The 72,089-nt window shown below is 41.5% G+C and overlaps 2 protein-coding genes across 2 annotated transcripts; both read right to left on the bottom strand.

Annotated features, from left to right (window-relative positions):
• Window positions 1-7,569: 7,569 nt before the first annotated feature.
• Window positions 7,570-16,096, bottom strand: LOC143942079 (embryonic protein UVS.2-like). The gene is made up of 12 exons (XM_077463382.1): window positions 16,016-16,096; window positions 15,503-15,530; window positions 14,422-14,487; window positions 13,698-13,832; window positions 13,494-13,611; window positions 12,676-12,851; window positions 12,514-12,595; window positions 12,288-12,415; window positions 11,680-11,795; window positions 10,141-10,366; window positions 8,758-8,876; window positions 7,570-7,788 (listed from the first exon to the last, which is right to left on the bottom strand). Exons 1-12 carry the CDS (start codon window positions 16,094-16,096, stop codon window positions 7,570-7,572), a joined length of 1,494 nt encoding a protein of 497 aa, XP_077319508.1.
• A 25,883-nt stretch (window positions 16,097-41,979) lies between these two features.
• On the bottom strand, window positions 41,980-51,272 carry LOC143942078 (embryonic protein UVS.2-like). The gene is made up of 12 exons (XM_077463381.1): window positions 51,142-51,272; window positions 50,622-50,649; window positions 49,063-49,128; window positions 48,079-48,213; window positions 47,875-47,992; window positions 47,055-47,230; window positions 46,893-46,974; window positions 46,667-46,794; window positions 45,869-45,984; window positions 44,753-44,978; window positions 43,201-43,319; window positions 41,980-42,198 (listed from the first exon to the last, which is right to left on the bottom strand). The coding sequence occupies exons 1-12, from the start codon at window positions 51,220-51,222 to the stop codon at window positions 41,980-41,982; spliced, it is 1,494 nt and encodes a 497-aa protein (XP_077319507.1). The 5' UTR covers window positions 51,223-51,272.
• Between the last annotated feature and the right edge of the window lie 20,817 nt (window positions 51,273-72,089).

The raw sequence follows: 72,089 nt of genomic DNA, 5'->3' as shown, positions 1-72,089 counted from the left end.
ATTAATCGTACCTTCGGGCTCAAGCTGGTCCTGAACGGTACTATATGTCTGTTGGGAAGATAGAGGATAACATTGTGTCAGTAAATAGTAAAACCACAGCAATTAGAGGCCTATTCAAAGCACGAAAGATAATAGCCCAAAACTGGCAATCGGTGAGACCTCCGACTTTATAAGAATGAACTATGAGGGCTCAAGGCTTTGAGCCCGAAAGCATGGGCATGCGGTCGCCCCCTCCCTTTATTAATAAGAGGATAGAAGCAATATTGTAAATATTTAGGGCTATATACAGCTTAATGTATTTGGGTTAATGTCCCTTTATGAGAATGGCAAATTGGTCTGGGGGCGGGGTTAAGGGTCGCAAGGCTATTGGTGATATCCCAAATGGTCACGTGACCTATGGGGAATGTTCTAGAAAGGGGGCTTATTATATATATGACCCTCTCACAGGTGCACTCACACCTGTTCCCAGCCAGGCAATGAAGGTTCAACAAGCTTACCACCCCCCCTTCCCTTGTCGCTAAGCACGTTTATGTGGTCTGTCACCCTACGTGATGCAGGGGGGACTTTGGTTAAAAGATTTATGTATGCTCGAGTCGTTTAAGACTGAGCTGTTTTGAAGTTGATCGTTTGAAATATAAGAATTTTATGATGCAATAAAATTATCAGAATATTATTATTATTTTTTTTTAATATACCAATAAAGTGCAGCGGACAATTCTTTGCCAATAAGTGTGTTGAGTCCTTATTTAAATAGGCTATATAAGTTTTGGTATTCGGGGAGGGTAGGTGCGACCTGCATTCCCATGGAATAAAGTGATGGATGCTACAGTATGGAGGGAAAAGGTGACATTTATTAGACAGAGGAACCGGGATAAATTCTTAAAAATCTGGAAGCCCTGGTTAGGTAAAATGGGATGTCCTCCTTAAAGGGGATACTGGGGGGAGACCATACCCAAAGACTAGGTGGATACGATCAGGGAATTATAGAGGGGAACGGAGAGGGGGACTGGAAGTGGTAAATGAGAGAGAAATAAGAATATATAATGCACTGGTAGTAAATAGATATGGTGTATCGTTGTGATGCTCGGCACTTTATTACAAGGGAGATTCTGGGGGAGGTGGTTGGAGGGATGGATCATAAAAAGGTTAGTGGGGTTAAAAAAAGGCTATAGAAGTACAGAGGAGAGGGAGTTGAGGCACTGGTAGTAGCTGAGTGAACCTGTTAACATTTGTTCTTGGTCCCCACTTTTAGTTTTCTTTTTCTTTTATTTCTGTTGTTTTTCTAGTTTTTTTTTTCTGTTTTCCCTTCTTTAACAAAATAAGTATGTAGGATGCAGAATAATGTAATGATGGTTATTTAAGCAAATTTATAAACGACAATGTAATGTAATGAGATTATAACACTATATATATGGCTTGAGGTGCTTCTCAAATGGTTGTATGGACTTTTGTAAAAATCATAAAAAAATTAAGGAGTTAAAAAAGAATATGTCAAGTAAAGATTTATATCAATCAGTGTTGGATAGGATTCTGTTGCACATCTGTATATCCATAACCACAATATTGCCCCCCTTGTCGGAGGGCTTGATGTTAATATTGGGGTTCTGGGTCAACAGATTCTATGAGATCTGATGATTCATTTTCCTCTAAAAGTGGAATTAGGTGGTCAAGTGCCTGGAGATCCTTCTTGGTTTGGCCAGGTTCCCCAGAGGTGCCCTTATTGACATTGAGGCTTTTAAGTAATAATTTTCGTATAAAGAGGTGAACGTCCTTGATGGTCCCAAACCTGTCCAGACAGGAGTCTGGGCAAAAGTTGAGGCCATGAGCAAGGATGCTCAGATCTTCAGAGGTCAAATTCTGGGATGATAGGTATACAACATTTAACAAGGTTTCCGTGAATTGGGTTTCTGTGTCTTTGAGGTGTGTTTGTGTCTTTCCTTGTTTCCGTGTTTGCATCCTGCCTCGCATTTGATCCAAAAAAAGTCCCCATGATTTGTTGTTTTTTTGAGTGATGTAAATGGTGTAGCGTTAAACGTATTTGGGCGTGGCCCCCCATTGTGAGTAGAGGGAGCATAGGAAACCATAATGTCACCATGTGCACCATTATGGGAACTAGGCCCATAACTGTAACCTGATTGTGAGGGAGAAGAATCTGTGTGAAAGGAATTATCGTGTGATCCATCACCATGACGGTGGGATTTTTGACGCCTGTGTCCTTTAGGCTGCGTGGAAGGAAACTGTGAATAGGAGGAGAACGACATGGATGAACATATTGATGGTTCAAGAACATTCAAATATTTATTCACATTGTTGGTATTAGTTAAGTAACAATTCCTGCTCATTCCATGATGCCATTTTTAGGTCTTGCCTTCTTGGAAGGCTTTTTTGTCACATTGAAATGTTTTATCTTTTTTAATCAAAATATCTTCATTACATTTTTCCAGATGTATTTTATGTTTTTTCTCTAACTCTGAAAATATGGCGTGGGTCTTCAGAGAAGTCATCTGGCTCTGTATTTTCTAAATTTTTGTGTCTAAATCAGTTATACGTTTACGTTATTCCTGAATAATAACATCAGGATCTCAGAGCATTGCTTGAGATTGCTTTCCCACTTAGTTTTAAAAGTAGGATCAATATTGTCACATGAAGGAAAGATTTGGACACAAAGTCCAAAAGGATTAATACCATCTTTGAAGTAGTCTTCGAAAGATCTAACATACCAAAAAACAAAGATTTTTTTCTCTAAGTTGTGGGATAAATTGGAAAAAGCTAAAGAAATCCCAGAATCTACTGATTCCTTAGACTGGAAATCCTGATGTAATTGGGACATAAGTGTCCCATTCGTTTTCTTGATAGGTCGCTATCGCGGAAGAGGTAAAGAAAAAAAGGAAATTAGGTAGGTTTGACTGATGAGTGCCAACAGCTGAGGCCATATAATACACTTTAACCACTTGGGATCCGCGCTATTGCCAAATGACGGCATTAGCGCGGATCTACTTTTCCGGGACTACATCTATTGACGTCGTCCCGGGTACGAGCGGCCTGCGCGTGCCCTGAGGGGCGCGCGCTGCGCGCTCTGTGATCGGCGAGTCCGTGAGACTCGCCTGATCACCGATCCGTGCAAGGGGTCGATCCCGACCCCTTATCACGTGATCAGCTGTCAGCCAATGACAGCTGATCATGTGATAGAACGGAGCCGGTAATCGGCTATTATTCCTCCTCGCGCTGACAGTGCGAGGAGAGAAAAAAAAAGCCGATCACCGGCGGCCGTGATCGGGACATCAGTCCCGATCACGGCCAGCAATACAGCTGACCACCTGCCCCCTGCCAGTGCCCACCTGCCCACCGCAGTGCCATCCTGAATAAAAGTAAGTGCCCCCCAGCAGTGCCACCCAGCAGTGCCCATAGTGCCCACAGTGCCACCCACAGTGCCACCCACAGTGCCACCAACAGTGCCACCCACAGTGCCCACAATGTGCCCACAATGTGCCTCAAAGGTGCTGCACCCCAGTGCCGCCCATCAGTGCCCAGCAGTGCCGCCCATCAGTGCCCAGCAGTGTCGCCCATCAGTGCCCAGCAGTGCCACCTATCAGAGCCACCTATCAGTGCCACCTATCAGTGCCCATCAGTCCCATCTATCAGTGGTACCTATCAGTGCCCATCCGTGCCACCCATCCGTGCCACTTATCCGTGCCACCCATCCATGCCATCTTATCTGTGCCCATCTTTGCCCATCAGTGCCGCCTTATCTGTGCCCATCGGTGCCGCCTTATCTGTGCCTATTAGTGCCGCCTTAACTATGCCTATCAGTGCCCACCAGTGCAGCCTATCAGTGCCCACCAATGCAGCCTATCAGTGCCCACCAATGCAGCCCATCAGTGCCCACCAATGCAGCCATCAGTGCCGCCTAATCAGCGCACTTCAATGAAGGAGAAAAATGACCCGTTTGCAAAATTTTATAACAAACTATTAAAACATGATTTTTTTTTTTTTTTTTGCATATTTTTTTGTTTGTTTAGCAAAAAATAAAACTCCGAGCTGTAACTAAATACCACCAAAAGAAAGCTCTATTTGTGGGAAAAAAATGATAAAAATTTCATTTGGGTACAGTGTTGTATGCCCGCGCAATTGTCATTCAAAGTGCATCAGCGCTGAAAGCTGAAAATTGGTCTGGGCAGGAGGGGGGTTTAAGTGCCCAGTAAGCAAGTGGTTAAAGCCACCTGTCAGGAAAGGCTTATGAGAGGAAGAAATGTTTCCTGCAGGCTCCTGTTCCCCCGGACTTATCTTGGGGAAGCTGCGTTAGCGTGTGCTAATGTACGTTAGCACATGCGCACGAAGATGAGCCCGAATGTAAACGGTTATGCACATGTGTGCTTTAGCGTGGCGTGGCACATCCTGTGACAGATGAGGGCGCCAAATGGTCTAATTAAATCCTGCTCTCCACCTGTATCGACCCCGGCTTGAACTTTGACCACTCTCCAGTCTCTGCATCTATACCTTATCTGACCACACTGTGTATGACCCAGTTTGTCAGACCCTGCTCCAGTCTTCTGCTTCCAGCCTGTTTAGCTCCGGTACCGCTGACCTGCATCCACAGTATACCTGCACTCGCTGTCCTGTATTTACAGTTCGCCTGCATCCGCTGCCCTGCATCCACAGCATACCTGCATCCGCTGTCATCTGGCACACCACTCAACTGGAAGTCCAGCGGCTAGCACGACTACCGGCTCTCGTGTGACTCTGGACTCCTTCACCACCTGTCTGCTCTACCACGGGTCCCGAGTCAGAGGAGTAAGAGAAGCCTTCCTCTGCAAACCAGGCTCTTTCTACCAAGTATATGACAGCACCAGACCTGGAGAAAAGTGCATATAATTGAACTATATTAATTGAGATATAATTATATTTGCAATTTTAGAAAGGATTGAGTACTTAAAGCAGCCCTGAAGAAGGAATATAATTCCGAAACATGTTGGAATACGTCGCAGCAACTCATGTGGACTGACCACAGTTTATCTCTGGCAGTACCCAGGGTGCAGTCTAGTATTTTTTAGTACTTGTTTTCCATATGGATTCTTTGTATTTTCTTTCTGTACATGTATGTATACTATCTCTTGGCATACCCAGCCCTTGCTCTTATCTTATTTTAAACTGGTATGAATGAAAGCGGCATTGTTTCCTTTTAACCTATCTACATTCCTACTTGATTTCTGCCTATAAAGTCCAAGGGGGTTATATCCTGCTGTACTTTTGTGCATTGTACATATATCAGGATCTGTAGGAGGAGTTCTGTCGCCCTTTCTGCTGCAGACCGCTGAGACAAGATAAAAGTGAAGGTGAAGGGTGTGAGGCAGGTGCAGAAGACACACAAAATGACCTGGTGGACCTTGTTGGACACATGTGATTTAGGGAGTCATCAATACGTGTGGGATATTATCTGTGATTTTCCTGGCTGTTGAGCCGATTAGTGAAATATTGTAATATTTCAATGAATTTTTCCTTTTTTTAACATATACGCTGTGTTTTATACTATCAGACATCACAAGTGAGCTGATTTCAAGGCACCATGCAAGAAACCATGTAGGGGCCCCCCTAGCCACTGACTGGGGCCCTCCCTATTAATCCTGGGGCCCTTTTCTCCAATCGTAGGACCCTTTATTATGGTCCCACAGCGAGCCACCTTTCTGCTGTCTTGGGGTCTGCCCACGGTGGCGGAATGCCAGAGCTCAGTCAAAAGTATAACCTTTGCGATACTTCTAGTTCCGCCATTTATTTTTGTTTTGTTTTTTACCATTTTACTTTATTTATTTTAATTATTTGGTGAAATAGCTCACTTTTAAGACAGAGAAATGGACTGAGGACAGATTTATCAACCCCTTTCTCTGCCACCTCAGCTGCACAGAATGAACAGGAATAGCTCATATAGTAAACACAGTTTACTATGGCTCAGCTATGAATGAATACAAAAAAAACAAAAAACGAGTGAGTGATCGGTATCTATCACTAACTATATTCATTAAGTCAAAACTCCACCCTGACAGGCCCCTGTCGCAGCCAGAGGGAAGGTGACTGGCAGAGATTACAGGGCAGCTAGACATCAATAGGGAGGTGGCGGGAGCAGCATGTGGAGCAACCAATGTCCTCTATTTCTCAGTTGCATCTGCTGAATGTATGTGGGAGGGAGAGGAGGAGAAGTGGGAATCCATTAGCTACATGGAGGATTGGCTTCTCTCTATTTCACTGCCCCCGTCGCTCTCCTATCCAGGCATATAGGGAGGCCGTGAGGACCCCTTGAGCTTCCAATGGAATCGGGTTGCAATGGCTACCCCTGCAACCCCTGTAGATATGCCCCTGGGCAGTGAATTTCACAGGGGAAGGGGCTGAAACGAATAAATGGACTTCTTTTTACTGCAATGCTCACTTTAAGCACATTGAGGAATCAGGAACTACGTCACTCGAAAATAATAATAGAGATGGATTAATGCTTTAATATATTTTATTTTTAAAAAGGAAAGGAAAACATCAGATCAGACTGTCATATATAGTACAAAAGAAATGGCCACTCACTCCCTCAAAATAATAAGTAGGGAAAGGGAAAGATAAAGAGATAAGAATCTCTATAGAATAAATGTAAACCACATAGAAATCAGAGGACGCCAAAATTAGCCCCCCTATTCCTAACCAAGCCAATCAAAATTCCAAGCAAATGGGAAACGAATTATGAAATGTTATTTTGTATTTTTAAATGTAATTGCAAACACTAGCATGATCCCATGTACATTTAATCATTTTATATATAGGCACAAATGTGTGAACTTTTCTATATGTGCTCCATTAAATTCTCATTGTGTCCTGTAGGGATGTCGGCTTCCTTCCAGAACTGGTAGATTTTCTCTTTGTAGCATCTGTTGCTCGTCTATTGAACTGTAATCAAAGAGAGGTCAATGTCAGCAAATGTTAAAATCATATTTAAATAATACATAGACCTTATTCGTTCATACTTTCTCACTGATCTATAGCACAAAAAATAACAGAAATACATTTACATGGATTTGTATATCCAATATCAACGGTGAATACTCAAAAATAATCTGCCCATACATCAAACGATGATTATTTGAACATTGCTGGTTGCTCGATTGTTGGTCTTTATTTTGATACGCTGTATTTTATTAACAGATTTTTATTTCACTAGAGGTCATGTGAATATCATGACTGCTTAAAGGGGAACTATAGAGGCTTTTGGTCAATTGTATTTTAGTTTTTGTATTGTTTTATTTTTTTTAAATTGTATGCTGTTTCTGATTTTCAGTGTGTTGAGTGCTTGCTGGGTTGTCTAATAGCAAAGTCTAGAACCAGTTCTGTACTTCATAGTTGTAATTGAAGATGATTCAGCTTTGTGTCTAATCTGAGGTCCTGCTATTAAGTCTGTATTTACACCACAGCAGTGTTACATTTCTTTATACAATATGTTTTTTCACTAAGCTGGCTGCTTTTTAGAAAAAAAAAATGTGACCTCTGTTATCTTATAACGCCCATTGCTGATATTAGATATAAGCAGATAGAACTGAGCTACTCACAGAAGGTGTAAGAGGCTTGGAAGCCCTTTGCCTGGTTAGACTTGTCACTGTGGAATATGAGAACCATAGAATTGCCTTTGGAGTAATACACAGGGATGGTGCGATCCCCACAGAATGGACCCCTTTGTGTACCATCCATGAAGAGTTTTAGATAGTCGTACATACAGAAACTGGAAGACTCTAGATGGAAGTCACTTATGGTCAGGGCAATCTGAAAAAGAAATACAATTATGACGAACATGACAGTGTTGTGTTCATGCAACAAACAAATCATTTTTATTGAATAAAAGTGCGTATTTTGCTTTTTTTTTTTTTTTACAATTCATTAATGTTACAGTCTACCTGAGATAATATTTGACCAAAAAGCCATATTAAACCCAAGACCAAGCATTTATTATATTGCAGTTTACCAATTCTTACATGTGATGGCTGCTTTTGTTTTATTTTTTAGGCTTTCTTTTATGTTAATTTAGGGATCCAGGCAACAAGTCTGTTTTTAAAAAGCACAAGCTATCCAGCAGAATGTATCAGTTTACATGGATAAGCCAAATCATTCAACACTGGCAGGGGTGCTTAAAATGACCAGCTTTATTTATTCATGTAAAACATTTATCCCAAAAGGAAAAAAAAACGCAGTAACTGATTATAAAATGTGAGCTGGAATTTGGATTCAACTTGTTAGTGTATTTAAATCTTCTAATACATGTGTTCATTCACCTGTCTACAATAGACTCAAGAAACTGATCAGCCCCCTCCCTTCCTCTCCCCTGTGCTCCTTTTACTCTCTAAAAGAGGTGGTAGAAATGACCCCAGTGCTGCAAAGTCAAGTAAAGCTTTATAAACAGCTTACAAATGTCACACCACCAGTTTTCAGCCAGCTTCATAAATTACCACCAACAATTCCTGTCATCACAGGAAATGATCCAGAACGTCTTGGTGGTAGATAGTCTTAGAGCAATCTACTTTATATTTGCCAAAAGCCATTTATTGTAATGCCCTAAACAGTACATTCCATTTCCATTCATTCAGGTAGGCCCTGGTGAATGTTGGTAAATTCAAAGGAGTTGTATATATTCAGGTTGTATTGTGTCTGTCCAACATTACATTTTTTTTTGTGTGCCAATTTTAGAGAATGTGGAAGTCCAGGTTTAGGGAGAATTTTGAAGACATCTTGTTTTACCTTATATCCAACGGGAGCTGTGATGGTGAAGTTACAATTCATGTTTGGACTGTAGTTCCCTGGGTATCCCGGAGATGTAAAGTTGCCTTGAGAGTTAAAGAAGGATCCTCCACACTGAACTGTGATAATATAGATATAATCAATATAGTAGATATAAGAGATTTATAACAGTATATGACATCATGTTTATGTATATATCTATATATATATATATATATATATATATATATATATACTGTATATACATAGTTCATCCTCCTTTTTAGAGTCCCAGGTTGATCTTAGGACCCCAATCTCCAACTTTCAATGCAGAGCTCAGATGTAGAGATGGCCTACACAGGCACCAAATCTGCTTCAGGGCAGGAAGGGGAGAGAGTCACATGTTCTGCCTTACCCAGAAGAGTTTCACAGAGCACTAGTGAGAAAACAGGAGTGTCCTATGAAAATAAATAACTGGAGATGGGTGGGCTACCATACAAACCTATGATTGTGTCCTTAATGGGGTAAGTGCAGATGCTGCAAAATCTATCCATCTTGTTCCCCCCACTGTACTGCTTGAGTTAAATTCTTCTTTAGTCTAGAAGATGATAACTACATTGAAATACTTACCTTATTTATCCCCCCACAGGCTTCCTCCATGCTGTACTACTGGTCCCTTAAGCTGCTTCTTTTTGCTATTCCCCTAGCTGTAATTCTCAGATATCATCAAATACAACACAGGATCAGCGGTCATGCATTGTACATGAACATGTTGAGAGCTCGCCCACATACTGGGACATTGGAGAGCATAGATGGCCACTAGTAAGTTTTTGAACTTCCCCAACCTGCCCTAAGCAAAGCAAGCATTTAACCAATGTAGTGCTGGGGAAAAGGTAGTCTGGTCACTGCACTCCACCCTGGAGAATTTTGAATGACATTGTCAACCGCAAAGAAGTCCATAGGAATTTAAAAAACTCTTAGTTTTGCAGTAGGGCAGATATCAGGGATATACCGCAAGAAAGATGAATCTATACAGTATCTGATCCAAAATAAGCCATAGAGGTAAGTATTATCACTCTAAAGCCCCATACACATGATCAGAATTTCTGCTCAAGACAAAAATCTGCAGAAAATCTGATAGTGTGTATGGGGCTTTAAAGTTGACAAACATACACACTGAACAATCTTTCAACAACTTTATAGTGTGAAGGCCTGACTGACTGGTAATTCTAATTGTATATACTAAGAAACTTCATGGATTACCTCAAAGGTTGCAAACAGAATTTAGAGGACATCAAACTGTTGTGCCAATAGTCCCTCCTTGGGATGGATCCCCTCTGTATCTATGAGTCTTCAGTGTCTTTCTCTGAACACTTACCTTACTATTAAAATAAATCAGAATACCTGAGCTATATGTAGCTTGGAAGCCAACTCCAGCAACAGCCCCGTCACTGACGAACTGGACCAGCATCTGGCTGGTGGAAGCGATGAGTAGAGGGATGGTTTGACTTCCACACATTTTATCCAACAACACAGGAGAGGTCTTAGTGGGGCCGTCATAGATCCTCATGTAGTCTGAGTCACAGTTAGGAGTGGATTGGATATTAAAGCTACTGAACTTTAATGTTGCCTAAAAAGTGACACAAGGCAAATTTATTATCTACAGTAAACCCCAAACATCACATATTTGTAACTGCAAACTGGATTAATATGTAATTGCAATATGATGCAATCGATTACTATATTAATGTTTGAACAGTCCTTCAGAAAAAAATCCCACAAGAATATATAGAATTTTAATTTCTGTTAAACAATCTTGCAGCTTAAGCCCTTGTACACACGATCGGAGATTCCGACGGAATGTGTCTGATCGGAGCGTTTTGTCAGATATTCCAACTATGTGTGGTCTGCATCGGACTGTTTCCGTCGGCATATCCGTCGGACCAAATTTTCCAACTTGCCGGAAAAATTTTTTCCAACAAAATGCGCCGATCGGACATACTCCAATCATGTGTAGAGAATTCCGATCGGACAAAGTGCCACGCATGCTCAGATCAAATTCCTACACCAAAGCTATTGGCTACTAGCCCGAACGTAGTCCCGTCGTAACGAAATAACGTCATCACGTTCTGAACGATCGGACATTCTGACAACTTCGTCCGACTGTGTGTATACAACAGTTTCGGACAAAATCCGACAGACAAAATCCGACGGATTTGGTTGTCGGAATCTCCGACCGTGTGTACAAGGGCATAGACCTTTCTAGCTAAGATGTCTCTTGAAACATGTGCGTATTTTCCATTGATTTTCTAGTTGACAGAACTCTTCTGCTCCCTCTGATTATTTGTTGCTTGTGGTTTCTTCAGAGAAACAAATAAAGCTTAAACAAGACACATTTTGGGGAAGAAACTTTTAGCAGAAGTCTTTTGTTTAACGCTATATTGAATTAAGTCAAAGAAAGCTGTGACTGGGGATATTGCAATACTGTTACTATTGGTAACATACTTGTAAGAACAAGAGCCCCAAATGAATCCAAGACCCATTTTGTTCCTGCTAAACCCCCATTCCTACAGTGACCTCACCATCCGATGTGGGGTAAAAGAAATCTGGAACATCAGAATTGCCAAAATAGGCTCCCAGCAATGAAGTGGTAATGATAGTCTGAAGACTATAAAGTAGGCCATAATGAAGGTATTATTCCAACATATGGAGCAATTGGTGGTTGAAGCAGAGTATGAGGTTCAGAGGCATGTACATCCTAAAAGACCTAGGTTAGGGAGTATTTGGACCTATTGCTTGGCACTATACTAGTCAAGTCTCTATTTTTTATTAATGTAAAATGTAGGTAGTGTACAAAACAATCTTCAGATGGCAGTTTATTTCCACACCCAGGTTGCTAGACATTTAGGGTCACATTTTGCATGTCTACATCTGTCTCCTTACCAGTCCTGATGGAACCCTGATCAACCAAACGCAGTCACTATTATTAGGATAAGCAGAGGGATAGTTGTCAGAAGTGAAAATTCCTGTGTTATTATTAAGCAAAGTCGCATAGACACCTGAGAAGTCAAAAATAGACATATAAATTGTATTTAGTCACTGGTGGAATAAACTGATAATAATATTAATAATTAATTAGTGGGCAACAGGCAAGGAGGTATTAACCTTCTATTAGCTTAAAACTGCTGGAATTTTGAACTTAAAATGAAATGAACCTTGAGTTTAACCCCTTTATGTTGAAGATAAAAGATCCTTAATGCCTCAATGCAGTGTTACAACTTTTACATATGTTAGTGAAACGGAACGTATCTTTACAACTACTTTGTGCATCCAGGTGAATTATATTTCATGGTAAAAACAAAATTTCCTGATATTTTACTTTTTTTTTTTTAAAGAAAACTGGCCAGAGACAAATGTGCACATTTTTTTTTTTTTTTTTGTCAAACCATTTTTTTTTTTAAACGGAAAAATTCACTTAAAATGCAATCATAAAAAAAAAGTATAATTTCTAATTTTTTAAACCCATAAAACTGTAATGTACAGAAACTTACTGCATTGATAAAGTCGGTTAATTTTAGTGACATCCAAGACGCTCAGTCCAATTGTCTGCCCAATGGTCACATTGGGGTAAGGCTTGGGGACAATTGTGGGTTTCTTTGAAGTGTTGCTGAATGCATAGCTGGAAAATGTTGAATGGAGATAAGATTGACATATTATCTATAAAATATTTTATAATTTATCAGTAATTTACCAACTAACATAAAAGTCATGACTTACGCATCATAGTGCATCACTGAACCATAATCATATGGACTGCCCAAGTTATTAGTGTTCGCTTTAGCAAAATTACCCAAGTATCCTGGAACAAGACAAAAGCAGTGGTAATGTCTCTTTTTTGAAAACATGGCTAAATTCGCTTTGTGTAAATGTCTTCAGTACCTTTAGAGATATACTGGAAATTGATGTCAACATAATTGTCACGATCACTTCTTACATGCTCATGGTAGAAGCCCAGGGCATGTTCTAGTTCATGTTGTATAATCCCTCTGTAGATGCAGCCTCCACCCAATGAAACTGTCTGGCTTCCACCAGTTCTTCCAATATACGAGTAACAGCTAGAAATTGTAAATATACAGTTCAAAAAAAGTTATGCTTTAATACCATTTGGGAGCCTAAGACAATAGTTTTAATAGAAACAATGATTGAATCTGTTAAACAAAACAATCAATATCTGTTTGTGCTAAGCTTTTTTACTTTTTAACTTATATCAACGGTTGTTTCCCTATGTTTGTGCCCAGTTCTAATAAGATGTATGGAGTTTGGGAGCTAAGTCACGTTGTACCGGCTCCAAGCATTAGATCACTGCTCACTTTTGGACAGACATATTTGGTTTTATTTTCATTGTAAAATGTTAAGTGGAATCCATTGAGTCTGTTGACACTAAGCCCCACTCCCTCTCAGTCACTTCTATTTTTCTACTATATACTGTACTCAAAGTTAGCAGAACTGGAATAAATATCTTATGTCCATGTGCATATTTCTGATAGATTCACAAAAACCACAAAGCGCCTTGTTGTTGACTTGTGACTTTCACATGTATTTGCAAATGTACAGAGGAGTTCTATTTATTTTTATTTTTTTAAAGAAATTGAAAAGGGAAGCCATCATGCACAAAATAGGTACTGTAAAGTCTCAGGTGTTTATGTTTTAGATGCTCCCTACTGTGAATATCTATGATACATAATAGACAACCTTACCCATCACCAGGAGTGATGTTGATGTAATCATGTTCTGTTGTAAGAGGCACAAACCTCACACAAGTCAATGTCTCAAACTCGGCCATGGCGAGCACAATACTGTTCAGGTCACTGGGACCTGGAAACAGAGATAGAAGGTTGGGTTTCTACAAATAACAAATAGCAATGAATGCTTCAATGCAAGAGAAAAAAGAGGGAACTCACTGTATCTGGAATCTATGATGTAGGGAACAGGAACAGTACCATTATCACTTTTAGGCCAAAGGCAAGAAGGACAGTTGGTGGCGCTGCGGTCATTCTGTACCAGTATATCTCCTCCATACATAGTTGTTTTGCTATCTGAAAATACAGAAAATGGTCATAGATAATACACTAAAATGCATTTGATTTAAGCTGCCCATAAACTGTGAACTGGCTGAAGTTTACTATGTGGGTGGCTATGTCAGTCCTCTCTCACCTGATATCCTTGGATTGAAAAATGGATGGATCCAAACAGAAAATGTTAGAACTGACAGCGGCTGCATCTAATCATATGGAGTGATGGGGTATACAACAGAATACAATAGGCGCAGTGGGAATCTGGAGAAACCTGTTAGATATTTTCATGCAGTCCAAAGGCCCAGCTTTACTCAGTTCCGTGACACAGCACAGCCCTGTTTGGGAAGGGAGGAGACCTGATTTTGCTCTGCTGCAGTGAAGTTGGCCTCTTGAATCTTCCCATGCAGGTCACAACAGAGAACGAGCCCCCAAGTAGAGCCTTCCCACTATGGAGGGCAGAACTTAGAAATCAGGCTAGTCCATCAATGCATGATTTAAAGGATCCTGAAACTCATAACTTTATTGAGTATAATTGGTTATTGTCTTTTAACTTGCCTTGATTTAGCACCATCATAATGCAGTAAAGAATCCTGTGGTTTATAATAATTACCTTTATTAGCCTTCAAAATCTTGCTGAAGATCCCTTGTGGCACTTCGGAGTCTTCACTCTTTGGGGCTGTGTATACAAAATACACATTCTAGTGTAATAATCGCAACCAAAAAAATTAAAGTGACTTAAGCTTCGGTAAATATTGAATCCATTTTATAAATTGAAATATCAATTAATGAAAAAATAGGGTAGCTCTACAAAGTTATCCCTGATCTGGGAAACTTCTGGTTGGGAAATTCTTTAAGTCTTTGCCTGATTCACCATGATTATCATAAATACTGTCACCTAAGCAAAGGGAGATGACTTTGATGACTCTATTGCCAGGGTCTAAAAAAACATGCAGACAATTATGTGTGCATTTCACATATTTTAGCAATGTCGTTAAATGTAAAAATTCTCCCTTGTGTAAACAGCTGGAAGCTCGAAACTGCTACTTGGACGTGATAGCCTCAGAAGACTCAGAGCTCTCAGAGCTTTCACTCAAATTACACTTTATAGTATTCCTCTTCACTCCTCCACCAGCAGATGAATCAAAGTTTATGTGGGGAGATGAGGGGAGGGACAGAGATGCTGGGCCAGCACAGACAGTAGTTGGACACTCCCAGAAGAGGAGAGTGCTAAGAAACACAATGCGGGAGAGGGCTGTGCTAGCGAAGTGACTCTCAGAGTAGTTAAAATCTCTTTGTAAGTTCAAAGCCACATTGCAGGTGAACAATAAATCATTTATGGAAAGGAAAATACTGCAAGCAAGCATTTAAAATAATTTATTTTTCTAGGGGTTTTATCTAAATTTAAATTGGTGGATGGAGGGATGTTTACCATAAGAGCTATACAAATGTGGAGGAGTCTTTCCTAGAGGCTGGTTCTAGATGGAGAAGGAAAATCATTTTATAGATTATCTGGCCAGGATGATTAGGGCCAATGGAGCAGTGCAAACAATTTTTAATTTAGGATTTAGGATTAGGGATATTATAAAGAAATGCCAATGAATGGGAGGAAAAAGCAGAACAAACAAAACAGCTGACAGAGAACAGAAAGAAAGCAAAAATGATTTGTTATATAAGAATGTTAAAAAGCTTACCATCTTTGTTCACTCCAAGTAGATGATACTGGGAAGTAAATGTTTTGTATTAATATCTTATTTCAGATGTAATACAATAATAACAGATAACAAGTCTTGACCCCAACTCATCCCCATCCAGGAGAGTCCCTCTCAGCCCTACTGGAAAGCTCTCAGGTAAAATCCTTTCTTGGACAGATGTTACCACAACAGTCATCATTGGAAGATTTTACCATATTCCCTGTTCTGTTACCAATTATAACATTTTGGATTTTCCCTCACCTTCTGTCCTACAGGCAATGGCCTGTACAAAAGTCAAATCTCCCTACAGGGGTCCCAGGCAGTAATAAGGAAGTATTAAAATCTAACAGGATTCCTAACCCCCCACCACTTTATCCAAAACTAAGGGGATAACTATTTTAGATTTACACTTCACTACTAGCTAAGATTGTCAGTAACTTATTGGATGTTATACTTTCCTTAATATAGTTGTCACCTGTCCCCTGTACTGTTCATGTCAGCTCATCATCTCACCTGTATTTGTGCAGATAGAGGTAGACTGGTCACCAGCCCCGTAATACAGACCAGAAGCAGGAGGAAGGCTTTTTCATTCATCTTGTTTCCGAATTCTCCTTCACTGTAATGTGAAATATCTTCTCGCTGAAGCTTGGTGTGACACTCATCTTCTGGATCACCTTTTATACAGGTACCAGAGAAGATCTGACCAATCATGAGACAGGAAACCAAATTTCAAGAATGACCGAAGTTGACGTGTATGGGAATTAGAAATGTATAATTATTTCATGTGTGACGCTATGGTCCTTATCATCTTATTATTGTCTTGGTGTTCTGCTGCATAACTTGTAATTGATTGTCGAGGTCTCGTGACAATTGTCTTTAATGAAATAAAAAGTTCTTGTGTAAGTAATATCATTATAAACTGTTTTTTGTTCAGCTAAAATCTAAATAAATTGGGACTGGCAATGTAATTTTACATTTATTTTTGTATTCAAGGTTATGCCCATTCTATGAGAAAATTCATCACTATAGTCCCATGAGCAATGATGTTTTGCAAATGCAAAAACCCATAGTAAACTTACAGATCATTTTTCTTTTAATGTGAATTTGATCCTATCAAATTAAAAACTGATTGGTTAAAACTTAAAGATATTAAAGTCAAATTTTTATTAAAAAATAAACATATTATACTTACCTGCTCTGTGTAGTGGTTTTGCACAGAGGAGCCCAAATCATCCTCTTCTTGGGTCTCCAGCTGGCGCTCCTGGCCCCTCCCTCTTGCCGAATGCCCCCATAGCAAGTAGCATTCAGACATAGAGCTGTGGTTTTGCCCCTCCTCCTCCCTCTCCTCATTGGCTAACTGACTTTGATTGACAGCAGCAAGAGCCAATGCGCCCCACTGCTGTCTCCGTCAATGAGGAGGGGAGTCTTGGACAGTCAAGACTCTCGTGCAACATTGCTGGATCGAGATGGGACTCAGGTTAGAAATAGGGGGTCTAAGGGTGGCTGCGGCACACAGAAGGTTTTTTTTTATCTTAATGCATAGAGATAAAAAAAACATTCTGACTTTAGAACCACTTTAGTTTGGGTAAACCTGGTCTTCACACTAGTGCAGCCAGGCCTAAGCGCTAACCACTTTAGGAGCAGTGATGATTTGGTCCAATTGATTGTCAGCTTTGAATATTGGCCAAAGTCTAGAAGAGTGGACATAACTGCAGAGACAGAGTTATAGCAAAAATAACATGTCGTCTACATACAACATGATTTTGTCCTGAATTTTGCTGTAATGAAGCCACGTAATCAGGGGGTTGGCACGTATGAGGACTGCTAATGGCGAGCGCAAAGAGCAGTGGAGATAGGGAACAGCCCTGCCTAGTGCCTGTGCCCAGAGAGAATGAAGGTTAGACAACCATGCAATTCTTTGTGTTCTTTATGAAATTAACTTATTTAATAGACATATTTTGATTTGAAATAAACCAGTTCATCGCGTTCCTATATGTATTCTCATATGTATTCCCTTTTTATACAAGATATATATATATATATATATATATATATATATATATATATATATATATATATATATATACTAAAAATAAGTAAAAATAAGTAAGGTGCTAGGTATCAGTGAAAACCTGCAAAATAAACCAAGTGTCTACCGAAAAACTATAAACTCACATAAATATCCAAAATAAAAATGATATGCAAATTAAAAAATATTATGTATTATCCCAACTGAATGCCTCTAAATGTCCATAAATGTCCAAAACCAATTGAACAGCTAAGGTGCCAGCTGTGATCTCTATCACACTCTGAAAAGTGCTCTTCAAATGGCGCTCTTCAGTGATTCCATTCCTTCCCCCATACACACTGAAACTCACCAGACGTTTTGAGCCAGGAGATATATGGGTCCAAAGGCACTTGTGTATTATATCCAGAGTCTGTGTCCCCACCATTCCTAAAGCCCCCTCATGTATGAACACCAACTCAGGGATAAAACGCTATGGGCAAAATCATTGCGCAACCAGTTTTTAATAACACAAATGTGTCATACACAAAGATAATGAATGAACACTCAGATATTCTGTTGCCCAGACTGGCACCAAGTGAATTCTAGCAGTGTATCTGTCTCTAGTAAGCCGGCCGCCGCTTGTCCCACATGGAGAATCTGCTTGGGGTCCACCGGCTGGAAATGTCATCCCCGAGGCGGAGTTACGTGGCCACTGACATCACTTCTGGTGATGAAGTGTCCCAGGAGGGGTTTCACAGGATCATTCAGAAGAGCAGCAGGGATATCATTAATGCACAAGGGTAATCTTTTGGCACAATGATTTTACTCTATAACATGTTTTATACATAGACAGATACAACATTTTTATTTAGTTTTCATATAAAGAAAAAAAACTTAAAAAAATGTTTTTTAACATTACAATTATTTATATACATATGAAAATTGAGTTTGTGATACTTTTTTTTATCTGCACTAACATACCACTTTTCAGGACAAGCTTTCGGGGTATGTCCCCTTCTTCAAGGTCAAAGCAATAACCAAGAGTGCAGATAAAAAAAGTATCACGGACAGTACTCTTTCACAATTGCACTAATACAGCTATAATCAAGTCTATTTAAATACATTTGTTATGCTTATATGTTTTTAAGCCCTAATGTACTATCAATTAATTCATTTATTATCATTACATTGAGATAACATTATATAACATTGTTGTGTGTACATAGATAAGGTTGATCCATCACAATTCCATCAATTGGTTATTTGGTTTCATCTATTTAGGTATTTCCTAACTCAATTTTAGTATGTTATTCCTTTTTCCTAAGCCGCATAGATCACACAATGATCGGCAGCATCTAATAGGATGATTACGGGTTAATACCAACACTGCTGGACAGGTATTTTCATCTTGGAGGTTGCTGTTAGGAAGGAAAGAAGTTGCTCTCTAAAATGTGCCTCCCATGATTCTTTGCAATTGATCACAAGCAGTAAGAGCCTTACACTGCGATTCTTTGTAGAGGCATCCTTTCCAGCCAGCACTATCAGTGTCTCCCCTGCAGCGGTTGTTGTCAGTTTCCAGGTGAAGTCAGCTTTTTGAATCCACTGGTTATGGGACTTTCTCTATTCAGTTATATACCCAGTCTCCTTCTTGACTTGTAAGTGCAATATTTACTGGTTTGATTTACAGATTAAAGTACACTAAATTACCAAAAGTATTGGGATGCCTGCCTTTACATGCACAGGAACTTTAATGTCATCCCAGTCATAGTCCATAGAGTTCAATATTGAGTTGGCCCACCCATTGCAGCTATACTAGCTTAAACTCTTCTGGGAAGGCTGTGCACAAGGTTTAGGAGTGTGTCTATGGGAATGTTTGACCATTCTTCCAGAAGTCCATTTGTGAGGTCAGGCACATATGTGGTCAAGAAGGCCTGGCTCACAATCTCCACTCTAATTCATTTAAAAGGTGTTCTATCAGGTTGAGGTCAGGAATCAGTGAAGGCCAGTCAAGTTCCTCCAACCCAGACTCACCCATTCGTATCTTTATGGACCTTGCTTTGTGCACTGGTGCACTTTCATGTTGGAACATGAAGGGGCCATCCCCAAACTGTTCCCACAAAGTTGGGAGCATGAAATTTTCCTAAATGTCTTGGTATGCTGACACCTTAAGAGTTCCCTTCACTGTAACTAAGGGGGCAAGTCCAATCACTGAAAATAAACCCCACACCATTACCATTATATTACCTCCTCCACCAAATGATTTGGACCAGTGCACAAGGTCCATAAAGATATGGATGAGCGAGCTCGGGGTGGAGTAACTTGACTGGCCTGCACAGTCCTGACCTCAACCCGATTGAACACCTTTGGGATGAATTAGAGCAGAGACTGCGAGCCAGACCTTCTCCCCAACATCACTACCTGACCTCACAAATGCACTTCTGGAAGAATAGTCAAACATTCCCATAGACACACTCCTAGACCTTGTGGACAGCCTTCCCAGAAGAGTTGAAGCTGCCATAGCTGCAAAGGGTGGGCCAACTCAATATTGAACCCTACAGACTAAGACTGGGATGCCATAAAAGTTCATATGCTTGTTAAGGCAGGTGTTCCAATACTTTTGGAAATATAGTGTATTACTACATTATGAGGCTGTTTGGCACCCCTCTATCCCTTTGTTTTTTTACTGAAAATTATGCCACTTGTTTATTTCATGAGCAGCACTTGAGGCCCCCTATATCCATTTGAATAACTCTCATAAAAAATGGTATTTCTTTATAGAATATTTTAATATCAGCATGACAGTACTATGGACTGAAGAAAACTGGATTTTTGTATTTATCTGTAAAATCAATTTTTGTGAGTTTATCATGGGACACAGAGCAGCCATATTATTCTTTACTCATAGGGGTTAGGCACCACCTATAGGTGATTGGACACTGGCAAAAAAGACTAGCCATACACCTCAAAATTGAGGGGAAGGACCTCTGTCTCGTGTGATATATAATAATATATGGATTTTACCGGATTGTACAAAAATCCAGTTTTCCTATCCTACATCACAGGATGTGTGCCATCTATGTGACGGTGACAACTCAGAATCTACCTGGTCCATCCTTACAGTGCTGGATGGAGAGGAAAGAAAGCAACAAGGATTTCAAATCCCTGGAACAGTGAATCGGCTTGCAGGAGCACTGACAGCTCAGGATTGAGGTAAGTACATCTGGGACAGGGGGCTGGGGATTGCATCTGTTGTTAGGTCACCTTTTCATGTTTTCTGGAAAGGCGAATTATCCCTTTTAAGAATAACATATAATTGTATTTTTTATCTCCCATGCCTAAAATGTCTTTGTTTTTTGCCTTGAAGCTTGGAGATGTAATCCAAGCCTTCTTGAAAAAACATGCCATTATATGTCAGCTGTAAAAAATCAATTGTACTGCATATAAAATACAACTGGATGTTTACTTAGCAGTGTGACATAATACAATGAGAAAGTCACAAAGTCATTACAATTTTTTTTTTTTAAAGTAGATTAGCTCGGTTATGCACAAGCTTACAATAATAATGGGCATGTGACCACATGTAACATGATTACATACCTGTAATAGCTGTGAGCTAAAGTAAACTTTGAATTGTCCATTCATGCCAAAGAAACAGATTGATTTAATTGGCCCATCCACTCTCACAACCCTTCTTCAGGAAAAACACAGAGGTAGATATCTATAATGTAAATCATAACTGAAATACAATTACCTACTTCAATGCATTTCCATATATACAGTGGGTATAAAAAATAATCACCCCCTTTAAAAGAATTACATTTTGTTGCTTTGCAGCCTGAAATTAAGACAAACACAGTTTTTTGTTTTATCCAGATGCATTTACTCAGTGCAACTTATAACATCCATGTGCAAGATATAACACCAACATGTCAGAAAAAAATAAATTCAAAAACAGAATCACTGAATTGGAAAAAGATCACCACATTTTGCTTTAATTACAGCCTTTAGTCTGTTGGGATATGTCTCTACTAACTTTGCCCACTCTTCTTTGCAGAACTGCTCAAGTTCAGTTAAATTTGATGGTGACATTTTGTGGACTATAGTTTTCAAGTCATTCCACAAACTTTCAATGTCTGGGCAAAGTCAAGTCTGGGCTCTGACTAGGCCATGCAAGGACAGTCACCTCTTTCTCCTTCAACCACTGTGTGGTAATTTTTGCTGTGTGCTTTGAGTCATTTTCAGGTTGGAAGGTAAACTTTCTTCCCATTGACAACTTTCTTATTTAATTCAGATTTTATTGAAAATTTTAAGAATTTTTAAGAAATTTAATGCCATGTAATCACGATCAGACTATCCGGTGGACAAACCGAACGAGCTGCCCACACACGGGACATTTCCGGCAGACTAGATCCACCGTACTTTTGAAATGAATGGACTTGCCCACACACACGGAGCCGGGACTAGCAAAGGAAGTCAATGTCGCCGCCGAAGCCACGAATACGATCAGACACCAGAGTAGATCTATCCACCATTTTGATCAATTTCTTCTTCTAAATTGTGCCTGTCATAACCTTTCTATAAAAAATTGAGACCAGTACATCTGACTGTTGAAAAAATTCATCTCCATGGGTGCAATTATGGCAAAGCCTAATTGTCCCCTGGGAATGGTACACAACCATGAACGATGGTGCAACTCCCCAGGGGAATGTAGGCATTACGGTCCATAGGTTTAAAATGATTACATAATCTAACCTGTTCAACATCTCTATTGATCTCGAGATCCAGGAAAACTATTTTATCATATTCAATATTCCAGGAAAAAGAGATGTTTTTATCATTCACATTTAATAGATCAATTAAAGCATCTAAAGCTGATCTCTCACCCTCCCAAATTAAAATCAAATCATCAATAAATCTATGATAGCAGACCAATTGGGTGGTTGATAATTAAAGATAGCCTCCTACACCCAGTGAGCCATTAAAAGATTAGCCACACTGGGAGCAAAACAGGCTCCCATCGCCACCCCCTTGGTCTGCAAATAAAATTCCCTACTATACCAAAAATAATTTTTATTGAGACAAAATTCAAGACTACTCAACAGAAATACCTGATGTTGTCCAGACAAAGTAGAGGAAGAGAGAGCCCATTCAACTGCCTTCATAGTATCATTATGTCCTATACTGATATATAATGAGCTCACATCCCCTGTGACCAGTATACTAGAAGAGGTACATGGCAGTCCTTCCAGAATCTGTATAATATGTTTGGTGTCTTTCAAAAAGCAGGGGTTTTGAACACCAAAGGCTGTAGGAAAAAATCTATGTATTGTCCTAATCTCGCCGAAACAGAATCCATCCCGTTAACGATAGGCCTCCCCGGGGGGGTTGGCACTATCTTTATGGATCTTCAGGAGAAAATAGATAATTGGTGTTCTACAAAATAAAGGACCCAAATAAGCTGCTTCTTTTTCAGTTAAAATCCCCTGATCCTTTTCATCTTCAATTACAGAATGTAATTCACCCTTAAAGGGTAACATAGGATCTTTATTCAGGACCTTATAAGTTGCACCATCACTCAATAGACGATTAATTTCAGTCTGGTAATATTCTTTACTAAGAACAACCAGACCCCCCCCCCCCCCCTTTATCTACTGGACGTATGACTATCACTTTACATTCTGCAAGAGATTCCATACCACGTTTGACATATAGGGGATTGTGTGTTTTCTTTATCTTTAATTCATCCAAATCCTTTATGACCATATTTGTAAACACTTCTGTAAACGTATTTTCTACATTTAAAGGGTTAAAAATTGACTTATTCTGCAGATTAGAATGATCCCCCACTGTGGAAACTGTACTTTTGCCAGGATTTGATAAAAAAAATTTGTTTCATATTGAGAGATCTAATATATTTTTGCAAACTTATGTCTGGAATTTGTTATGGTTCTTGACAGGGGCGAACTTGAGGCCCCTATCAAGGACCCCAATTTCATCCTGATTAAGTGGAACCCCACTCAAATTATATATATCAGCAACTATTGTGGTTTGGGTCTTTTGAGACAGCCTATCCCCTCTGCGCCCTCTCTTTCTTTTCTTTTTCTTACAGGTCTGTTGCTGGAAGGTATTTATGGTGGTTGTTGTCTCCACCATTCCCCTTGAGTGGGTTGATAAACAGGGTTAGCTTGACCCTGTCCCTTGTGTGGACTTAAAAAAACACCTCCATTATATGGCACTTGCTCAGTCAAAGGCTCAAACCTATTGTATGTAGGAATTGGTCTATTCTGAGGAAAGGTAGGCCCACCAATACAGTGCATGCATCCTTAATGATCAGCCATTGGCATGGGAAAAAAAAGCTGAAGTGGCCTGAGCCCGTTGTTGTGCCGTACTGGCACAGGTACTCGTTGACAGCCCTCTGCTGCATGTATAGCTGCTGCAGCATTGCCAAAGTCGAGTTCCTCCTGGTGGGCCTGTCACAGATCAGGCGGTTTACGAGCAGGTGGAATTCCCGCTGAATTTCAGCCAACCAAGCACTGGCTGTGTATGACCACTGAAATGGCTGGATCTTTTGCCCTTTCTGTGGGAACAGAATACGTTCTGAGACCTTCCCTTTATAATGGTGGTCAAGGAGGGTTGCCAAACAGTAATCATCCTTCCCCTTTATGCCACATATTCTTGGGTCCTTTTGCAGGCTTTGAAGCATGAGGTTGCCCATGTGCCTAAAATTTTCCAAGGCTTGAGAAGCAGACTCCTCTGGGTCACTCAGAATGACAGCATCTGGAACTTTTTCCTCCCAGCCACATACTACTCCCAAAGGTCTTGGGGTTGGGGTCTTCCTCTTCTTCGAAGCCTATAAAAGTGCCAGAATCCTCATCCTCATCCTCCTCCCCTCTCTCCTCATGTGTGTTCTGTAACATAGGAATGATGGTGTCTAGATAAAGTGGGCCTTGAGAGAAAAGGAAGTCCTCCTCTTCTGCTGCTCTGCCTCCATTGCCCTGTTCATAATGCCACGCAGAGTCTGCTCCAGCTGGAAAACAACAGGGATTGTGTAACTGATGCATGCACTGTCATTGCTCACCATTCTTGTGTGACAATACAGTGCATGCATCCTTAATGATCATCCATTGGCATGGGAAAAAAAGCTGAAGTGGCCTGAGCCCGTTGTTGTGCCGTACTGGCACAGGTACTCGTTGACAGCCCTCTGCTGCATCTATAGCCGCTGTAGCATTGCCAAAGTCCAGTTTCCCCTGGTTGGTCTGTCACAAATCAGGCGGTTTACGGGCAGGTGCAATTCCCGCTGAATTTCAGCCAACCGAGCACTGGCTGTGTATGACCACTGAAATGGCTACAGACTCTTCTGGCCTGTTTTAGTACATCTTGCAACCCTGGGTACGTACTTAGGAAACGCTGCATCACCAAATTGAGGACATGTGCCAGGCATGGCGCATGTGTCAACTTTCCCTGTCTAAGGGCTGACAGAAGGTTTGAGCCATTATCAGACACCACCATTCCTGGCACAAGTTGACGTGGTGTGAACCACCTCTGGGCCTGTCCCTGCAAAGCTGCAACAATTTCTGCTTCGGTGTGGTGCCTGTCCCCTAATGACACCAGCTGAAGCACTACATGACACCTTTTAGCCTGAGTCATGGAATAGCCCTTTGAATGCTTAGGGGGTACCTGATGTTTATAGAACAATTCTGCAGAGGAGGGCATGGAGGTGGCGGAGGAGGAGGATGAGGGGGTAGAGCTTACAGGTCTGGCATCATCACCACCAGCTGTATGGAGATGTGGGAGAACAACAAGCTGCAGCACGGAGCCCTGTCCTGCATCCTTTTGAGTTGCAAGCAGCATTACTCAGTGTGCTGTGAACAAAATATATTGGCCCTGCCCATGCTTGCTGGAGGATAAGGTGGATTTTACATCTGACTGCCTTGCCCAACGATGCCAGAACATTCCCTTCCATGTGATGGTAGAGAGGTGGAACAACCTTACGTGAAAAGTAATAGCGAACTTGCCATAGTGGTACAGCACATTGTGCGAATTCACGGAAGGGGGCAGAATCCACCAGGCTGAAAGGCAGAAGCTGGAGAGCCAACAGCTTTGACAAGCTTGCATTTAGATGCTGGACATGTGGTTGGCAGGGACTGTATTTTTTTTGCTCTACAGAAATTTGCTGGCTACAGTCTACAGCTGGTGATGTGCTGCTGGCAGATGTGCTACTAGGACACCCTGTGCTATACCATCATCCCTGTCAGTGGAGGCTGCTGAGACTTGATATGACTTGATATAGCAGGGGCAGACTGAAGTGGGTAAGGAGGAGGAGGAACAGATTTGGGCCCCTTTTGTGTGGCTTTAGGTGCTCTTTCCAACAGGCTGAGTGGTTGGACATTAAATGCCTTGCTAGGTATGTGGTACCCAAATGTTGGTGTTTTTGCCCCGTTTGATGTGCTTGAGACACAGTTTGCAGATAGAAACAGTGTGATCTGCTGCAGATGTGCTGAAAAAGTCCCAGACAGCTGAGCTTTGGGGAGTGGGCTGAGAGATAACAGCTGCAGAATGTGATGAAATAAGGTGGCTGCTCTCTACTCTTTCTTGATGTCGGCCTCCTTGGGGTTGTTCTGCCTCACCTTCAGTTTCCTCCTCTGTTCTATCTGGCACCCAAGTCACATCAGTGACCTCATCATCATCATCATCATCTCCATCTCCTCTATCTTCATCATTACCACCTGAGACAACTTGGCAATATGCTGCGGCTTAGGGAAAATGAATGACAATTTGTCTACCAGTGTTCCTCCCTCTCTCTAGGCTCATGTTCCTGTCATCCTCATCCTTAGAACCGACATCTGAATCTAGTAATGGTTGGGCATCATCAAGGGGCAAGTGGCTGATACTGTGGTCAAATAACTCTAATAAGCTGACTCCTCAATGGCTGATATTGGAGCAGGAGGCAGGAATAGATGTGGACAAGGAGGCAGGTTTATCCACTCTGGCAACTGCAAGGGACTGCACAATTGCGTGACAGAGAATGAGGAGGAGGAAGGTTTGTCCGTGCTGGATAGCACAGGCAAACTCACTAAACAGAGGAAATTATGCCCTGCCTCAAGAGTGACCACCACATTCATCTTTGCCTGTGGACACTTTTGTTGCTGGCCCCCTTACAGTGCCAAGGGAACGTCTGCCTCTCCTTGTTGTCCTCCCAGACATTATTGGGATGGAGGGGGCGGTGCTTATAAGTACTTGTACTCCAGCAAATGCACCCGATGCTTAGTCCGATAAGTGAACACTCAGGGATAATTGGTGCTGTGGTGGAGTAGTTATAATCACCAATCTCCATGTGTGGCTTTCAATAAAGCAGCTAACAGCCGCTTCTCCTTCTCTCCCCTCCACTGCTTTTGGCTGCTTTCTTGAAAGCCACACAGGGAGATTGTTGATTATGACTTCCCCCACCGTCGCACCAATCGTTCCTGAGTGTCCCCTGTATCCTCCTCTGGCTCCCCTCTGTGTCCTTCTCTGTGCTCCTCCATGGGATCCTCTGGTACCCCCTGTCCCCCTCCAGCTCCCTTCTGTGTCCCTCTTTGTGCTCCTCCATGGGCTCCTCTGGTCCCCCTGTCCTCCTCCGGGTCCCTTCTGTGTCCTTCTCTGTGCTCCTCCATGGGCTCCTCTGGTTCCCCCTGTCCTCCTCCTGTCCCCCTCTGTGTGCTCATCTGATCCCCCCATCCACTTCCGGTCCCCATCCATGTGCTCCTCTGTTTCAGGATGGAGAGCGGAGGAAAGAGCCAGGAAAATCTGTCATTTGCCGACTCCTTTCTTTTCTGAATGGACAGAGTCAGTGAATCTGTCCATTCATAACTGAGCATCGTAAACTGTGTTTACGGTGTCTCTGTTTTTGAATGGAGAGAAGCTTCTGTCTCCTGTCCATTCATGTTCAGTGCAGCTGAGGCTGATGACAAAAGGACTTGAGAATCTCTATCCTCAATTCCTTTCCGTGTCCCACCAAAGCTCCCTTACCCCCCAACAGGGTTGAAAAAAAAAATAAAAAAAGGAAACATTGTAATAAATAAATATTTTAATGTAAAATTGTAAAAAAATTAACAAATAAAATAAAAAAACACTGCCACTGGCTGTCCACCCTGCCAAAAAAAAGAAAGCATTGTAAAAAAACTAAATATGTAAATTGTAAAAAATAATAGAAAACAAATTGTAAAAAATCAAATTGTAAAAAAAATAAAAACTATTGACACAGTCCATACCTTATCAGTACCACCTATCAGTGCTTATCAGTGCTGCATATTAGAGCCACTGTCAGATGATATTAAAAAAGTATTGGTAATTGGTATCGGCGAGTAGTTGAAAAATATATCGGTACTTAAAAAAAGTGGTATCGGTGCAACCCCATTTGGTAGTACTCAATGATATCGTAAATTAAAATCATTGATCTGTGTAATTAATTAATTAAGAAAACGGTCTGTTTCTCCCATAGTATGAATATATCATCTATATATGAGTACTATGCTAATACATGGTCCGCATATATAGAGACAGATTCATCAGATAACACTCCTCAGGTACAAGTTGGCAAAGGCAGGGGCACAACATGACCAGGAACTGTACCTACCTGGAGGAAGTGGCCATTGTTAAATGAGAACACGTTGTGTCTAAGGAAAAAAACTAGGGCATGTAGAGTGCATTTGTTATACTGATATTCATGCTGTCCGGTTTGTGTGAGAATAGTACTGTATAGGGCTTCGACATTTATAGTAACAAGGCAGGTGTGCTCGGTCACATGTATTTCCTGAATAAGTTGCAATAGGTGGATCGTATCACGTACATAGGATGGCAGACATAGTACAAATGGCCTGAGGTGGCTATCAACCAGCTGACTAAGGTTTACCATGAGTCCACCACTGCCAGATATAATAGGCCTGCCGGCAGGGTTGGAGAAATTTTTATGTAGTTTGAGAAGGACGTAGAAGGTTTCTGCCGGGGGAAGTTGGTTCTGGTGAATTCCCAAGTGTGTTTGGGAATAACTTGATGGTAATACGCCTCATTAACTAGATACAATTCTTGATTGAATATGTCAAGTAGCCAAGATAGATACAGAGGAACGGTATGTGTTCCTGTACTGTCAGATAGAAAACAAACCATATATTGTGGCCAATCATTATGTTCCACCTCCTTTTAAAATGGAAGTTCTATATAAATTGACAGAATTTCTCAAAGATAAATAGGATATACCAGTTATAGTGGTGGGGGATTTCAATGAAGTTATGGATAAGACTAAAGATCGATTTCCCCCCGGGAAACAATCTAATAAAGTTTCTGATGGACGGTTAGCCCAATGTATGGAAGTGCTGGGATTGTGTGATGTCTGGAGAAGCCGGAACCCAGCGAGGCAGCAACATTCATGTTATTCTAGCTCATATGCAACTTTGTCAATAATAGACATGGCCTTTGGAAACGAGGATATGGTGAAGCTGGTTTAAAGCATAATATATGCTACAAGGGGAGTGTCTGACCATTCACCATTAATAATGATGATTCAATTGGAAGGTCAGAACCTCCCTGGAGCATGGAGTATAAGCCCATTTTGGTTGGAGTTAATGAGGGAACCAACAGAATTAACATTAAAATTAAAGGAATTTGTAACATTGAATAAGGGCTCCGCAAGTGCAGGGATAGTGTGGGATACCCTGAAGGCTTTCCTCCGTGGGTTAATAATACAACAAGTGGCAAAGATCAAAAGGGTGTTCAGGGAATGGGAGGAGGTTACTGGGAGGGAAGTGGTGGAGTCGGAAAATCAATACATGGTAGACCCAACCCCAGAAAAAAAAGAAAAAAAAGGTGGCTTAAAAGTCAACAAAAATATTATAACATCATTACCAGCAAGGCAGAAAACAAGTGTCTTTTTCAGGTCCAATGCGCTTTTGCTGGGGAGTGTGCAGGCCCTTTTTTGACCCAGTTGGTGAAAACCAATAACTCCCCATCAGTAATTGCAGCTAATAGGATGCCAGGGGGCAAAATTACTTCCCGTACTCCTGAAATACTGGATGCATTCAGACAATACTACGCAAATTTATATAAATCCAGGGTGGGAGAAGTGGCAAGAGAAATGGATCGGTTTTTTAGGGGGATCCAGGTACCAGCTCTCTTAGAACAAGAAAAAAATGTGCTAGAAGACCCCATAACCCTCAAGGAACTGCAAAGCGTAGTGACTCAGATGGCTAACCAGAAGTCCCCTGGCCCAGATGGTTTTCCTACAGAAGTTTCTAAGCAGTATGGTGAGGTGATGCTTCCAGAGTTACTGGGGATGTTAGGGGAGGTGGCCGCGGGAGGGATGATGCCCTCCTCAATGGCAGAAGTCACAATAGTGGTTATTCCAAAAGAGGGGAAAGATCAAATGGATACCTCGTCCTGTAGGCCAATATCTTTATTATGTGCAGATGCAAAAATACTGGTGAAAGTGCTAGCTGCCCGAGTGAACAAATTTATACAAAAGCTTATACACCCAGATCAATCTGGGTTTATTCCCAATAGAGCCACTTACATCAATGTAAGGCAGGTATACTTCAACCTTCAGATTCCGATGCTGAATAAGGGCTCACGAACTTTCGTATCTCTGGATGCTGCCAAAGCTTTTGTTAGCTTGGAGTGGGACTATTTGTGGGGGGCTCTGGAGGTGTTCGGGTTTGGACCCACCTTTATAAGTTGGGTAAAAGCACTTTATAACACACCAAGCGCTAAGATTAGGATTAACAATGCATACTCTGACTCAATTGAGCTGGAGAGGGGAACTCGGCAGGGATGCCTTCTGTCACCTCTGTTGTTTGCTTTAGCAATAGAGCCATTAGCAATTGCAATAAGAACAGCAAGGGGGATACAAGGATTTAAAAGAGAGACGGGGAGGAAAGGATTGCATTATATGCAGATGACATTTTGTTCTTCCTCGGAGATATAGACTCATCCTTGGCGGTGGCTATGGTGGAGCATTTTGGGAAGATATCAGGCCTGCTAATTAACTGGGAGAAATTGGCTTTGATGCCAGTAGACCCAATGAATCCCCTCCCAACCTCAGTGGGGCAATTAAGGGTGGTAGATAGTGTGAGGTATCTAGGAGTATGGTTAACAAGGAACCCAGATCAGTATATTGAGGATAATCTCGCCCCCCCTTTTGCTTCAATTCAAGTGGAAATGCGACATTTGGAGCCATCTCCCCTTGTCAGCTGCCAGAAGAATCAACCTCATGAAAATGATCTAGATACCCCAATTTCGGAATGGGATGGTTCAAGAAAATTGAAACACTGTTCCGGGAACTAATCTGGAAAAAGGGGCAGGCTTGTATTAGTTTACAGATAAGGGATGGCCTTGCGGTTCGCATGGCGGTCAGTTCGTGGCGAATTTTGCGTGTTCGGGATTCGCTAAACCGGTGGACCTCTGACGCTGTTCGCATGGCGGACATATGCGTTTACATTGTGAAAGAACTTTGACCCATGATGACACATCCATCATGGGGTACAGGACAGCCAATTGAGACATTTCAGCACATGGACAATTGGACATTCCCCCTACCTTATAAATAGACCTGATCTGGCGGCCATTTTACATTCTGTCTTTTGTCAGTGTAGGGAGAGGTTGCTGTGTGGAGCAAGGACAGACTGTAGTGATACAAATAACTAGCTATTAGGTCCACAAAAGTCCTTTTAAGGACTGGTATAGGTGTACAGTATATAGGGTTCTGGTGCACTGCTGCTGACTGCTGTGCTACTGATTGCTGAGTGCACTGCTGACCGATTCTGCAGCTGTCTTTTGTCAGTGTAGGGACAGGATGCTGTGTGGAGCAGGGACAGTCAGTTTAATCAGTAGCTATTACTATTAGGTCCACAAAGGTCCTTTTAAGGACTGGTATAGGTGTAAGTATATAGGGTTGTAAATGTATAATATACTTTCTTTCAAATATAGAAAGCCTATTATACTTGACTGCTGAGCTGAGTGCTGACCGATTATGCAGCTGTCTTTTATCAGTGTAGGGACTCAGGGACAGTCTGCAAATCACTAGCTACTAGGTCCACAAAGGTCCTTTTAAGGACTGGTATAGGTGTACTATTTGGTGTGCAGTATATAGGGGTGTAATACACGTATAAATTACTTCCACATATAGAAAGCATAGTATAGTGCATTTTCACTGTGCAGCATTGTGACCGCTGAGCGGTTCTGCAGCGATACTACAAAGAGTGACAAAGCAATAAAAAAAAGTATTATAACTGGTGTGATAGACCAGTGGCCCCCAAAAACGACAGATTGAAGCGGGGTGTTATATACCTTCTTCCACATACATACTGCACTTCTCTAGAGACTTTTGTCACAGGGTCATTTAAAAAAAAATAGCAGGCAGAGGCAGAGGCAGGCCCTTCCGCAGGGGTGGTAGGGGTAGGGCAGGAGCAACAGACTTGAGCCAAAGTGGCAAATTGCAGAAGGTGCGTGCGATTACATCAAAGGATGCACCAGACTTGGTTGAGTGGCTCACTCAGCCTTACTCTTCTGCACCCTCCTCATCCTCTCGATCTGCACCCTCTTCACTCTCTGCTGTGTGCACCCCCAAGACAGTGCTCTCTATCTCGGTGCTGGTGTCAGTGCTCTCTATCACGGTGCTGGTGTCAGTGCTCTCTATCACAGTGCTGGTGTCAGTGCTCTCTATCACGGTGCTGGTGTCAGTGCTCTCTATCTCGGTGCTGGTGTCAGTGCTCTCTATCTCGGTGCTGGTGTCAGTGCTCTCTATCTCGGTGCTGGTGTTAGTGCTCAGTCTCTATCGCGGTGCTTTTTTCAGACAGTGAGGGAGATAGCAGAGGAGAAGCCAATCAGCAGGCAGTGTCAGCACCATGGCTGAGGATCCGAACCAACGCAGTGGAGCCCTGCATAGGTGGGGGTAAGGGCCGGGCAGAGGGAGGGGCTCAAGCACAGGTTGGCACACTGGGACACTGGCAAAGGACTGCACTGCCCTGACTGTGGCACTGATCATCTCCTGCACCCCCTTCATAGCCTGGCCTGATCTTGCCTCTCCTCCATAGTCTTCATGCGCTCCTGAATTGTCAAAATTTCACAGATAAAAAAAGAATGCTTGTCGTTATCGATCCCAGATTCACTTAATACTTTTGTTATGTCAGTGTCCATGTTGTGGGACTATGTGTGCACAGCTAGTGAGTATTTTGTGGCTGAAAATATGACCTGTAGGTTTTTAAGGTTTGCCTGCCATTAAAGTCAATGGGGTCCGCCACAAACTTTGCGGTTCGCAAACTTTTGGCTGCGTTCACGGTTCGCGTTCGCGAAACGTCCCGTCAGAAGTTTGTCCATCACTATAACAGATATTGCAGCTACCAATAAAAGAGGGAGGAGCAGCAGTGCCACATCCGCACAGCTATTTTTTTGGCTGCCCAGCTGCAACATCTTAGGGGATGTAACACACAAGGGGAGAGCAATAAAAATGTTCGAATGATGTTGCAAGGAGCCCCGCACAGTAGCTTGCTGGAAGCTCTGGAAGCAGATTCCCTATCCCCCAGTTCCCCCACATTAAAATTTGTAACAAATGTATGGCAGGTGGTTAGGGTAGTAATGGGCTATATGGGGTTAACAGAATATACTCCAATCTGGGACAACAAATATTTTCCAGATTTGATCCCCATGGGTAAAATAAATGAGTGGGAGGCTTGCAGTATTAGAAAAATGGTGCAACTATATGAAGGGAGTACTCTGAAGTAATTTGAAGAACTGAGGGGAGAGTACGGTATCCCAAGCCAATCATTCTATCAATATCTTCAAATTAGACAGGCCCTCAGCACCCATTTCAAAACACAAAGGGTGGAATGGTGTGAAGTACCTCTTATACAAAAAAATCACCAGGTCAGGATCTTCCAAGGGTTTATTATCAGAGATATACGAACATATAAGAAGCAAATTTATCAATGGGGAAAGATAAATAAAAAGGGATGGGAGGAGGACCTGGGGGAAATAATAACAGAAGAACAGTGGAGAAGGATATTAAATCTGAGTTCCCAGGTGTCAGTTTCTCCCTCACAGAAAATGTTGCAACTATTCTTGTTACACAGAGCCTACTATACCCCAAAGAAACTTTTTCAGTATGGATATAGACCCGATGACAAATCCCCAAGGTGTCAAGGAACAGGTGACTTGATCCACATGATGTGGAGATGTCCAAAATTATTTAGGTATTAGACAGAGATACTTGAGGACATTAATCGTACCTTTGGGCTCAAGCTGGTCCTGAACGGTACTATATGTTTGTTGGGGAAGATAGAGGATAACATTGTGTCAGTAAATAGTAAAACCACAGCAATTAGAGACCTATTCTAAGCACGAAAGATAATAACCCAAACTGGCAATCAGTGAGACCTCCGATTTTAGAAGAATGGAATAAAGTGATGGATTCTACAGTATGGAGGGAAAAGGTAACATTTATTAGATGGAGGAACCTGGATAAATTCTTAAAAATCTGGAAGCCCTGGTTAGATAAAATGGAATGTCCTCCTTAAAGGGGATACTAGGGGGGGAGACCATACCCAAAGACTAGGTGGATACGATCAGGGAATAATAGGGGGGAACGGAGAGGGGGACCGGAAGTGGTAAATGAGAGAGAAATAAGTTAGGAATAAGAATATATAATGCACTGGTAGTAAATAGATATGGTGTATCGTTGTGATGTTCGGCACTTTAATACAAGGGAGATTCTGGGGGAGGTGGGGTGAGGGATGGATCATAAAAAGGTTAGTGGGGTTAAAAAAAAAAGGCTAGAGAAGTACAGAGGAGAGGGAGTTGAGGCACTGTTAGTAGCTGAGTGAACCTTTTAACATTTTTTCTTTGTCCCCACTTTTTGTTTTATTTTTCTTTTATTTCTGCTGATTTTCAAGTTTTTTTTTCTGTTTTCCCTTCTTTAAGGAAACGTGTTTGCACCCTGCCTCGCATTCGATCCAAAAGAGTCCCTGTCATTTGTTGTTTTTATGAGTGATGTAAATGGTGTAGTGTTAAACGTATTTGGGAGTGGCCCCCCATTGTGAGTAGGTGGAGCATAGGAAACCATAATGTCACCACGTGCACCATTATGGGAACTAGGTCCATAACTGTAACCTGATTGTGAGGGAGAAGAATTTGTGTGAAAGGAATTATCGTGTGACTCATCACCACGACGGCGGCATTTTTGACACCTGTGTCCTTTAGGCTGTATGGAAGGAAACTGTGAATAGGAGGAGGAAGACATGGATGAACATATTGATGGTTCAAGAACATTCAAATATTTATTCACATTCTAGGTATTAGTTAAGTTACAATTCCTGCTAATTCCATGATGCCATTTCTAGGTTGTGCCTTCGTGGAAGGCTTTTTTGTCACATTGAAATGTTTCATCTTTTTTAATCAAAATATCTTCGTTAAATTTTTCCAGGTGTATTTTAAGTTTTTTTATGACTCTGAAAACATGGCATGGGTCTTCAGAGAAGTCATCTGGCTCTGTATTTCCTAAATTTTTGTGTCTAAATCAGTTATACGTTTACGTTATTCCTGAATAATGACATCAGGATCTCAGAGCATTGCTTGAGATTGCTTTCCCACTTAGTTTTAAAAGTAGGATCAGTATTGTCACATGAAGGAATGATTTGGACACAAATTCTTCGAAAGATCTAACATGCCAAAAAACAAAGATTTTTTTCTCTAAGTTGTGGGATAAATTGGAAAAAGCTAAAGAAATCCCAGAATCTACTGATCTACTGGAAATCCTGATTTAATTTGGACATAAGTGTCCCATTCGTTTTCTTGACAGATCGCTATCGCAGAAGAGGTAAAGAAAAAAAAAAGGAAATTAGGTAGGTTTGCATAGTAGTCCATTATGCTTTACCTTTTCAGGGAATCAAACAGGAAGTAAACCCATCAGGGTTTACTTCCTCTTTAATTGAGATATAATTATATTTGCATTTTTAGAAAGGACTGAGTACTCAAAGCAACCCTGAAGAAGGAATATAATTCTGAAACATATTGGGATACATAGCAGCAACTCATGTGGACTGACCAAAGTTTATCTCTGACAGTACCCAGGGTGCATTCTACTATTTTTTAGTACTTATTTTCATATGGATTAAATTCTTTGTATTTTCTTTCTGTACATGTATGTATACTGTCTCTTGAGCCTTGGATAGGTTTTTGGCATATTTGCCTCTGCCAATCATGTTTTTCTTATGCTGGCTTCAAAAAGGAAAACATGTAAACCTTGTGGCCAAAAACTCAAGTCAAGAAGCTACATGACCAACAGAAGAAGTGGGAAGAGCAAGGCAAGAACACTCTTCTAGAAGAAATCCTGTGAGCTTGCCTGTGTGACAAACGACTGTGTTTTGAAGACTCATACCATTGTGGTAAGCTTTTAACCACCTCACATCTAGAGCGATGAAATGAAGGTTAACCATTCTGTGGCCTGGTTGTGTATGGCTGTGGAACATTCACTGATACTGGATTGCACATGCAACCACAAGGAAGTCTGGCCGAGTGTACCTTGGGTGGGTATGAGTTGCTGGAGAATGCATGTGGAAAGTATGGGAAGATTTTGATTTCCATCAGACTTTGGAGCTGGTGCAACCATTGTGGTGACTTTCTCTTTACATTGCTACAGACCAATCTGACACCCAGGATAATGAAAGTCAACTGGACAGACGGAAACTTTACAGAAGAGCTATTGTTGTTGAAAATAATTTGAATTTAATTACAAATTTAAAAAAAAACAGCAGACTGTATTCCATTACTAGGTTATAATTCCTTCAGAAGTTATTTGAATATCATGTCGGCTTAAAGGAGAATTATAGTGGATTTTGGTCTACGGTATTCCAATTACGTTTGTATCAATATCTTTTAATTTGTTTGAAATCTTTATCCTCAGAAATAGGGGACACAAAAACCCATGCTGATCCTGTATAACATTACAGTGACCGTGCATTTTACCCATATTTAAAAAGTAAGAAATATGGCAGACATAGTATGAATTATGTATTCACCTCTCCAGTACTCTCCACTGCATGGTCCTATACCAGTGTCAACAAAAGACTCCTCCAGGCATGAAGTAACAAGTTGCAATCCCCCTGTCTCACCTAATAGGTTATTCACAAACTGAAGGACAAGTGGACTAGTAAAATGCAATGTCCGCTTATCAAGTCCAGGGATGACCCCCCTCATCCTGTAAAAAACACTGACTAATAGTTCTTCATGAATGTATGTTTTTAGGCTGGTGTGATTTACTCTCTCCTCTGTAGGTGGTGCTGTGTTGTTGATAGCTGTACAGAGGAAATGGTGAATGACAGGAACTTTGTTCCTCTGAGCCTCCTTAGGTGTCACCAAGGGAGCAGTGCCCCAATTGGGCACTGCAACACTAGTTGACCTCTGTGGCCATCTTTGGTGAGGACAGTGCTAATAAATTGCACTTCCCCTGTACAGTTGGCATGTATTTGCAAAATGGATAGGCAAGGGACAGGATCCATGTTGGCTAGGGACAGAACATGTAGTCCTAGAGAAAGTATCTTGAGGTGGAGGGACAGAATAGGGACACCGTTGCTGGCTTTTCTAGCTCTGGATTTAAGAGCTGGTGATAAGGATCGGCCATTGGTCTGCTCAGTGCAGCTTATACCGCACCAGCCAAACAGCCACCCCTCTTCAACCAGAAGCTGTTCTGGTAATGTCAACTTCATCAAGGTGACATGATATGCACTGGGACTATTCAGCTGGGCCAATAACATGGCTGAGAGTTTTTGCACCTGTGACACATTTGTCAGTGAGATGCTGTTACCAACTTTCTCGAGACTGTTAAGCAAATACCCTGCCTCTGCTCTTCACCTGTTATTTATTACTTCCACTAAACCAAATAATAACTGTGCCATTCTGTAAATAAAAAAGTTAGATTACATGCTTTCCTCATCCCTGCATTCCACTTTGCATGGTGTGACATCCCTATCCTTCTTGTGAGATTGCTGGCAGGGGAGGGCTGACAGCCTTAGGCCTGGGGGGCAAGTCCAGTCAAGTGGCCCACTTTAACCCCGAATAAGTTCACTATCTATGCCCACCTTGTATTACAAGGTTACCCATGGCTAGTGGCCAGCAGAGCCCTACAGGCCATGATAAGCTCCCAGCAGGACCTACAGGTGCATGGCCAGCTCCCAGCCTGTGGGTCCTGCTGGGCACTGGCCATAGCCAGCTCCCAGTAGGACCAACAGGCAGCGGTGGTGCGTCCATAAAGGCGCAGGAGCGCCGCCCCCCTGTCACTCGCTCTCTCACATAGATAGATTGCATGAATCTATATATGGTTGCCGCTGCCGCCCCCTATTCATGTGCCTGGTCCTTTGTTGGGCGCCATGCATATGAATTACAGCGGCGGAGTTTCTTTGGAAATGCCTGATTAGAGCCATAGGCTCAAATAGGCTTCCTGATTAGAGCCATGGGCTCTAATAGGCTTCTAAAAGGGAAAACAGCGGGCACACTGCTGTGCGTTCGCCGATTACTTATTGGTGTGTTAGAGAACCGAAGGCATCGCTTTCCTAACACTGACCTGGCTCACAGCCAATCAGGTTGCTCAGGTCATGTTACCTGTCACCTGATTGGCTGAAACAACAGGCGCCGCTATTGGACGCCTGATGGGAGGAGAGGACGGGAGGAAAAGAAGTGCAGGAGACGCATGAAGGACCCACTCGTTGTTGTCACCTGCTGCCCCACAAGACAGGGCAAGTGCAGGGCAGAAGGCAAGCGGGCGGCACACTGTCACACTGGCAGCATTTGATTGGCACAGTGGCTGCGAATAATTTTTTTTTTTTCACATTTTTTTCAGTTTGCCCCCCCCAAAATATTTTAGCACCAGCCGCCACTGCCAACAGGCCATGATTAGTTCCAGCAGGACCCACAGGGAATGGCCAGCTCCCAGCAGGACATCATGTACTGTACCATTCCCGAGTCTTTTCTGCAGGTGATCCCTCTGTGTAACGCGGGGACAAGGTCATCCAGTGCCCAGGCAAAGATAGCAAACTGCGCCCCCCCCCCCAGGTGGAAGAGGGAATGGGGGTAATAGTGCCATAATGTTTGTGACATGCTGTGGGGTCACTGAAAGGAAAAAAAATGCTGCTGCATTTCTGTCAGTTTGAGAAGGACTGATTGATAACTATGTCAGTGCCATCCAGTGCACTGCGATAAAATGTAGAATTACTGTATATTATTGCAGCTTACTGCACCGCACCTCTGGACGGTACTGCAGTGTAAATGGGGCACATAGAGAACAGCTGTATTCTATGTGCTCTAGCAGTGACTGGTATTTTTTTCAGTGTGGAAAAATGCCAGTCACTGCACTAGTGTGAAAAAGCCCAAATTCTGTAGTATAAGTTAATGGAGAGTGAGGGGCTGCATGTGTTAGACTGAGGCATGATTCTGACAGAACTATTGTATTAGGCAAAAGTAAACTGGGATGGAAAGGGTGTCAGCCCAAGTACATGTGTGGAATGCCCAGAGCTGAGAGGCTACAGTGATTTATATGAAAAGAGCAGAATTACAGGAGAGAGGATAAAATGAATGGGAAAAAGTGAATTGGTGCAAGGAGAGTGTGACTTACCTACAGCAAGATTGTACCAACCAGGAGAGATGAGTGCACAGAGGGAGGGGGAGGGGGATGAAGCATGAGTGAAATCAGCCTGGAATAAATGAAAGAATCTGAACAGAAACAAACGTGATGTGTCCTGGAAGGAGAGAGAGGGGTTATAGGAGAGCAGCCAGTAGGAGAGTTAACACAGCAGCAGGAGAATGATAGCTTGAAGTTGCTGGCTGACCGGCCCCCCTGTGAAGTGATGGGTCTCCCTGCCGGGAATTGAAGTTACCTGCTTCGCTGCTCAGTTCCCTCTAATCTCTTCTCTACCCACCAGACTACAACTCCCAGAATGCAGCGCAGCAGCAACACAGCCAATCAGCGGCCGACTTCCTCAAAAAAAAAAAAGTCAGCAAACAGCGGCTGTTTTGATTAAAAGTTAGACGGCCTGGGGGGAGATTTCCACCCTGCCCCCCGGCCCAGCCCGCCCCTGATTGCTGGGGAGTAATAAGTACCCTAGATCTTGCAAGAAGACACTCCATTCCAGTGCAGGAACATCTTCTTGCAAGATTTTGGCTGCTCTGCATTCCCAGGATCTTACTAGGAGGAATATGACATCACCCTTGTCTAGGTAAAGTAAGTACATTATCTGCCTTTTTTTCTTTACATATTCATTTTTGAACTACTATTAGGCCATGCCAGAAACGTAACTAGAACTTTCAAGGCACTGTGCCAGAAACCATGAAGGGCCCCTCTGGCCACTGACTGGGGCCCTCCCCATTGATCCTGGGGCCGTTTTCTCCAACCGAGGGACCCTTTATTATGGTTCTGCAGCGAGCCACCTTCCTGCTGTCTTGGGGTCTCCTCACGGTGGCGGAACGCCAGAGCTCTGTCACAAGTATAACCATTGCTCCCAGTAGTTTTTTCTTATTTATTTGTTTACCATTTCATTTCATTTATTTTTATTTTTTTACAATTTTATTTTTTATTTTTTTACAATTTTATTTTTTATTTTTTTACATATTTTTTAGGATCCCCATTGGGGAGCTCTGGTGAAATATCTCACTTTTGAGACAGAGAAATGAACTGAGGACAGATTTATCAACCCCTTTCTCTGCAACCTCAGCTGCACAGAATTAACAGGAATAGCTCATATAGTAAACACAGTTTACTATGGCTCAGCTATGAATGAATACAAAAAAAAAACAAAGAAAAAAATGAGTGAGTGATTGGTACCGATCACTGACTATATTTATTAAGTCAAGACTACACCCTGACAGACCCCTGTAGCAGCCAGAGGGAGGTGGGAGGGGAAACCCGGCAGAACTTCAGGGGAGTGTTGGGGACCAGGAGAGAGCACACAGGAGCCCAGGGCAGCTAGACATCAATAGGGAGGTGGCGGGAGCAGCATGTGGAGGAACCAATGTCCTCCATTTCCCATTTGCAGCTGCTGAATGTATGTGGGAGGGAGAGGAGGAGAAGTGGGAATCCATTAGCTACATGAAGGATTGGCTCCTCTCTATTCCACCACCCCTGCCGCTCTCCTATCCAGGCATACAGGGAGGCCACATGGAACCCTTGGATTCCCATGAAACAGGGTTGCAATGGCTACCCCTGCAACCCATGTAGATATGCCCCTGGGCAGTGCATTTCACAAGGGAAGGGGCTGAAACTAATAAATGGACTTCATTTTACTTCAATGCTCACTTTAAGTAGGAGGAATCAGAAACTAGGTCACTCAAAAATAATAATAGAGATGGATTAATGCTTTAATATATTTTATTTTTAAAAAGGAAAGGAAAACATCAGATCAGACTGTCATATATAGTACAAAAGAAATGGCCAATCACTCCCTCAAAATAATAAGTAGGGAAAGGGAAAGATAAATAAATAAGAATTATCACTATAGAATAAATGTAAACCACATAGAAACCAGAGGACGCCAAAATTAGCTCCCCTATTCCTAACCAAGCCAATCAAAATACCAAGCAAATGGGAAAACAATTCTGAAATTCTGAAATGTTGTTTTGTATTTTTAAATGTAATTGCAAATACTAACATGATCCGATGTACATTTAATCATTATATATATATATAGGCACAAATGTGTGAACTTTTCTATATGTGCTCCATCAAATTCTCATTGTGTCCTGTAGGGATGTCGGCCTCCTTCCAGAACTGGTAGATTTTCTCTTTGTACCATCTGTTGCTCGTCTATTGAACTGTAATCAAAGAGAGGTCAGTGTCATCAAATATTAACACCATATTTAAATAATACATAGATCTTATTCATTCATATTTTCTCAATGATCTATAGCACAAAAAATAACAGAAATACATTTACATGGATTTGTATATCCAGTATCAATGGTGAATACTCAAAAAGAATCTGCCCATACATCAAACGATTATTTGAACATTGTTGGTTGCTTGATTGTTGGTCTTTATTTTGATACGCTGTATTTTATTAACAGATTTTTATTTCACTAGAGGTCATGTGAATATCATGTCTGCTTAAAGGGGAACTATAGAGGGTTTTGGTCAATTGTATTTTAGTTTATTTTGTATTGTTTTTTTTATTTTATTGTATGCTGTTTCTGATTTTCAGTGTGTTGAGTGCTTGCTGGGTTGTCTAATAGCAAAGTCTAGAACCAGTTCTGTACTTCATAGTTGTAATTGAAGATGATTCAGCTTTGTGTCTAATCTGAGATCCTGCTATTAAGTCTGTATTTACACCACAGCAGTGTTACATTTCTTTATACAATATGTTTTTTCATTAAGCTGGCTGCTTTTTAGAAAAAAAAATATATATAACCTCTATTATCTTATAACGTCCATTGCTGATATTAGCTATAAGCAGATAGAACTGAGCTACTCACAGAAGGTGTAAGAGGCTTGGAAGCCCTTTGCCTGGTTAGACTTGTCACTGTGGAATACGAGAACCATAGAATTGCCTTTGGAGTAAAACACAGGGATGGTGCGATCCCCACAGAATGGACCCCTTTGTGTACCATCCATGAAGAGTGTTAGATAGTCGTACATACAGAAAATGGAAGACTCTAGATGGAAGTCACTTATGGTCAGGGCAATCTGAAAAAGAAATACAATTATGACGAACATGACAGTGTAGTGTTCATGCAACAAACAAATCATTTTTATTGAATAAAAGTGAGTATTTTTCTTTTTTTTTTACAACTCATTGATGTTACAGTCTACCTGAAATAATATTTGACCAAAAACATATTAAACGCAAGAGCAAACATTTATTATATTGCAGTTTACCAATTCTTACATGTGATGGCTGCTTTTGTTTTCTTTTTTTAGGCTTTCTTCTATGTTAATTTAGGGATCCAGCCAACAAGTCTGTTTTTCAAAAGCAAAAGCTATCCAGCAGAATGTATCAGTTTACATGGATAAGCCAAATCATTCAACACTGGCAGGGGTGCTTAAAATGATCAGCTTTATTTATTCATGTAAAACATGTATCCCAAAAGAAAAAAACTGCTGTAACTGATTATAAAATGTGAGCTGGAAATTGGATTCAACTTGTATTTAAATCCTCTAATGCATGTATTCATTCACCTGTCTGCAATAGACTCAATAAACTGATCAGCCCCCTCCCTTCCTTTCCCTTGTGCTCCTGTTACTCCCAATCAGGATGGCATAAATTACCCCAGTGATGCAAAGTCAAGTAAAGCTTTATAAATAGCTTACAAATGTCACTCCACCAGTTTTCAGCCAGCTTCACAAATTACCACCAACACTTCCTGTCATCACAGGAAATGATCCAGAACGTCTTGGTGGTAGATAGTCTTAGAGCAATCTACTTTACAAAAGCCATGTATTCTAATGCCCTAAAAAATCCATTCCATTTCCATTCATTCAGATAGGCCCTGGTGAACGCTGGTAAATTCAAAGGGGGTTGTATATATATATATATATATATATATATATATATATATATATACAGTATATATATATATATATTCAGGTTGTATTGTGTCTGTCCAACATTACATTTTTTTTGTGTGACAATTTTAGAGAATGTGGAAGTCCAGGTTTAGGGAGAATTTTGAAGGCATCTTGTTTTACCTTATATCCAACAGGAGCTGTGATGGTGAAGTTACAATTCATGTTTGAACTGTAGTTCCCTGGGTATCCCGGAGATGTAAAGTTGCCTTCAGAGTTAAAGAAGGATCCTCCACACTGAACTGTAAGAATATAGATATAATCAATATAGTAAAAAAATGTATAATAGTATATGACATAATGTTATGTTTATATATATGTGTGTGTATATATATATATATATATATATATATATACTGTATATACATAGTTCATCCTCCCTTTCAGAGTTCCATGTTGATCTTAGGCTAGAACCTCACTCTCCAACCCTCACATGTTCGGTAAGTGCAGATGCTGTAAAATCCATCTTGTTCCCCCCACTGCACTGCTTGAGTTAAATGCTTCTTTAGTCTAGAAGATGATAACAACTACATTGAAATGCTTCAGGCTTCCTCCATGCTGTACTACTGGTCCCTGAAGCTGCTTCTTTTTGCTATTCCCCTGGCTGTAGAATCTCAGATATCATCAAATACAACACAGGATCAGCAGTCATGCATTGTACATGAACATTGAGAGCTCGCCCCCATACTGGGACATTGGAGAGCATAGATGACCACTGGCTGCCAGGGTAAGTTTTTGAACTTTCACAATCTGCCCTAAGCAAAGTGAGCATTTAACCAATGTAGTGCTGGGGAAAAGTTGTCTGGTCACTGCACACCACCCTGGAGAATTTTGAATGACGTTGTCAACCGCAAAGAAATCCATAGGAATTTAACAACCTCTTAGTTTTGCAGTAGGGCAGATATCAGGGATATACTGCAAGAAAGATGAATCTATATAGTATCTGATCCAAAATAAGCCATAGAGGTAAGTATTATCACTCTTATGCCGCGTACACACGAGCGGACTTTTCAACATCCAAAGTCCGAAGGACTGAGTCCGTCAGACTATCCGATCGTGTGTGGGCTGCAACGGACTTTTGACTCGCCAAAGTCCGAAGGACTTTAGAATATGGAACATGCTTCAAATTTTTTCCGAAGGAACTCCGCCGGACCCGGTCCCCTTCGAAAAATCCGCTCGTGTGTATGCTACTCCGACGGACTAAAACCGACGCTAGGGCAGCTATTGGCTACTGGCTATGAACTTCCTTATTCGAGCCGAGTCGTACGTCATCACGTTCGAATCCGTCGGAGTTTAGTGTGATCGTGTGTGGCCAAGTCCGCTCAGCCGAAAAGTCTGTCAGAACTCCGTCGGAATTCCAGCAGAACTCCGACGGAACTCCTTCGGAAGTCTGTCGGACATAAGTCCTCTCGTGTGTACGGGGCTTTAAAGTTGACAAACGTACACATTGAACAATCTTTCAACAACTTTATAGTGTGAGGGCCTGACTGACTGGTAATTCTAATTGTATATACTAAGAAACTTCATGGATTACCTCAAATGTTGCGAACAGAAGTTAGAGGACATGAAACTGTTGTGCCAATAGTCCCTCCTTGGGAGGGATCTCCTCTGTATCTATGAGTCTTCTGTGTCTTTCTCTGAACACTTACCTTACTATTAAAATAAATCAGAATACCTGAGCTATATGTAGCTTGGAAGCCGACTCCAGCAACAGCCCCGTCACTGACGAACTGGACCAGCATCTGGCTTGTGGAAGCGATGAGTAGAGGGATGGTTTGACTTCCACACATTTTATCCAACAACACAGGAGAGGTCTTAGTGGGGCCGTCATAGATCCTCATGTAGTCTGAGTCACAGTTAGGAGTGGATTGGATATTAAAGCTACTGAACTTTAATGATGCCTAAAAAGTGACAGAAGGAATTATCTACAGTAAACCCCAAACTTCACATATTTGTAACTGCAAACTGGATTAATATGTAATTGCAATCGGATGCAACCGATTACTATATTATATATAACTATATTATAATGCTTGGACAGTCCTTCAGAAAATAAAAACCCCACAGGAACACGTAGGATTCTAATTTCTGTTAAACAATCTTGCAGCTATAGACTTTTCTAGCTAAGATGTCTCTTGAAACATGTGCGTATTTTCCATTGATTTTCCAATTGACAGAACTCTTCTGCTCCCTGATTATTTGTTGCTTGTGGTTTCTTCAGAGAAACAAATAAAGCTTAAACAAGACACATTTGGGGGAAGAAACAGAAGTCTTTCGTTTAATGCTATATTGAATTAAGTCAAAGAAAGCTGTGACTGGGGATATTGCAATGCTGTTACTATTGGTAACATACTTGTAAGAACAAGAGCCCCAAATGAATCCAAGACCCATTTTGTTCCTGCTAAACCCCCATTCCTACAGTGACCTCACCATCCGATGTGGGGTAAAAGAAAACTGGCACATCAGAGATGGCAAAATAGGCTCCCAGCAATGAAGTGGTAATGATAGTCTGAAGACTATAAAGTTGGGCATAATGAAGGTATTATTCCAACATATGGAGCAATTGGTGGTTGAAGCAGAGTATAAGGTTCAGAGGCATGTACATCCTAAAAGACCTAGGTTAGGGAGTATTTGGACCTATTGCTTGGCACTATACTAGTCAAGTCTCTATTTTTTATTAATGTAAAATGTAGGTAGTGTACAAAACAATCTTCAAATGGCAGTTTACTTTCACACCTAGGTTGCTAGACATTTAGGGTCACATTTTGCATGTCTACATCTGTCTCCTTACCAGTCCTGATGGAACCCTGATCAACCAAACGCAGTCACTATTATTAGGATAAGCAGAGGGATAGTTGTCAGAAGTTAAAATTCCTGTGTTATTATTAAGCAAAGTTGCACAGACACCTGAGAAGTGAAAAATAGACATATAAATTGTATTTAGTCACTGGTGGAATAAACTGATAATAATATTAATAATGAATTGGTGGGATACAGGGGAGGGGGTATTAACCTTCTATTAGATTAAAACTGCTGGAATTTTGAACTTAAAATGAAATGAACCTTGAGTTTAACCCCTTTATGTTGAAGATAAAAGATCCTTAATGCCTCAATGCAGTGTTACAACTTTCACATATGTTAGTGAAACGGAACGTATCTTTACAACTACTTTTTGCATCAAGATGAATTATACTTTGTTTGCTCAGGCCACATTGAGCCTTCATTTTATGGTAAACATTACATTTCCTGATATTTTACTCTTTTTTTCAAAGAAAACTGGCCAAATTGCAAACAATATAATTTTTTTTTAAATCTAGCTGTATCTTCCTTATCATTATCCATATGACCCACCAAAAATAAATAACCCAAAATTAATTTGTGAAGCAAGGGTATGCCACATATGTGTACATTATTTATTTTATTTATTTATTGTACCCATAGTAGGGTCCAGAGACAAACGTGCACATTTTGTTTGTTTTTTGTCAAAACATTTTTTTTTGCAAAACTGTAAAAATTCACTTAAAATGCAATCATAAAGTATAATTTCTATTGTTTCAAACCCATAAAACTGGAATGTACAGAAACTTACTGCATTGATAAAGTTGGTTAATTTTAGTGACATCCAAGATGCTCAGTCCAATTGTCTGCCCAATGGGCACATTGGGGTCAGGCTTGGGGACAATTGTGGGTTTGTTTGAAGTGTTGGTGAATGCATAGCTGGAAAATGTTGAATGGAGATAAGATTGACATATTATCTCTTAAATATTTTATAATTCATGGGTAATTTACCAGCTAACATAAAAGTTATGACTTACGCATCATAGTGCATCACTGAACCGTAATCATATGGACTGCCCAGGTTATTAGTGTCCGCTTTAGCAAAATTACCCAAGTATCCTGTAACAAGACAAAAGCAGTGGTAGTGTCTCTTTTTTGAAAACATGGCTAAATTCGCTTTGTGTAAATGACTGCAGTACCTTTAGAGATATACTGGAAATTGATGTCAACATAATTGTCACGATCACTTCTTACATGCTCATGGTAGAAGCCCAGGGCATGTTCTAGTTCATGTTGTATAATCCCCCTGTAGATGCAGCCTCCACCCAATGAAACTGTCTGGCTTCCACCAGTTCTTCCAATATACGAGTAACAGCTAGAAATTGTAAATATACAGTTCAAAAAAAGTTATGCTTTAATACCATTTGGGAACCTAAGACAAGAGTTTTGATAGAAACAATAAACAATGAATATTAGCTACAGAAAGAAAATAATCAATATCTGTTTGTGCTAAGCTTTTGACCCTTCTAACTCATATCAGCAGGTGTTTCCCTATGTATGTGCCCAGTTCTAATAAGAGGTATGGAGTTTGGGAGCTAAGTCACGTTGTACCGGCTCCAAGCATTGGATCACTGCTCACTTTTGGACAGACATATTTGGTTTTATTTTCATTGTAAAATTTTAAGTGGAATCCATTGAATCTGTTGACACTAAGCCCCACTCCCTCTCAGGCACTTCCATTTTTTTACTATATACTGTACTCAAAATTAGCAGAACTGGAATAAATATCTTATGTCCCTCTGCTATTTCTGATAGATACACAAAAACCACAAAGCACCTTGTTGTTGACTTGTGACTTTCACGTGCATTTGCAAATGTACAGAGGAGGTCTATATTTTTTTTTTAAAGAAATTGAAAAGGGAAGCCATGATGCACAAATAGGTACTGTAAAGTCTCAGGTGTTCATATATTAGATGCTCCCTACTGTGAAGAACTATGATAGACAATAGACAACCTTACCCATCATCAGGTGTGATGTTGATGTAATCATGTTCTGCTGTAAGAGGCACAAACCTCACACAAGTCAATGTCTCAAACTCGGCCATGGCGAGCACAATACTGTTCAGGTCACTGGGACCTGGAAACAGAGATAGAAGGTTGGGTTTCTACAAATAACGAATAGCAATGAATGCTTCAATGCAAGAGAAAAAAGAGGGAACTCACTGTATCTGGAATCTATGATGTAGGGAATAGGAACAGTACCATTATCACTTTTAGGCCAAAGGCAAGAAGGACAGTTTGTAGCGCTGCGGTCATTCTGTACCAGTATATCTCCTCCATACATAGTTGTTTTGCTATCTGAAAATACAGAAAATGGTTATAGATAATACAATAAAATGCATTGGATTTAAGCTGCCCATACACTGTGAACAGGCTGAAGTTTTCTATGTGGGTGGATATGTCAGTCCTCTCCCACCGGACATCCTTTGATTGAAAAATGGATGGATCCAAACAGAAAATTTTAAGCACCTGATTACACACAGCCCTGTTTGGCGGGGAGGAGACCTGATTTTTCTCCGCTGCAGTGAAGTAACTCTTACAAGTCTGATAATCTCATGTGTCTGTCACTCTGCTCTCTCCTCCTATTACAATGGAGCATACACTACAATACAGCTAACATATTCATTGTGCTACTTGTCCCACCTCTAGACTGAGCTCTGCTCTACAATGAAGATACTTACATCGCTTTCATTTAAAAGAGTACAATTAAGATGTAGTAAGGAAGACAGAGCTGCATCAATTTCATGATTTTTCATTTTTGGAGTTCAGCATTAATTGTAGATTTAGAACTAGAAATTGCAACAGAAATATACACAGTTTTACTAGAGATATTGGTGCTGATTTTCTACTAAATTCCAATGCAAAGTGCAATTTCCAAAGTTTGCAAAGTGAACAGTCTATTTGTTTTAAATAAATTAATCTTAAATCAGCCTTTTTATCCCACAGGTTTCACTGTAATGGTAGAAGTGAATAGTAATAACCCATCAGTCTTTTTAGAAATGGAATCGTGATTTTAAAGACTCATTCAGCAATGACAAAGATCGTGTAACCTAAGACAAAAGTGCCATATTGGTTATTGTCTATTACCTTGCCTGGATTTAGCACCCTCATAATGCAGTAAAGACTCCTGTGGTTTACAGTAATTACCTTTATTAGCTTTCAAAATCTTGCTGAAGATCCCTTGTGGCACTTCGGAGTCTTCACTCTTTGGGGCTGTGTATACAAAATACACATTAGGCACATCTTGTGTAATAATCGCCACCAAAAAATTAAAGCAACTTAAGTTTCTGTAAATATTGAACCTATTTTATAAATTGAAATATCAATTGATGAAAAAATAGGGTAGCTCTACAAAGCTATCCCTGATCTGTGAAACTTCTGTTTGGGAAATTCTTTAAGTCTTTGCCTGAATCCCCATGATTATCATAAATACTGTCACCTAAGCAAAGGAAGATGACTTTAAAAAATAATCTGTTGCCAGGGTCTAAAAAACATGCCGATGATTATGTGTGCATGTAACATAGTTTAGGAATGACATTAAATGTAAAAAATCTCCCTTGTGTAAACAGCCAAAATCTCAAAACTGCTGCTTGGACGTGATGTCATCAGCCTCAGCAGACTCAGAGCTTTCGCTCAAATGACACTTTATAGTATTTCTCTTCACTCCTCCCCCTGCAGCTAAATCAAAGTTTATGTGGGGAGATGAGGAGAGGGACAGAGATGCTGGGCCAGCACAGATAGTAATTGGACACTCCCAGAAGACTAAGACTAAAACTAAGATGGCTAAGAGAAACAACGAGGGAGGGGGCTGTGCTAGGGAAGTGACTCTCATGCCGCATACATACGACCGGACTTTCCGGCAGACTTGGTCCGACGGTCTTCCCGACAGACTTTCGGCGGAGTTCCGATGGACCTTCCGAACTAATGGACTTGCCCACACATGAACGGACAAAGTCTGTTCATTTTGAATGTGATGGCGTATGATGGGACTAAAAAAGGAAGTTCAATAGCCAGTAGCGAATAGCTGCCCTTGCGTCGTATTTGGTCCCTTGGATCAGCATACAGATGAACGCTTTTCCCGATAGGAATTGAGTCCGTCGGACAGATTTGAAACATGTTCTATTTCTAGGTCTGTCAGATTTTTTAATTGAAAAAGGATCGGATTAGCCCACACATGATCGGATTGTCCGATGGACTGATTCCGTCAGACCTAGTCTGCCGTAAAGTCTGGTCGTGTGTACGCAGCATCAGAGTAGTCAAAATTTCTTTGCAAGTTCAAAGCCACGTTGCAGGTGAATAATAAATCTTATAAAAATACATTTATGGAAAGGAAAATACTGCAAGCAAGTATTTAAAATAATTTATTTTTCTAAGGGTTTTATCTGCAATGTTTTAAATTGGTGAAAAGATCTCTTTAAAGTAAGCGATGTTTACCATAAGAGCTATAAAAATGTGGGATGGTCTTTCCTAGAGGCTGGTTCTAGATGGAGAAGGAAAATCATTTCATAGATTATCTGGCCAGGATGATTAGGGCCAATTGAGCAGTGCAAACAATTTTTGATTTAGGAATTAGGATTTAGGATTAGGGATGTTATAAAAAAAAAAGGCTAATGAATGGGAGGAAAAAGCAGAACAAACAAAACAGCTGATAGAGAACAGAAAGAAAGCAAAAATTATTTGTTAAATAAGAATGTTAAAAAGCTTACCATCTTTGGTCACTCCAAGTAGATGATACTGAGAAGTAAATGTTTTGTATCAATATCTTATTTCAGATGTAATACAATAATAACAGATAACAAGTCTTGAACCCAACTCATCCCCATCCGGCAGAGTCCCTCTCAGCCCTACTGGAAAGCTCTCAGAACAGAGGTAAAATCCTTTCTTGGACAGATGTTACCACAACAGTCATCATTGGAAGATTTTACCATATTCCCTGTTCTGTTCCCAATTATAACATTTTGGATTTCCCCTCACTTTTTGTCCTACAGGCAATGACCTGTACAAAAGTCAAATCTCCCTACAGGGGTCCCAGGCGGTAATAAGGAAGTATTAAAATCTAACAGGATTCCTAACCCCCCACCACTTTATCCAAATCTAAGGGGATAACTATTTTAGATTTACACTTCACTACTAGCTAAGATTGTCAGTAACTTATTGGATGTTATACTTTCCTAAATATAGTTGTCACCTGTCCCCTGTACTGTTCATGTCAGCTCATCATCTCACCTGTATTTGTGCAGATAGAGGTAGACTGGTCACCAGCCCCGTAATACAGACCAGAAGCAGGAGGAAGACTTTTTCATTCATCTTGTTTCCGAATTCTCCTTCACTGTAATGTGAAATATCTTCTCGCTGAAGCTTGGTGTGACACTCATCTTCTGGATCCCCTTTATACAGGTAACAGAGAAGATCTGACCAATCATGAGACAGGAAACCAAATTTCAAGAATGACCTAAGTGTACGTGTATGGAAATTAGAAATGTATAATTATTTAATGTGTGACGCTATGGTCCTTATTATCTAATTATTGTTTTGGTGTTCTGCTGTATAACTTGTAATTGATTGTCGTGGTCTCCTGACAATTGTCTTTAATGACATAAAAAGGTCTTGTGTAAGTAATATCATTATCAACGGATTTTTCAGCTAAAATCTAAATAAATTGGGACTGGCAATGTAATTTTACATTTATTTTTGTATTCAAGGTTATACCCATTCTATTCGAAAATTCATCACTACAGTGCCGTGAGCAATGATGTTTTGCAAAATGCAAAACCCCATATTGAACTAACAGATAATTGATCTTTTTTTTATCTGAAATTTGATTGTATTAAATGAAAATTTGATTGCTTAAAGTGATATTAAAGTCAAATTTTTACCTGCTCTGTGCAGTGCTTTTGCACGGAGGAGTTCAAATCATCCTCTTCTTGGGTCCCCAGCCGGTGCTCCTGGCCCCTCCCTCCTGCCGAATGCCCCCACAGCAAGCAGCTTTTTATGGGGGCCCTCGAGGTAAGCTACTGTTCTGTGTGTCCATTCAGACACAGAGCTGCGTTTTGGCCCCTCCTCCTCCCTCTCCTCATTGGCTCACTGACTTTGATTGACAGCAGCAAGAGCAAATGGCTCCCCGCTGCTGTCTCAGCCAATGAGGAGAGGAGTCCCGAAAATGTGCCTCTACACATGATCATCCTTTAGTTTATGATAACATATTTTCTTGTTTGATTATGAGTTTTCTGTTCCAATTATTCCAGATGTGGAATAGTAACTTGAGACTGACAATAGATCCAGTTGAATGGATTTTATTTGCAAACGTCAACCATTTAACAGTCTTTTAACTTGGGATCAGAGGGTTGGGAAGGAAATTCATTTACTCTCAATGTCAAAGTCTATAAACGTTAAGGAACTTGATTACTTTGACTGCATCCAGAGAATAGCCATTTTCAGCTGGATGAGCACTAAGGTTGGACAGTCCCTCTCTCAAAAGGCCTAGTAGCCAACAAGGTGCTTACTCAGAAAAAAAGTCTTTATCACGACGTTGTTGAAGACCACGTAGGGAAACTAAGCTGTAGAACACTTGGAGGATACCTGGATCTTTCAGCCCACTTGGCGATATCCCCAAGACCGAATTCTCTTGGTTTGAAAAAAAGGGGATGTATGGGGGCTTTAGGACTTTAAAGGCACCAGTTATATACTCAAGAAAATGTTTTTTATATATTAATTTATTCAAAGGTTGAAAACATACAAAATTAGAGAGTTAAAAGCTTGACACAAAGACTTGTATCCACACATATATGGGTCTACGTCAGCATTTGCATCACAAATAGGAATAATACAATTCAAAATATATGTAATAGCTCCTATGAACCAAATATAGTCAGAGTCAATATATATAATCACTATAGTGATGAGCTGGTGTAGCATCCCAAGAGTATGCCCGACATGTTTCGCGTTTAGGAACGCTTCTTCCTGGGGCGCAATAAAAACACTCTTAAAAAGATAAAGAGAGATATGACACATGGATTAGATAGACAATTCCATATTATTACAAAACACAAAATATTACATAAATCAGATTAGAGCGCATGAGAATGCAGAATACAACTAGTAAAATGAAAGGTGTCTGTCAAAAAAGAGCCATGCGGGCATAAAGCCCATTGTGCCAGTCGTATATAAGGCATTGTGGGGGCATGCATGCTATTATATAGGGGTATTTGAAAAAACTTTGGTGGAGATAGTATCATATTGTATATAAGTAAATATTAAGATGTCCTACCCCAAATCTCTCTGAAGATGGCGCTGGTGATACTCAGACAAAGTTGTATCTATATAGTTAGCTGTTTCATGTGTATAATGCTGGAAGTAGATATGATGAATTAAAATGAATATTAACATCTATAAATAAATGGCTGCATACAATACATGTGCACTTACCCATGTGTGCACATGTGTATATATACCCAAATCATATCTAGAAACAGTTACTAGAAATATAAATTCGTATCAATAGCTCATCAAAATCAGGAGACTGCACAAAGAGAGCCATGGGAATAAGGAATGCACTGATGTCTTTTTGCAAAAGATAAGTCCATACAGACCAGGTGTCTATAAATTTAATAAATAAACAATATAAGTGTCTCTCAAGGGGGGGAGGGGAAGGGAAGATAAATTTAGGTTGTAAGGTGTGTATAGTTAAAAATCTCCTACCATGTATATGAGGTGGCGTGTGCTGTCCGCCGCACAGGGATATTCTCCACGAGGTGTGCAAGACATCTGAGGGACACTGGCATCGCGTCTCTCTGAAAAAGATACATGCCCCTCCCACCGCCGTATGATCAGCAAACAGCTAATCAAAGACGTGCGGTGGGCCGGCCGAGTCCTTGAGCGTTCGCCATCTCAGAACGCCGCCCAATCCCCACAGCGCCTGCGCATAAACACAGGTGTACATAGGGGATGGAACGCAGAGACAGGCGGCGCCAGGGGAGGAGTCCGAGATGCCGGTCAACAAGATGTAAAATTGACCAGCATAAACACTCCTAATGCGCCACCAGGAAATCTCCTGTGGTGCTTACCGGCCGCACAATGCTCGACGGCCGGCACAACACCATCTACCCGCATGACAATAAATGACAGGCACAGTAATCATTTGAAAAAAATATAAATAATGTATAATACAATCACATATGAGGTTATTCTGTATGCATAATCCAAATGGACAGGGGGAACCCAAATAGGGCAACATTGTCTCTCGGTTACTTCAGCCCTTCCAGGCTCTTGTCAGGAAAACCAACCTCAATCGTGGTGTTCTTCTAAAGAGTCCTCCCCTGGAATGCTCGAAGTCCAATGGGTCTCTCCCGGACTGGAGACGGCACCCATCCACCTCAGAATCCTTCCTTAGTTTCCACACCTTGGGCTAGCCAGCCCCGAGGCATCAAAGTCGGGTGGAACTGCACCCCAGGCCATAGCCTTCCCAGGGGCTGGTCAGGAGGACCGGGACCATATAGTCAGCACAGCATACTGGACCGGAAACCCAGAACCACGTGACTTCCGTGTCCTAAATACCCTCTCCCAGAGGGCAGAGCGGGAGGGCTACTCCCAATGACCTGACTCCGAGAGGGAATAATTCAAGCGCCTAACCAGACCATAGTTCCACACCTGCCACCAGAGACAGTGCCCCCCTGTGGCCAAGCTGAACATCTCACAGTCCAGTCAGACTGACACAGAAGCCAAATTTATCAAATAGGTCCAAACCAAACTGTAGTTTGGGTAAAGCTTTAACTTTTAAAAACATAGCGAGTGCTACACAAACATATGGTGTTCTAAACCATACTTAACAATAGCCGCCTTCCTCTATCCAATCGATAGCCTTATATGTCCATCTCTTTACTATTTTTGATTTTCATTCTCCTTTGTTTCTATGTTTTTATTTAACTCTCATTTTAATTTCTACTCCAAATTCCATATTTAGTTATTCTACCACATATGTTATGATTTCTCCTTGCATACCTATGTTGTACACAAATAACTCTGTTATCTCATGTTCTTTGGAGTCGGCTCCTTTTTTCTGTACTCTTAGTACATTTTTGTTTTGTATTTCAAAAATCTTTTCAATAAAAACTATTGAAAAAAAAATGGCGTTCTAGAAGCAGAGCATTACCCACAGTGGACAGCCAGGCCTTGTGTGTAGTTGGATCAGGGGACTTCCACAGTATTAGAATGAACCGGGCCCCTCCCACTGCTATCCTAGGGTGTTCATCCTCAATAACTTCCTCTAAAACTTTTAAGAGACAGCATTTGGGGTCCAATGGAATGTTTACCTTAAATAACATGTTTAATTTATCTACAACCTGCCCCCAATAATGATAAAGTTTGGGGTAACGCCATAAGTCCCCGTGGTTCCTTCTGCATCTATGGCAATATGGCTCCATACTGTATCCCATGTTATAAAGCTTCAGGGGAGTGTAGCGAGAGCGTAAGAGAATGTAGATTTGAGAGAGCTTCTGGGCCATGTTTAGAGAGCAGGTTACCAGAGCCTGATATGTCACTTCCCATTGATCACCCGACATCGGACATAGGTCTCTCTCCCAAAGCAAAGCCTCTTTGCTAGGATGGCCATTGTGGAACAAAATGCTATAATATTGTGAAATAAGGCCGTTAGAGCTTTCAGCCATTTTGATCAAGTTGAAAATAAGGGTGGGAGATAGATACCATTGCTGCATTTCCCCCTGTGCCCTGACTGCATGTTGAAACTGTAAGTAGAGAAACTGCATATGGGTGGGTATAGAGTAAACAGCTTGCAGGCAAGCAAAAGGTAACAGAAAACCATCCTTAAAACCCTGAGACATAGTAACTATCCCATATGCCTTCCACGAGCGCCATGCACTAACTTGGCTAGTTCTTAATAGTTATCATTGCGCCATATCACGCTATACTTTGTATACCCAGTGACATGTTGTAGGTATTTAGCCTTTTTTCATGTTTTTTGAATAAGACCATATGTTGGTAGTAGCTTATTTGGTTTAGCAAAACGAAGGGCCTCAAGACCCTCTGAGATTGAGTCTCTCTGGATATGGGCCAGCATAATACAGGTTGTGGAGGTAATGTGGTCTTCAATAGATTGTGTCGAGGCAAACCCAGGGCCAATTAAATGCTGCAGTTGCTCAGCTATATAATAGAGCCAGAGGTTAGGAAGGTCTAGGCCCCCCATCCTTAGGCCGTTGTAAATGTTCCAATTTTATTTGTGGTGTGCGCTTTCCCTATAGCAGATTTTTAAAGATGGAATTCACTATTCTAAACGTTTTTAAAGGGACAACCGTAGGGGAGTTGTTCATATGGACTAACATGTCAAAATAAGAGTCTGGTAACACGTGGGACTTACCACACAGCACAGGAGAATGAACATTGTGATATGCTCTGTAGGGGAGTTGAGTAAAGGATAGAGAAGCTGGGACATCAGAATCATTTCAATGAGATTCAACTTACCTGCAACTGACAATGGCAATTTATTGCAAATTTTAATTTTATCACAGAATTTGTTTAGCGGGGGAGATGTTTAGTGAACCATACTGTAATGCCGCGTACCCACAAGCGGAATGTCTGACAGAAAAAGTCAGACGGAAGCTTTTCATTGTATATTCTGATCATGTGTATGCGTCATTGGACTTTTTTTTACAAAATGGCTATTGAACTTCCTTTTTCTAGTTCCGTCATACTGTATGTGTGTACGCATGACAGTTTCAGCGGAACTCAGTCGGAAAAGGTTGTAGTACATGTGCCCTGCTACACGTGGCTTGTTAACTGCATCCATGACACAGGAAGAAGGGTGGAGCATTACATATAATGGAAGTGTGTCATAACATCAGGAAAGGGAAAATGAGAAAACAAGTGCATTGCCACAAAAGACCACTTGCATGTGAACTAAATATAAATGTCCATAGAAAATGGTTAGGAAAACAATCTATATAAATTTTATGCCCCGTTGGGGCAGCACACGGGTGCTCCAATACTTTTGGTAATATAGTGTATTACTGCATTATGAGGTTGTTTGGCACCCCTCTATCCCAATTTTTTTTACTGAAAATGATGCCACTTGTTTATGTCAGGAACGGCACTTGAGCCCCCCTATATCCATTTGAATAACTCTCATAAAAAAAGGGTATTTCTTTATATTTTAATATAACCATGGCAGTGCTATGGACTGTCATAAAGAAGAAAATTGGATTTTTGTACTTATCTGTAAAATCAATTTCTTTGAGTTTATCATGGGACACAGAGCAGCCATATTAATCTTTACTCATAAGGGTTAGGTACCACCTATAGGTGATTGGACACTGGCAAAAAAGAAAAGCCATACACCTCAACATTGAGGGGAAGGACCTCTTTCTCCTGTTATATACTCAAAAAATGTATTTTACAGGTATGTACAAAAATCCAGTTTTCCTATCCTACATCACAGGATGTGTGCCGTCTATGTGACGGTGACAACTCAGAATCCACCTGGTCCATCCTTACAGTGCTGGATGGAGAGGAAAGAAAGCAGCAAGGATTTCATATCCCTGGAACAGTGAATCGGCTTGCGGGAGCACTGACAGCTCAGGATTGTGGGGAAAGGGAAAGGTGAACTATCCCTTTTAAGATTTACATATAATTCTATTCTTTATCTCCCATGTCTAAAATGTCTTTGTTTTTTGCCTTCAAGCTTGGAGATGTAATCCGTAGCCTTCTTGAAAAACATGCCATTATATGTCAGCTGTAAAAAATCAATTGTACTGCATATAAAATACAACTGGATATTTTTTAAAAAAAAGTAGATTAACTCGGTTACGCACAAGCTTACCATAATAATGGGCATGTGACCACATGTAACATGATTACATACCTGTAATAGCTGTGAGCTAAAGTAAACCTTTGAATTGTCCATTCATGCCAAAGAAACAGGTTGATTTAATTGGCCTATCCACTCTCACAACCCTTCTTCAGGAAAAACACAGAGGTAGATATCTATAATGTAAATCATATCTGAAATACAATTACCTACTTCAATGCATTTCCATATATACATTGGGTATAAAAAAGAATCACCCCCTTTAAAATAATTTAATTTTGTTGCTTTGCAGCCTGAAATGAAGACAGACACAGTCTTTTGTTTTATCCAGCTGTATTTACTCAGTGCAACTTATAACATCCAAGTGAAAGATACAACACCAACATGCCAGAAAAAAATAAACAAATTTAAAAACAGAATCACTGAATTGGAAAAAGATCACCAAATTTTGCTTTAATTACAGCGTTTAGTCTGTTGGGATATGTCTCTACTAACTTTGCCCACTCTTCTTTGCAGAACTGCTCAAGTTCAGTTAAATTTGATGGTGACATTTTGTGGACTATAGTTTTCAAGTCATTCCACAAATTTTCAATGTCTGGGCAATGTCAAGTCTGGACTCTGACTAGGCCATGCAAGGACATTCACCTCTTTCTCCTTCAACCACTGTGTGGTCATTTTTGCTGTGCGCTTTGAGTCATTTTCATGTTGGAAGGTAAACCTTCTTCCCATTGACAACTTTCTTGCAGAGGGCAGCAGATTTTCTACAAGAATTCGATTTTTTTTGTCCCATCCATTTTTCTTTCCATGCTGACAAGTGCTCCAGCCCCATTGCAGAGAAACATCCCCATAACAGGATATTACCACCTTCATACTTTACTGTACGAATTGTGTTATTTGGATGGTGAGACGTATTGGATCTATGTCAAACATATCGTTTGGTGTTGAGGCCAAATTATTCAATTTTAGTCTCATCTGATTATAAGACCTTTTTCTATGTTGCCTCAGAATCTTCAAGGTGAGTTTTGACAAAGCTCAGTGGTGGCCTCATAAGGCCTTTCTTGAGGAGTGGCTTTTTTCATGCAACCCTCCCACACAAGCCACATTTGTGGAGAAATTGTGATATTGTTGTCACATGCACACAATGGACAAACGTTTTTATAAATCCCTGCAACTGCTTCAGAGTTGCTGTAGGCAACTTTGTAGCCTCTCTGACCAGATACCCGCAGGTTCTTTCATCCAGTTTGGAGTGATGTCCTGATCCTGGGAGGGTCTGTGTTGTACCAAATATCTCCCACTTCTTAATAATAGACTTCACTGTGCTTCTAGGCATTAATTAAGCCTTTGAATAGTTTTGTATCCATCTCCTGACTTGTGCCAGTCCACAACTTTATCCCAGAGATCTTTTGACAGTGCCTTGCCACCCATAGTTGATTGTTTGCTTCGGTTGCACTACCAGAGACTGAAATTGTCCATGCAAGATCTTTTCATAATGAGCTACTCAAAATGACCAGAGCTGATCACAGTTGAAAGACAAATGGCTTTGCTTCCATTGAGAAGGTGATTAGCTACACCTGATTGAAATTTACATGTCGTTTTTGGAGGGGATGATCCTTTTATTAACACTTTTTTTTTTTAATTCTGACATGTTGGTGTTTTTACTTTTTTGACACTTTTTGGTGAATGGGTAGGGGTACAATGTGCCCTAAACCCATTCACATGGGATGGCCAGGATCTTGGGGCTTCCTTGTTTTAAGGGGGCTTCCAGATTCTGATAAGCCCCCCGCCCACAGGCCCCCACAACCATAGAGCAATGGTTGTGGGATGGACCCCCAAGCACCCTTCCTATGTTTAGGCCATGTGGCCTGGTATGGTTCAGGGGGGGGGCGCTCTCTCGCCCCCCCCCCACATTTTCCTGCTTCCTACCAGGTTGCATGATCGGATAAGGGTCTGGTATGGATTTTGGTGGGGACCCCCACACCATTTAAAAAAAAATATTGGTGTGGGGGTTCCCCTTAAAATCCATTCCAGACCTGTAGGGCCCGGTATAGATTTTGGGGGGGACCCCATGTCAAATGTTTTAAAAATGTTATCGTAGAGTTCCCCTAAATATTCATACCACACCTGAAGGGCCTGGTAATGGACTGGGGGGCATTTTTAATGATTTTTTATGTACAATGCTGGTGTCCGGCAATACATTACAGCCACAAGCAATTTTAATGCCATTTTTTCCTTTAGAAATTTCATTTTGCTGCAGTACTGTTATAAACACGGGAAAGATTCGTTACTTTACAGACAGACTAAGGAGGGCCCCAGGCATGATATTTGAAGGAATATTTCATTTTTATTGTTTCACTCTAAGCATTATTAAAATCACTGCTCCTGAAAAAATGTTCAGTTTTAAAAAGTTTTTTTGCATTGATATATGTACCCTGGGGCCCAGGTCCCTATACACTTTTTATGACAATAACTTGCATACAAGCCTTGAAAATTAACACTTTTGATTTTTCACATTAGTGTCCCATAGACTTTAACGGTGTTCTCATGTTTTGCACAAATCTTTTGTCCGTTCGCATGTTCTGGTGCAAACCGAACCAGGTGGTATTCGGCTCATCAGTCAGTAGATGCCAATATTTGTTTTTTTTTTTTTTTTTTTTTTTTTTTTTTTTTTTTTTTTTTTTTTTTTTCTTCCCACTTCAGAAATCATCTGCTAGAGGCTCAATCACCTTGAAGCTCATTTATGTCCCAGCATGATTCCTCATCATCGTGGCTTATAAATTATTATTTTTACTATTCTTTATTAAATTTTCCATCAAAAATTAAAAGTCTTCCTAAAATACAGCTACACCATAACAGCCTAATTTTATTATTTATCCTTTTTCCCATCTCTCCCCTACCCTCCCTTCCCCCACCCCCTCGCTCCCCTCCTCCCACCACCCCCTTCCCCCTTCACGCACAAAGGCACAAGAACAGCAATGCGCCGTCACTATAGCACCTACATCTCCCTGTACTCATTCCTTCTAATCTATAGGGTATCCCAACTCATTTATCCATGGCGTCCAAATTTCTTTCCACTCTCTAAGGTTCCCTCTCTTTACATAAAGGGTCTTCTCTTTCCATATTAGTTCATTAATACTTTGGGTCCACTCTCCCACCAAAGGGGCTCTCTCCGCTTGCCATCTTTGCGCAATCAGTCTACGCGCTTGATATAAACAGCGAACCACTGCCACCGTAGTATTTTTTCGTTCTCTCTGCTCCTGTCTACAGCCCAGCACACACAGGGTCGGGTCCATTACCAGTTCTAGCTTAAAGATCTTATTAATACTCTCCACCACGTCTCTCCAATACCGAAATAACTTCGGACAACGCCATACCATATGCAAAAGGTCTCCCTGTCCCCGGCATCTAGGGCACCTGTCGTCTATTCTCCTACCAAACAAACATAATCTCTTAGGCGTATAGTAAGCCCTGTGTATCAGCATCAGCTGTGAGATCTTTTGTGAGGGGGAGACTGACGTCACCGGTCCCAGCTCCATTATTCTCCTCCACTGCATATCTGATATTTCCCCTATATCCTCTTCCCACTTCCTCTTCAAATTCGGATGATCAATTTCCTGGTTGGGGTTCATACCTAGCTGCTTATATATTCCTGAAATACACCCACTTACCCTATCTATTGTAAGTAGGTTCGAGAGTAAAGGTGTTTTATCCCACTGTGGCATATTTACCCCGAACTGTGCTGCTAGGGCATGTCTCACCTGTAGGTAACTAAAAAATGATTGTTGTGGTATATTATAGATCTTTTTTAGATCCGAAAATGTCCTTAAGGCCCCGCCGTCATAAAGTTGGATCAATTTAGTTATACCATTCCGTTCCCACGTTTTAACCTTATCTATTATAGATAGTTCCGGTAAGTTTTTATTATCCCAGAGAGGTGTAAATTCTGGGAGTCCTGTATAACCCATTTTTAATTTCACCACTTTCCATATCTTACCTAACATTTTGGTTACCGAGTTATTATGCTGAAAGGAGTCTGCCTCCAGGGCCTCTGTGATAAATTCATGTGGGGCTCCTATCATTCTAATCCCTCCTTTTAAATTTCTTCCCTGCTCCGAGTCGCAACCCGCCAAATGCTGCAGCTGCGCCGCCAGGTAGTAATTCCTAGGGTGTGGCACCGCCAGGCCTCCTCTATCTATTGGTAGCTGCAACGTCTGGAGTCGTATCCGGGCCGTGCCTTTCCTCCAAATAAGCTCCCGGAAAAGGGTCTCCAATTTTTTAAACCATTTTTTACATATCCACACCGGTGCGTTATGTAAAACATATAGCAGCTGTGGCATCCAAATCATCTTAATCAGGCTGCAACGCCCCATTACTGATAACGGCAGTTTACTCCAGACGTCGCACTTACGCTTACATTTATTCAAAAGTGGAATTAAATTTTTATTAATATACTGATCGGGGTTCACTGTCAAATATATACCAAGATACTTCATAGCATCTACCACCCTCACCTGTAGCCCCCCCAGCGCAGCTGCAGCATCCGGGGAGTCGACTCGGAGCAGCTCGGACTTCCCCCAGTTTATAGCCAGCCCTGAAAATTTTCCAAAACCTTCTACTAGGGTAACTGCCTGCTCCAGGGATGGACCAGTGTCCCCCAAAAAAAGTAAAACATCATCCGCGTATAATGCAATCTTTTCCTGTCTCTCTCCCCTTCTTTGAAATCCCTTAATCCCCGGATTGACCCTAATCGCTATTGCTAATGGCTCTATGGCCAGCGCAAAGAGCAGAGGAGACAAAGGGCAACCTTGCCTTGTCCCTCTGCTCATTTCAATCTTTTCAGAATATCTACCATTAACCCTTACCCTGGCACTAGGGGCATTATACATCCTTTTGACCCAGCCAGTAAAGGAGGGACCCATTCCTATTTTCTCCAGCACCCGCCAAAGATACTTCCACTCTAGACTATCAAACGCCTTTGTTACATCCAAAGACATTATAGCCCTCGTCCCCATGTTCTCTGAGGGGATCTGCATATTTAAAAAAGTCCTCCTAATATTCATACTGGTGGATCTTCCCAAGATGAATCCCGTTTGGTCTGGGTGTACTAACTTAGCAATGACTTGATTCAACCTGTTTGAAAGTACCTTGGCTAAGATTTTTTCATCCGAATTCAATAACGAGATTGGCCTATATGAGGCCACTTCCAGCGGATCCTTATCCGCTTTGGGGATCACTATAATCGTTGCCTCAGTCATTGATACAGGTAGTTGTCCCCCCTCCACTATATCCATCAGTGTCTTAAACAACTCTGGGATCAGCAATTCTCCATAGTATTTATATATTTCTACCGGGAGCCCATCCGGGCCTGGGGCCTTTTGATTAGGCATCCCAGCCACTGCCTGTTGTAATTCATTTATGGTTATCGGTGCATCTAATGCTTCCCTTTCCTCCCGAGTGAGAGTCGCCATTTCTAGGCCTTCCAGGAATCTATCCATTTCCCCTTCCTCCCCAATTCCTTGTGACCGGTACAGCTCCCTGTAAAAGTTTCCAAAGGTTTCTATTATCTCCTCTCCCCTACAATGTGATACCCCGTTTGAGGTTCTAATACTGGAAATGACTGAGGGGGGGGAATTTGTTTTAACCAGCTGTGCTAGCAATCTACCCACACCCTCTCCTTCTCCAAAATAACGCTGTTTTAAGAATATTCGTTTACTTTCTTCTTTTTTTATAATTGCTGTTTTATAACCTTGTTGTTTATTTAACCATATTTTTTGTTTCACTGGGGTTGGATCATTTACATAGTCATTTTCTGCCTCTAATAGTTCCTTCCTAATACTCTCCTCCCACAACCTAGATTTTCGCTTCATTCTTGCTACCTGCTGGATCAGAATACCCCTAAGAAAGGCCTTTAAGGTATCCCAGATTACGCTAGTTGGTGCGGTGCCTGCATTAAGACTTATAAACTCTCGTAGTCTTAGTTTAACCTCCCCTTCATCCTTCATGAGTTCCAGCCAAAATGGACTGATCTTCCATACCACTTGAATTTTTTTCCCCCCTGTATTTAAAGCTACCCTTACCAGGGAATGGTCTGAGATCCCTCTAGGCATATATTCTATGTCTCTTATATTTCGTGCCATTTCTGCATTTCCTATAGCCATGTCTATCCTAGAAAGGGTACCATAGGATCCTGACAGGCATGAGAATTGTTTGACTCTCGGGTATCGCTCTCTCCACAGATCCATTAGCCCTATTTCCTTCAGAAAGCAGCTCAACCTGGTTTCTCCCGCATCCCGGGGGCGCACCTTGTGGGGGAACCTATCAACATTTACGTCAAGAACTTCATTGAAGTCTCCCAACGCTATAATCGGGATACCTTCTTTATCCCCAATAAATTCCATCAATTTATATACGACTTCCATTTTAAACGGTGGGGGTATATATATATTTGCCAGAATGCAATAGCTACCCTCTAGTTTACCGTACAAAAAAACATATCGACCCGACTCGTCTATACTGACCTGTCTGCAGGAGAAACTCACCCCCTCTTTTATTATTACACTCACCCCCCTAGAATAGGAGGAGTAAACTGAGTGGTACTGCTGTTGATATTTCCTATTATTTAGTTGGAGTTTAGACATATTGGTTAAGTGAGTCTCCTGCAAGCAGGCCAGACCAACGTCCAATCTCTCCAACATAGCAAAAACTGATGCCTTTTTAACCGAGGTGCCCAAGCCCCTCACATTCCAGGACCCAATATTAAGAATTTTAGCCTGTGTCATCTGCGCAGTCAAGCAGTAAAATAAACAGGCTAACAAGTGGATAACACCGCGCAGCCAAATAATGCAAATATAGATAATGCTTGTAATATATAGAGCCTACCAGAGTACCAATATTCAAAAAGTGCTCCATCCCTAATTTCATCATCCATTGACTTTTCCATACTTTGTGTATTGGTGGCTTAAGATTAAATTTAACCCTTATATGTGATACCTTGTAATAATACTTAGAATTATTTATCCTGTTCTCTTGTGCTTTTATCGTGCTATATTCTAAATTTCCCTTCACGTGATTTCTTTTTTTAAACACTTTTCCCCTCCCACCCGCACCATCCCCCCCATACTCCCCTCGTCCCACAACCCACCCTACCCTCCCATTTAATACCACCCCCTCCCTCCCTTCCCTCCACCTGTCAAGGTGCTCCCCACGGGAGTTTAACGTGACCGAAACATCCATAACCCACCTATTACCCACACTCACAATCACCGCCCCGTTATCTCCCCCCCCATCCTACCATCACTTAACTTCCAAATCCGACTAAGTATTTGTCAATCAGCTTTATAACCACCCCCCTCCCTAGCTATCTACCCTCCCTTTCCCCCTGGGTATTCTGTAAGGATGCCCTATTAGCTTCCAGCCAGTGTGATGCCCCATCTGCAGAGTCAAAAATCTGTACCCCATCCGGGGTCGTCACCCGCAGTCTTGCTGGATATAAAAGAGCATACGGTACTTTATATGACTGCAGGGTGGCTTTAATTGTCCGGAATTCCGCTCTACGTCTCTGCAGTTCGGGAGAGTAATCTGGATAGAGTGAAATCCTTGAGCCTTTAAAGGAGATGTCTCCCAACTCCCTCGCCTTGCGCATTAATGTCACCTTGTCCTTGTAATTAAAGAGCTTCAGCAGCATGGGTCTGGGACGCCCTCCGGGGAGCGGGGCTCTAAAGGGAAACCGATGGGCTCGTTCTATCGAGAAAAAAGGTGAGAAACTTTCCTTTCCGAACATATCTACAAACCAGGACTCCAAAAATTTTATAGCGTCAGGGCCTTCGCTTTTCTCAGGTAGCCCCAGCATCCTGATATTATCCCTACGGGATCTATTTTCTAATTCATCCATTTTAATAGCATAGCTGTCCAATTGCTTTTTCATATTCTTAACCTCCGCCTGGGTTGGATATAAGTCATCTTCCAATTGACTTATTCTCGTTTCCAACACCGTTGTTCTTTCAACTACTTTTTGAATGTCTTGACGAACTAGTGATATTTCCTCCTTCATTCCCGTTAACTGAACTGCCAGGTCTCCCAATGACAGTTTACATGCGTTTACCGCTAATAGGACATCCTTCAGTGTTGGGGCCTCCTCCACTAGTGAACTTTCACTCACAACTGGCTCCAGATCACCTTGGATACCCCCCTGGCTCTTGTTACTTTTACTCTTACACTCCGATACTGGCGTAGCCACGGGAGCCGGGTGGCCTTGGCTTTTTCTATCAGCGGGGCCCCCATGCTGGGTTTTACTTTGTACCATCTGTCCCCCCTTAGTTGGCGTTTGGGCCGGGGTATGCACAAACCGCTCTAATTTTGCTGCGGCTGACATTGCTGCCTGATTACTTTTTTCCTTTTCTTTGGACGAGCGGAGATGTTGTGTTCCCGTACCCTCCTGGTGCGGCTGTTCCTCACCTCGACGCCTTGACATTTTGGCTTGTATATGGAGGGAGGGGGGAAGCGAGGACAAAAACAAAAAAAAACAAAAAAAAAAAAGAGGGGAAGCCAGAGACACTGATGCTATATACAGCAAGTACCCAAGGTAAAGCCAAAAAAAGAGACCTTAGTATAAGAACCTTCAGGCATACCTATAGTTCCATGCTGCGTAGAGGGAAAAAGGAAGGAGGGAGAGAATAAAAAATATTCTTACAGGCTGCTGCTTGCTGGAGCTTACTACCAGGATATAACCTGATTTTTTTTTTTTTTTTTTCCTTCCCTTTTTTAATTCTTAACTGTATCGTCCGTTACTAACTTTGTAGGTCATTCGGACGAGTATACCATTAGGGAGGCGAACCGTTTAAAAAGTGTCACTGGGATATCAAACAAGTTGTGTGAGGAGTCTTGTCATCCAGAGAAATACAAACTGATAGATAGCAGTATACACATATATACCCTTACAGTTCCTTTCTTCAATGAAAGCTGTAGCCCCTAGGTCCTTCACAGCTGCAAAAGAAAAGCATACAGCAAACAGAACAAGGCAGAAAAGGGTAACCTATATACCGCTGCCTCTGCTCCCATATACCAGGTGAAGTCAGCTATTATAGTCTATTACAGTCGGCTGGCCGGGCGCCTCCTGTATACCGGCCGTTTTGTTTTTCCTCGCCACAGGGGGGGCTACTCCTAGCCTATTTTCCCCCGCGGGGGGTACTCACGAATACCATGGCTGGCATGTCTCGGCGTCTCCGCTCCTGCAGTGCCTGGGGTGTCCTCGGCCGGCTTCCGTTTGCGTCCGTTTAGCTTCGGCTACTTTCGGCCAGCTTCGGCATATACCGGCATATACCGGCTCTTCAGCTCTCCTGGAGCGCTCCGGCTGACCTCCACCCCCAGGTACACATCGGATTTTCCGCCTGGCCGCCGATTATAGATCCGATGGAGGTAAGACAGCGTGGCGGCGTCTCGTTCACCTCAGCCCAGCCACATCCTCACACCGCACACCACGCCCCCCTCACATCCGGCCACTCCCCGCCAATATTTGGTTAGTATGTGTTTTACCTGCTTGTGTTGCAATGAGTAAGTGGTGATTATCCTAAGAGTATCATCTTTTTTCAGTTCTCCTTGGGAGAACAGGAGATTCTGACGTGATTTAATTGTTTTAGAATAGCCTCACTCAAGAAGTCTTGTCCTCAAAATGTTAGCTTCTTTTTGGAACCGGGCATCATCGGAACAATTCCGCCTAGCCCTCAAATACTGTCTGTAGGGAAAAGAGGCCAGTAGGGGTTTAGGGTGGAAACTTTTTGTGGATAAGAACATCCAAGAAAGTAATTTTGGTTGTAGGGTCACACTGATACCGATATTAGTATCGGTATCTGTCAAGAGGATGGCCAAAGGATGAGTGATCCTGCCAGTACTCATCATGGTGGGGCCAGTTGAATCCCTGTGTGCATGCACGCATGCAGGTGCACAGCGGTAGGTGCACGCTGACATGTGCGCACACCGTGACAGTTGTTGACGCACTCTGGCCTATTTAAGCCTACCACTGACACTTTCAGGTTGCTGGATTATCGTCAGCTTCCTGTGTTTCCTGCACCTGTTTATCTTAATTCCTGGACTACCCGATACCGACCCAGCTTGTTATATCCATTATCCTGAATCTCTGGCTTGACCCCTGGCTTAAGTCCTGATCCGTGCTCCTGTCTGTCTCATCGCATTTAACCCCGGCTTGGCTGATTACTCTCCTATCTCCTGCCTGCTGTGTATGACCTGGCTTGTTGCTGTACCCATCTCGGACTGATCCCACTGTGTATGACCCCCGGCCTGGCTATTGACTCTGTTCTTGATTTATCCTGCTGTTCCATACCTGAGACCCCTCCTCACACATTTGCCAACACAGCTCACCCAGCGCACTCCAGCTGCCCTCTGCTTAGCAGCTTACCCAGCAGCAGTACCGGCAATCCGTGCTCCTTTGGGCGTACCCAGGAGTACCTTGCACTTAGCCGCAAGGGGCGCCCTCTCAGCAATCTGGCCTTGCACCCGAGATGTTACAGTATTGGTGCCGATACCAGGCATTTTCAGGAGTACTTGTACTCCTGCAAATGCTCGTGATGCCTAGTCCAATACATGGACACTCAGGAATGATCGGTGCTGCGGCGGGCAAAGTTATAATCATGGATCTCCCTGTGTGGCTTTCAATAAACAGCTAACAGCGGCTTCTCCTCCTCTCAAATCCATTGCTTTCAGCTGATTTATTGAAAGCCACACAGGGAGATCGGTGATTATAACTTCCCCCACCACTGCACCAATCTGTCCTGAGTGTTCCCTGTATCCTCCTCTGGCTCCCCTCTGTGTCCTCCTCTGTGCTCCTTCGTGGGCTTCTCCAGTCCCCCCGTCCTTCTCTGGCTCCCCTCTGTGTTCTCCTCTGTGTTCAGTACTTGTACTCGGTCTTTATAAAGTATTATTGGTGCAACCCTATTTGATAGTACTCAATGACATCGTAAATTTTAGATTTAAATCATTTGTATTGATCTGTGTAATTTATTCATTAAGAAAAAGATCTTATCCATCCCGTAATATGAATATATCATCTATATATTGGTAACATGCTAATACATGGTCCGCATATATAATGAAAGATTCATCAATGTACGTTCCCACTCCTCAGGTACAAGTTGGCATAGGCCGGGGCACAACATAGCCAAGAACTGTACCTGGAGGAAGTGGCGGTCACTGTTAAATGAGAACATATTGTGTCTAAGGAAAAAATCTAGGGCATGTAGAATGAATTTGTTATACTGATATTCATGCTGTCTGGTTTTGTGAGAACATGGCATATAGCTGTCATGCCCTTGTCATGAGGAATAGTAAGGTATAGGGCCTCGACATTTATAGTAACAAGGCAGGTGTGCTCGGTCACATGGATTTCCTGAATAAGTTGCAAGAGGTGGATCGTATCATGTAAATTGGATTTGGATGGCAGACATAGTACAAATGGCTTGAGGTGGCTATGAACCAGCCGACTAAGGTTTTCGGTGAGTCCACCTTGGCAAGATATAATAGGCCTGCCTGGAGGGTTGGAATAATTTTTATGTAGTTTGGGAAGGGTGTAGAAGGTTTCTTCCCGGGGGAAGCTGGTCCTGGTGAATTTCCAAGTGTGTTTGGGAATAACATGATGGTAATACGCCTCATCCACTAGAAGATACAATTCTTGAGTGAATTAGATGATTTAGATATAGGGCAATACCAATCAGTGTTGGATAGGATTTTGTTGCACATCTGTATATATCCATAATCACAATTACCTCCCTTGTTGGAGGGCTTGATGGTAATATTGGAGTTCTGGGTAAGGGATATCAATGCCAGTTTCTCATTTTTTTAATTTTGTATTTCCCTAGAAATCAATTTTAGAAATGCAGCCGCATTTGGCTTGGAACTCAGTGGGGGATATAAAGTAGACTTCTTTTTCAAAGAGTTGGTAGAGGTTTCAAGTGGCTCATTGAGTGGATCATCCACTGCTGCCAATAGATTTTCAATGTCCACGAGTCTATGAGATCTGATGATTAATTTTCCTCTAAAAGTGAAATTAGGTGGTCAGGTGCTTGGAGATCCTTCTTGGTTTGGCCAGGTTCCCCAGAGATGCCCTTATTGGCATCAAGGCTTTTAAGGAATAATTTCTGTATAAAAAGGTGAATGTCCTTGATGGTCCCAAGCCTGTACAGACAGGAGTCTGGGCAAAAGGTGAGGTCATGGGCAAGGACGCTCAGCTCTTCAGAGGTCAAATTGTGGGAAAATAGGTTTACAACATTTAACAAGGTTTCCGTGAATTGAGTTTCTGTGTCTTTGAGGTGTGTTTGTGTCTTTCCTTGACGTGTTTGCATCCTGCTCCGCAATTGATCCAAAAAAGTCCCCATCATTTTTTGGTGTGGGAGTGATGTAAATGGTGTAGTGTTAGGCGTATTTGGGTGTGGCCCTTCATTATGAGTAGGGGGAGCATAGGAAACCATCATGTCACCACGTGCACCGTTATGGGAAATAGGCCCATATCTGTTACCTGATTGTAAGGGACAAGAATCTGTGTGAAAGGAATTATCGTGTGACCCATCACCATGGCGGCGGCGTTTTTCACACCTGGTCCTTTAGGCTGTGTGGAAGGAAACTTTGAATAGGAGGAGAAAGACATGGATGAACATATTGATGGTTCAAGGACATTCAAATATTTTTTTAGATTGTAGGTATTAGTTGTTACAATTCTTGTTCATATCATGATGCCATTTCAAGGCCTTGCCTTCTTGGAAGTCACATTGAAATGTTTTATCTTTTTTAATCAAAATATCTTCATTCAATTTTTCCAGATTATTTTAAATGTTTTTCTCTGACTCTGAAAACATGACTTGGGTCTTCAGAGACGTCATCCAGCTCTATATTTTCTTAATTTTTGTGTCTAAATCAGTTATACCTTTACATTATTCCTGAATTAATAATGACATCAGGGTCTCAGAGCACTGCTTGAGATTGCTTTCCCATGCAGTTTTAAAAGTAGGATCAATATTGTCACATGAAGGAAAGATTTGGAAACAAAGTCCAAAAGGATTAATCCCATCTTTGAGGTAATCTTCAAAAAATCTAACATGCCAAAACAACGAAGATTTTTTTTTTGTGAGTTGTGAGATAAATTAGAAAATGCTAAAGAAATCTCAGAATCTACTGATTCCTTAGACTGGAAATCCTGATGTAATTGGGACATAAACGTGTCCCATTCATTTTCTTGATAGGTCGCTATCACGGAAGAGGGGAAGGAAAAAAAAGGAAATTAGGTAGGTTTGACTGCTGTCCGGCATCCACAGAATATCTGCATCTGCTGTCATATGGCACACCACTCAACTGGAAGCCCAGCAGCTAGCATGGCTACTTACCCTCGTGTGACTTTGCACTCCTGCGCCACATATCAGCTCTACTAGGGGTCCCGATTCAGAGGAGTAAGAGAAGCCAAGGGGGTTATATTCTGCTTCACTTTTGTGCATCATACATATATAAGGATCTGTAGGAGGAGATCTGTCCCCCTTTCTGCTGCAGACCGCTGAGACAAAATAAGGGTGAAGGTGAAGGATGTGACGCAGCTGCAGGAGAGGTGGGGAGGACACACAAAATGGCCTGGAGAACCTTTTGTTGGACACGTGATTTAGGGATCGATACATGTAGGACATTATCTGTAATTTTCTTGGCTGTTTTTGAGCTGATTAGTGAAATATTGTTTTGCTGTAGTAACGCTGGGCAATGAACAGCAGTATTAATGAATTGTTGCCATTTTTACCATATGTGCTGTGTTTTATACTATCTCTGAAAATTCAGAAGACATCCAAAGTGAGCTGATTTACCTTGGATAGGTTTTTGCATATTTTTGGAAGAAGCAATTGTCAGTCCCTGTCTCTGGCAATCGCGTTTTTTTTTTATGCTGGCTTCAAAAAGGAAAACAAGACCATTGTGGCCAAAAATTCAAGTCATGAAGCTACATGACCAACCAAAGAAGTGGGAAGAGCAAGGCAAGAACACTCTTCTAGAAGAAATCCTGTGTGCTTGCCTGTGTGACAAGCTGCTGTGTTTCGAAGACTCATACCATTGTGGTAAGCTTTTAATCACCTCCCATCTAGAGCGATGAAATGAAGGTAAACAAATCTGTGGCCTGGTTGTGTGTGGCTGTAGAACCTTCACTGATACTGGATTGCAGATGTAACCACAAGGAAGTCTGGCCGAGTGTACCTTGGATGGGTATGAGTTGCTGGAGAATGCATGTGGAAAGTGTGCGAAGATTTTGACTTCCATCAGATTTTGACTTCCATCAGATTTTGGAGGTGGTGCAACCATTGTGGTGACTTTCTCTTTACATTGCTAC

Source organism: Lithobates pipiens, unplaced genomic scaffold, assembly GCF_037356315.1.
Source record: "Lithobates pipiens isolate NorthernLeopardFrog02 unplaced genomic scaffold, aLitPip1_a1.2 Scaffold_30, whole genome shotgun sequence".
Lineage (NCBI taxonomy): Eukaryota > Metazoa > Chordata > Amphibia > Anura > Ranidae > Lithobates > Lithobates pipiens.
Note: the sequence above shows the minus strand (reverse complement) of the source record. Positions and strands in the feature narration are given on the sequence as shown.

Bases quoted from the DNA above. Each gene is read 5' to 3' on its own strand.
- LOC143942078 (XM_077463381.1), bottom strand. From the start codon at position 51,222: ATGAATGAAAAAGTCTTCCTCCTGCTTCTGGTCTGTATTACGGGGCTG. The intron at 46,975-47,054 runs GTACTGCAGTCA...GTCTTGTTACAG, and splicing joins TTTCCAGTATATCTCTAAAG to GATACTTGGGTAATTTTGCT. The intron at 43,320-44,752 runs GTATTCTGATTT...ATATTCTTACAG, and splicing joins CCAAGCTACATATAGCTCAG to TTCAGTGTGGAGGATCCTTC.
- LOC143942079 (XM_077463382.1), bottom strand. From the start codon at position 16,096: ATGAATGAAAAAGCCTTCCTCCTGCTTCTGGTCTGTATTACGGGGCTG. The intron at 12,596-12,675 runs GTACTGAAGACA...GTCTTGTTCCAG, and splicing joins TTTCCAGTATATCTCTAAAG to GATACTTGGGTAATTTTGCT. The intron at 7,789-8,757 runs GTAAAACAAGAT...TTTCTTTTTCAG, and splicing joins CAGCTCCCGTTGGATATAAG to ATTGCCCTGACCATAAGTGA.